Genomic DNA, 72,089 nt, shown 5'->3' with positions numbered 1-72,089 from the left:
AGGAATTGCCACTCTGGTATTATGAGTTAATGCCAGAGTCTTAAAGTAATTTCTGGATGGTGTTTTGATAGGGTTTTCAGCTGACCATGAAAGTGTCCTTTCTGTCTTCTGCTATCTAGTAAGTGGACCTCAAATTTGCTAAACCTATTTTCATGCTGCGTTTGTTATTTCATCTTAAATCACCGCCAATACATGTGGGGGGCCTCTGTCTCCTTTCGGGGTATTTCTCTAGAGGTGAGCTAGGACTAATATTTCCCTCTGCTAGCATTATTTAGTCCTCCGGCTGGTGCTGGGCATCTAGGGATAAAAAGTAGGAATGCTACCTGGCCACTTCTAGTTGTGCGGTAGGTTTAGTTCATGGTCAGTTCAGTTCCCATCTTCCAAGAGCTTGTTCCTATATATATGCTGATGCTATGTTCTCTTGCCATTGAGAACATGACAGTTTGACCGGCCCACTAAAGGGTTAAAATCCTTGGCTGAGAAAGGAGAGAAAATAAGAAGTCTGCTGAGATTTTTTTTTTTTTTTTTTTCCCTCTAGTTTTGAGTGTGCTCTTAATTGGACCTCTTGCCAGTCTGTCTATGCTGCAGCCTTTTTTTTTTTCTTTCTCTCCTTCTAATCTTTGAATGGCTCTGTGTTCACCTGTTTGTAATGGATCTTCAGAGTGTAACTGCAGGTTTGAATAATCTCGCCACGAAGGTACAAAATTTGCAAGATTTTGTTGTTCATGCACCTGTGTCTGAGCCGAGAATTCCTTTGCCGGAATTTTTCTCGGGGAATAGATCTGGTTTTCAGAATTTTAGAAATAATTGCAAATTATTTTTGTCCCTGAAGTCTCGCTCTGCCGGAGACCCTGCACAGCAGGTCAGGATTGTGATTTCCTTGCTCCGGGGCGACCCTCAAGACTGGGCTTTTTCATTGACACCAGGGGATCCTGCGTTGCTCAATGTGGATGCGTTTTTTCTGGCCTTGGGGTTGCTTTATGAGGAACCTCATTTGGAGCTTCAGGCAGAAAAAACTTTGATGTCCCTATCTCAGGGGCAAGATGAAGCTGAAATTTACTGCCAAAGATTCTGTAAATGGTCTGTGCTTACTCAGTGGAATGAGTGCGCCCTGGCGGCGACTTTCAGAGAGGGTCTCTCTGATGCCATTAAGGATGTTATGGTGGGGTTCCCTGTGCCTGCGGGTCTGAATGAGTCCATGACAATGGCTATTCAGATCGATAGGCGTCTGCGGGAGCGCAAACCAGTGCACCATCTGGCGGTGTCCACTGAGAAGATGCCAGAAAGTATGCAGTGTGATAGAATTCTGTCCAGAAGCGAGCGGCAGAATTTTAGACGGAAAAATGGGTTGTGTTTCTATTGTGGTGATTCTACTCATGTTATATCAGCATGCTCTAAGCGCACTAAAAAGCTTGATAAATCTGTTTCCATTGGCACTTTACAGTCTAAGTTCATTCTATCTGTGACCCTGATTTGCTCTTTGTCATCCATTACCACGGACGCCTATATCGACTCTGGCGCCGCTTTGAGTCTTATGGATTGGTCCTTTGCCAAACGCTGTGGGTATGATTTAGAGCCTTTGGAGACTCCTATTCCTCTGAAGGGGATTGACTCCCGTGTTTCCAGACGGAGACTCCAGTATCTGGTCAAGTGGAAGGGATACGGCCAGGAGGATAATTCTTGGGTGACTGCATCTGATGTTCATGCCTCCGATCTGGTTCGTGCCTTTCATAGGGCCCATCCTGATCGCCCTGGTGGTTCTGGTGAGGGTTCGGTGCCCCCTCCTTGAGGGGGGGGTACTGTTGTGAATTTGGATTCTGGGCTCCCCCGGTGGCTACTGGTGGAATTGAACTTGTGTCATCATCTTCTCTGTTCACATGTTCCCATCAAGATGTGGGAGTCGCTATATAACCTTGCTTCTCTGTTAGTTGCTTGCCGGTCAACAATGTTATCAGAAGCCTCTCTGTGCTTGTTCCTGCTCCTAGACAACAACTAGATAAGTTGGACTTTTGTCCATGTTTGTTTTTGCATTTTTGTTCCAGTTCACAGCTGTTGTTTCGTTACTGTGTCTGGAAAGCTCTTGTGATCAGGAATTGCCACTCTGGTATTATGAGTTAATGCCAGAGTCTTAAAGTAATTTCTGGATGGTGTTTTGATAGGGTTTTCAGCTGACCATGAAAGTGTCCTTTCTGTCTTCTGCTATCTAGTAAGTGGACCTCAAATTTGCTAAACCTATTTTCATGCTGCGTTTGTTATTTCATCTTAAATCACCGCCAATACATGTGGGGGGCCTCTGTCTCCTTTCGGGGTATTTCTCTAGAGGTGAGCTAGGACTAATATTTCCCTCTGCTAGCATTATTTAGTCCTCCGGCTGGCGCTGGGCATCTAGGGATAAAAAGTAGGAATGCTACCTGGCCACTTCTAGTTGTGCGGTAGGTTTAGTTCATGGTCAGTTCAGTTCCCATCTTCCAAGAGCTTGTTCCTATATATATGCTGATGCTATGTTCTCTTGCCATTGAGAACATGACAGTTTGACCGGCCCACTAAAGGGTTAAAATCCTTGGCTGAGAAAGGAGAGAAAATAAGAAGTCTGCTGAGATTTTTTTTTTTTTTTTTTTTCCCTCTAGTTTTGAGTGTGCTCTTAATTGGACCTCTTGCCAGTCTGTCTATGCTGCAGCCTTTTTTTTTTTTCTTTCTCTCCTTCTAATCTTTGAATGGCTCTGTGTTCACCTGTTTGTAATGGATCTTCAGAGTGTAACTGCAGGTTTGAATAATCTCGCCACGAAGGTACAAAATTTGCAAGATTTTGTTGTTCATGCACCTGTGTCTGAGCCGAGAATTCCTTTGCCGGAATTTTTCTCGGGGAATAGATCTGGTTTTCAGAATTTTAGAAATAATTGCAAATTATTTTTGTCCCTGAAGTCTCGCTCTGCCGGAGACCCTGCACAGCAGGTCAGGATTGTGATTTCCTTGCTCCGGGGCGACCCTCAAGACTGGGCTTTTTCATTGACACCAGGGGATCCTGCGTTGCTCAATGTGGATGCGTTTTTTCTGGCCTTGGGGTTGCTTTATGAGGAACCTCATTTGGAGCTTCAGGCAGAAAAAACTTTGATGTCCCTATCTCAGGGGCAAGATGAAGCTGAAATTTACTGCCAAAGATTCTGTAAATGGTCTGTGCTTACTCAGTGGAATGAGTGCGCCCTGGCGGCGACTTTCAGAGAGGGTCTCTCTGATGCCATTAAGGATGTTATGGTGGGGTTCCCTGTGCCTGCGGGTCTGAATGAGTCCATGACAATGGCTATTCAGATCGATAGGCGTCTGCGGGAGCGCAAACCAGTGCACCATCTGGCGGTGTCCACTGAGAAGACGCCAGAAAGTATGCAGTGTGATAGAATTCTGTCCAGAAGCGAGCGGCAGAATTTTAGACGGAAAAATGGGTTGTGTTTCTATTGTGGTGATTCTACTCATGTTATATCAGCATGCTCTAAGCGCACTAAAAAGCTTGATAAATCTGTTTCCATTGGCACTTTACAGTCTAAGTTCATTCTATCTGTGACCCTGATTTGCTCTTTGTCATCCATTACCACGGACGCCTATATCGACTCTGGCGCCGCTTTGAGTCTTATGGATTGGTCCTTTGCCAAACGCTGTGGGTATGATTTAGAGCCTTTGGAGACTCCTATTCCTCTGAAGGGGATTGACTCCCGTGTTTCCAGACGGAGACTCCAGTATCTGGTCAAGTGGAAGGGATACGGCCAGGAGGATAATTCTTGGGTGACTGCATCTGATGTTCATGCCTCCGATCTGGTTCGTGCCTTTCATAGGGCCCATCCTGATCGCCCTGGTGGTTCTGGTGAGGGTTCGGTGCCCCCTCCTTGAGGGGGGGGTACTGTTGTGAATTTGGATTCTGGGCTCCCCCGGTGGCTACTGGTGGAATTGAACTTGTGTCATCATCTTCTCTGTTCACATGTTCCCATCAAGATGTGGGAGTCGCTATATAACCTTGCTTCTCTGTTAGTTGCTTGCCGGTCAACAATGTTATCAGAAGCCTCTCTGTGCTTGTTCCTGCTCCTAGACAACAACTAGATAAGTTGGACTTTTGTCCATGTTTGTTTTTGCATTTTTGTTCCAGTTCACAGCTGTTGTTTCGTTACTGTGTCTGGAAAGCTCTTGTGATCAGGAATTGCCACTCTGGTATTATGAGTTAATGCCAGAGTCTTAAAGTAATTTCTGGATGGTGTTTTGATAGGGTTTTCAGCTGACCATGAAAGTGTCCTTTCTGTCTTCTGCTATCTAGTAAGTGGACCTCAAATTTGCTAAACCTATTTTCATGCTGCGTTTGTTATTTCATCTTAAATCACCGCCAATACATGTGGGGGGCCTCTGTCTCCTTTCGGGGTATTTCTCTAGAGGTGAGCTAGGACTAATATTTCCCTCTGCTAGCATTATTTAGTCCTCCGGCTGGCGCTGGGCATCTAGGGATAAAAAGTAGGAATGCTACCTGGCCACTTCTAGTTGTGCGGTAGGTTTAGTTCATGGTCAGTTCAGTTCCCATCTTCCAAGAGCTTGTTCCTATATATATGCTGATGCTATGTTCTCTTGCCATTGAGAACATGACAGTCCCCCCCCATATATGGGGTATCAGCGTACTCAGCTCAAATTGGACAACAACTTTTGTGGTCCAATTTCTACTGTTTCCCTTGGGAAAAAAAAATGTGGGGGCTAAAATATCATTTTCGTGGAAAAAAAATATTTTTTATTTTCACGGCTCCGCGTTATAAACTGTAGTGAAACACTTGTTGGTTCAAAGTTCTCACAACACATCTAGATAAGTTCCTTGGGGGGTCTAGTTTCCAATATGGGGTCACTTGTGGGGGGTTCTACTGTTTAGGTACATCAGGGACTCTGCAAATGCAACATGATGCCTGCAGACCAATCCATCTAAATCTGCATTTCAAACGGCGCTCCTTATCTTCCGAGCTCTGCCGTGCGCCCAAACAGTGGTTTCCCCCCATGTATGGGGTATCAGCGTACTCAGGACAAATTGCACAATAACTTTTGTGGTCCAATTTCTCCTGTTACCCTTGGGGAAAAAAAATTGCGGGCTAAAACATCATTTTGTGGAAAGAAAAAATGATTTTTTTATTTTCACGGCGCTACATTCTAAACTTTAGTGAAACAATTGGGGGTTAAAAGTGCTCACCACACATCTAGATAAGATCCTTAGGGGGTCTTCTTTCCAAAATGGGGTCACTTGTGGGGGGTTTCTACTGTTTAGGCACGTCAGGGGCTCTCCAAACGCGACATGGGTTCCGATCTCAATTCCAGCCAATTTTGCATTGAAAAGTCAAATGGCGCTCCTTCCCTTCCGAGCTCTGCCATGTGCCCAAACATTGGTTTACCCCAACATGTGGGGTATCGGCGTACTCAGGACAAATTGTACAACGACTTTTGTGGTCCAATTTCTCCTGTTACCCTTGGTAAGATAAAACAAATTGGATCTGAAGTAAAAATTTTGTAAAAAAAAAGTTTAATGTTCAATTTTTTTTAAACATTCCAAAAATTCCTGTGAAGCACCTGAAGGGTTAATAAACTTTTTGAATGTGGTTTTGAGTGCCTTGAGGGGTGCAGTTTTTAGAATGGTGTCACTTTTGGGCATTTTCTGTCATATAGACCCCTCAAAGTCACTTCAAATGTGAGGTGGTCCCTAAAAAAAATGGTTTTGCAAATTTTGTTGCAAAAATGAAAAATCGCTGGTCAACTTTTAACCCTTATAACTCCCTAACAAAAAAAAATTATGTTTCCAAAATTGTGCTGATGTAAAGCAGACATGTGGGAAATGTTGTTTATTAACTACATTATGTGATATTTCTCTCTAATTTGAGGGCAGAAAAATGAAAAATTTGAAAATTGCTAAATTTTCATAATTTTCGACAAATTTCTGTTTTTTTCACAATGAAATGCAAGTCATATCGAAGAAGTTTTACCACTCATAAAATACAATATGTCACGAGAAAACAATGTCAGAATCACCAGGATCCGTTGAAGCGTTTCAGAGTTATGACCTCATAAAGTGACAGTGGTCAGAATTGTAAAAATTGGCTCTGTCACTTAGGTGAAAACAGGCTTCGAGGTGAAGGGGTTAATTTAACCAAAATCAGGGAAAAAAAAAAAATATCAGACTTGATAAAGGCTCACTAGTGACACCTCTAGCACAACATTTTACCATTATGGTCGTCCCGAAACAGGAGGATATAAATTGGTAGTAAAATTCTGATGACAGATTACCTTTAAGAAAACACTTGTCGGTGTTTTGTTTTGGTTTGTTTTTTGGGGGGCGTATTCTGACTCATGGGTATGTAGAACGCAGTGGTGCCTGGATAGACCTATTCTTTTGGGCGCTTCCGTATTGACCTGTACTCACGTTCATACCGATTTATCAGATAGCTTAACTCAGCCACGATCTCATGTAAGAAGACTCCAGGAAAAGAGGATTGCTTTAACCGAAATTCTTGTATTATGATGAAAGTAGCAGGTAAAAAGGAATATTCAACAGAGGACATGTAGAAGATGCATACAGATATGGTGATGATGACAAAATGGAGAATAAGGGCGTGAACAAACATACATCACAGGACTACAGTGAGAGAGTTGGGACAAAATACAGGGAAAAGCAAACTTCTGCCTAGAAAGAAGGATAAAACACAAACAATGCAAACATTGAATGATTTCCCAAGTCGTGGGACATGACACTCCCCGTCTGAAATCCTTGGATTTCACGATGTCCGTAATTCTTCGAAGTCGTTCGAACCTGAAAAAACAAGAGGAAGAAAACGTGCATGCAATAATAAAACATAAAAGATTTTTAAGTCCAACTCATTGTTGTTGACCCGTAGATCACACCGAAAGATAAGTTCAAGTATATAAAACCCATCTTCAGATTGGGGAAGCCGCAAACATGCAAACTCTTCCACCAACCCAGAATCCAATGGGAATGTTAAGGGTTCAATCCAATGGAAAATGTCAACATTCAATAAACTGGGGAATGAGGAGGAACGCTCCCCGCCGTGAACAACGTCCAGGAGCATGTTCAGTTCATGTGGTGTCCTCCTTACGTAGAAGCAGCACGAGTTCAGTGACCGGGCGGAAGAAGGTTCGGGTAGAGCCCCCTTTTGTCACCTTAACTTCTACCTTACGAGTCTTTCCGTCCTCACCGGGTAGGACCTTGGTGATAAGTCCCATTGGCCAGTCATTACGATGAGCCTCTTTGTCCTTTAAGAGAACAAGGTCTCCTTCTTGGAGATTGGGACTGGGCGTCTGCCATTTGTGACGGTTTTGAAGCAAGTGTAAATATTCGGTCTTCCAGCGATGCCAAAACACATTAGCCAGGTGTTGAACTTGTCTCCACTGACGTTTGTAAATGTCCTTGTTATCGAAATTCCCAGGTGGGACTGTAGCGGCTCCAATCTTCTGTGTAAGGAGTGTAGCTGGAGTAAGTATCGTTGGAGCATCGGGGTCGGATGATACTGGAACCAAAGGTCTAGCATTTATTATGGCTGACACTTCTGCGAGGAAGGTGACCAGAACTTCATGAGTAAGGGGAAGTTTATGGTCCAGCAACATGGAGTCAAGGATCCTTCGTGCAACACCAATCATGCGTTCCCAAGATCCACCCATGTGTGAAGAGTGTGGAGGGTTGAATACCCAATTGCATCCATTGTCGGACAAGAAGTTGTTAAACTGCAGTTCCTTGCAGGCTCCTACAAAGTTTGTGCCGCAGTCGGACCGGAGTTGCTTAGCAGGTCCCCGGATGGAAAAGAATCTTCTTAGGGCATTGATGAAGCTGGAGGTATCCATGGATTCAATAACCTCGATGTGAACTGCACGGATACTGAGACAGGTGAATAGGACAGCCCACCGCTTACTGTTCGCGGCTCCTCCACGGGTTTTCCTGGTAACAACCGACCATGGTCCGAAGACATCTACACCAACATATGAGAACGGTTGGTCCATGCTCAGTCGATCTGCTGGGAGGTTCGCCATTTGTTGTTGTTGGTGTTTTCCTCGTAACCTTCGACACTTGACACATCTATGGAGAACTGAGGAAACGCATCTCTTCATTCCCATGATCCACAAGCCAGCAGACCTGATGGCACCTTCAGTAAGATGTCTGCCTTGGTGCTGTACTCGTTCGTGATAGTGCCGAATCAACAGAGTAGTGACGTGATGTCGACCTGGAATGATGATAGGGTTCTGCTCCTTATCGTATAGGTCTGATTTACTTAAACGTCCTCCCACTCTTAGAAACTTGAGATGATCGACTACTGGATTCAAGTCGAGTAGAGTGCTGTTTTTGGACACGCTGACTCCCTTGGTAATACTGCCAATCTCATGTGAATATTCTTCTTGTTGCACACACCTGATGATAACTTGTTCGGCATGGTCTATGTCGTCGGCAGTAAGACGACTCTTACACACGTGCCAACCATGGCACCCTGAGGGCTTGTCCTTTGTAAAACAGCGAGCAATGTGAATGAGACGAGCTACAGTTCGTACAACGGAGGACCAGCTTGAAAAGCGTTCAAAACGATGAGACTTCAAACCTTGCCTAGATGTCATTGAAGTATAGTGAGCAGAGATAGTTTGTCTTATCTCCTTGTCAGATTCTGGTTCCACCAGCTCATAAGCATTTTTGGTGTTGTTCGCACAGAAATCTTCGTACAGGAGACTGGGAGGCGTTAACCACATGTTGTCATCAAGCTTAGAAGCAGCTGCGAGTCTTGTACCTCGGTCGGCTGGGTTTAAATCGGTGGAGATGTGATGCCACTGCTCAGGGGTAGAAAAACTTCTGATGCGCTCTACTCTGTTGCTCACATATGTATAGAACTGCTTTGTTTGGTTGTGAATGTACCCGAGTACCACCCTGCTGTCAGTGTAGAAGGTAAAGGAATCAATTGTAATGTCCATTTCGTCTTGTACAACTTCAGCAATTTCTACTGCCAATACCGCAGCGCAAAGCTCGAGTCTGGGTACAGAGTGTGCAGGCTTTGGAGTTAATTTGGCTTTACCCAGGATGAAACCACAGTGTACCTTGTTAGCTCCTAAGGTCATCAGATAAGCTACTGCGGCTATGGCTTCTGTAGATGCGTCAGAGAAAATATGGACTTCTCTTCTGATTGCAGTCAAAGGTGATCTTGGAGAATAACAACGTGGGACTTGGAGTTGCTCTAAGAACTTCAGAGACTTCTTCCACGCCTCCCACCTTTGCTGTTTCTGAGTTGGGAGCGGGGTGTCCCAATCCGTGTTCTCGGCCGTAAGCTGTCTTAACAGTATCTTGCCTTGAATAGTGATAGGTGCTACAAACCCGAGAGGATCATAGATGCTATTTATGACAGATAGGACTCCTCGTTTGGTAAAGGGTTTGTCATAGGGTGACACTTGGAAAGTGAAGGTGTCCCGTTTGATATCCCACAGTAGACCAAGGCTGCGCTGTGTTGGAGGAACATCGGAACCCAAGTTGAGGTCCTTTAGGTTTGAGGCATGGTCCTCAGATGGAAACGCGTTCATTACCTCTTGACTGTTAGAGATAATCTTGTGGAGTCTGAGGTTTGATGTGGATAGCATTTCCTGTGTTCTGGAGAGTAGGTCAATTGCATCTTCGCTTGTGGGCAAGGACTTGAGCCCATCGTCCACGTAGAAGTTCTTCTCTACAAATTGCCGAGCATCGGAACCGTACTCTCTCTCACCTTCCTGGGCTGTCCGTCTCAGTCCATAGATAGCCACAGCAGGTGAGGGACTGTTGCCGAAGACATGGACCTTCATCCGGTAGTCTATGACCTGATTGTTGACGTTGTTGTCCTTGTGCCATAGGAACCTAAGATAGTTTCTGTTGTCTTCTTTCACAATGAAGCAATGAAACATCTGCTGAATGTCGGCCATTATGGCAACAGGTTCTTGTCTGAAGCGGATCAATACTCCAAGGAGGCTGTTGTTCAGGTTGGGCCCAGTTAGGAGCAAGTTATTGAGAGAGAGGCCTTCAAACTGAGCACTGGAGTCAAACACCACTCTGATCTGATTAGGCTTGCGAGGGTGATAGACACCAAAGGATGGAAGATACCAACATTCTTCTCCCTCCCTCAGTGGTGGCGCAGGTTCAGCATGATTTCTGTCAAAGATGTTCTGCATAAAGTCAATGAAATGCTTCTCCATCTCTGGTTTCCTCTTTAGGGTACGCTTTAAGGATGAGAACCTTGCAGTTGCTTGCTGCAGGTTGTTCGGCAACCTCACTCTTGGGAAACGAAAGGGTAAAGGAGCTACCCAACTGTTGGAGTCGTCTTGAACAAATTCTTTATCCATAACCTTTATAAATTCTTTATCTTCCCTTGTGGGTGCCAACTTGTTGTCATTACTTGTGGAATCGAACACTGATGACCCGAGGTTTTCTTCCCAGGACTGGAGTGTGTTCATGTTGTTGAAGGATTCCTGTTGCCACTTGGTGTTGCTCACTTTCTCTTTCACCCAGTAGTGATGTGGGCATGGTTGGAAATGGGTGCTGCGACCATTTGACAAGATGTGTGATTTGTAAGAGGAGATGTTGTTAGGTCTCTTCATCTTGTGTATGCAAACATTGCCTATGATTACCCAGCCTAGATCTAAGCGTTGGGCAAATGGTGCATCGTGTGGTCCATTAATTTGCTGACGCACCTTGTGCAGCCGGAGAATGTCTCTGCCAAGCAGAATCAGGATATCTGCACTGTTGTTGAGGGCTGGTATCTTGTTTGCTATCCCCTTGAGATGTTGGTGATGAAGAGCAGCCTCTGGCGTTGGGATCTCTTCTCGATTGGATGGAATCTGGTTGCACTCGACCAGTGTAGGTAACGGTATCTCGACGGTGTTCTCGAGAGATGTCGCTGTAAGACCACTGGCCCTTCTCCCATAAACCTCTGTAACACCACTGCAGGTACCTAAGGTGTAAGGGTAGGCATTTCCCTTTAAGTTAAACATATCAAAGAGTTCTGACCTTGCAAGTGATCGGTTGCTCTGATCATCCAGAAGGACGTACACCTTCACGGCTTTCTCTGGGTGACCGTTGGGATATACGTTCACCAGGCAAATCTTCGCACAGGACTTGTCCCAGAGGTCTTCTCCCCAGACTTCTGTGCATGAAGAAGATATTGTGGTATGGCTTGCAGTTTGAGCTGCGTCCTCCCCGCCATGGCTCGTGGTGGGGGAAGGAGTAAGTGTAGAGTCAGGACGGAATGGGTGGAGTGCTTGTACGTGGTCCTCACTGTCACACTCCATGCACTTAATTGTAGTTTTACAGTCTTTAGCAAGGTGTTCAGTAGAAGCACAACATCTGTAGCATACCCCGAACTTCTTTAGAAGCTCCTTGCGTTCTAGGAGCGGTTTCTTCCTGAAGCCGATGCACTTTTTTAAGGGATGTGGCTTCTTGTGGATGGGACATTCACGATTTGGGTTCTCTATCTTTTCACCTTTGTTACTCTTGTCTGGGGCTGGTGTTGGTAAGGGAAGAATATCCGTCTTCTTCACTGACACTGGACCCCTGCGGTTTCTGTCGTTCGAGCGTGCGCTGACGTATTTAGAAGGAGGTGAAGCTGGGCCACTGGATTCTTGGTAAGAAAAGCTTGGGTCGTTCTTGCGCTCTGCCACATCTTTTATAAACTCACAGAAGTAGGAGAATGGAGGAAATGACACTTGATGGTCTTTCTTGTATTTTGACCCTAGTGTAGTCCACTTTTCTTGCACGTTGTACGGTAGCTTGGAGATAATGGGATTTACTCCACGAGCAGTGTCCAGATAGCTGAGGCCAGGTAGGTGGGTGTCTGCCTTGGCCAGATGGAGCTCTAACAGCAAGTCACTGAGCTCCAGGAACTTTGAACTGTCTTTGCTTGATATCTTTGGAAAACTCTGTAGTCGCTTGAACAGTGCGTCCTCTATGGCTTCTGGACTGCCAAAGTTTTTCTCTAGTCTTTCCCACGCAGCCATGAGACCAGCCGTTGGATTACTGATATGTACAGACCTGAGTCTCTTGACACGCTCGGTGGATTGTGGTCCTAGCCATCTGATTAGCAGGTCCAGCTCTTCGGCAGCAGTGATGCCGAGGTCACTAGTTACGGTTCTAAAGGCATTTTTCCAACCTCTGTAATTTTCAGGTTGGTCGTCAAACCTTGTGAGACCGGTTTTAGTAAGTTCGCGGCGAATCATGTACCTTGCGAAGTCGGACATGTCTGTTCTTTCTGACTTAGGATGCACGAATGTAGGTTGAGCGGTGCTGTACATAGGGGTGGAGATGTCTTGGCCTTGAAACGTGGGTAAGTATGGAGTGGCATATGCATTTAGTCCAGCAACCGGTTTGGTGGGTATAGTCTCTGCTACATGCGGAGCTGGCACTATGCGGTTGTTGAAAGTATAATGACCTGCCGCCACCACCTCTGGCCTATTACTAGAACCAATGACTTTATCCTCTGAATTGCAGCATTAAATCTGCAGGTTAGGACTAGTAATGGGCACCAGGGCGTGATCACAGCAGGCCGGGTCACGTATCCGCAGACTGACAGTGGACACCCGGCGATACATCTGCCCCGTGTAATGGGCACACCACCATTGTGGGATTACTAGGATGCCGTTATTTCTCGGTGTGCTGCACACTGAACGCCACGGAAAAAAGCCAATTATTATAGGGGCCAGAAGAAGCCATAGAAGAGTTGTAAGGGTGAAGTTAAAGGGGTTGTCTCCACGTGATGGCAAAAAACAACTTTACAATGGACTTGTCAGCCTGCGCTGCTCTGATGCTGCACAGGCCGTGCGGCCGGCTCCGGGGACCACCTCTGGGGACCACCTCTGGGGACCACCTCCGGGGACCACCTCTGGGGACCACCTCCACACAGCCACCACTTGGCATTAATACCTGAAGGGTTAATAAACTCAAAGCACTTTTCAATACGTAAAGGGGCGCTGTTTTTAAAATGCTATCACTTTTGTGGGTTTCCAATGTATAGGACCCCCAAAGTCACTTCAAAACTTAATAGGTCCCTAAAAAATACATTTTGTAAATTTCTTTAAAACTGTAACATTAATGTTTCCCTTTTTCAGACCTTCCAAGGCCATGTGCACACGCTGCGGATTCCATTGCGGAATTTTCCGCAGCGGTTTTGATAAATCCGCAGTGCAAAACTGCTGCGGTTTTTACTGCGGATTTATCGCGGTTTTTATTGCGGTTTCCGCTGCGGGTTTTCACCTGCAGTTTTCTATTGGAGCAGGTGAAAAACCGCTGCGGATTCCGCACAAAGAATTGACATGCTGCGGAATATAAACCGCTGCGTTTCCGCACGTTTTTTTCCGCAGCATGTGCACTGCAAATTTCATTTCCCATAGCTTTACATGGTACTGTAAATGCGTGGGAAACCGCTGCAGATCCGCAGCAAAATCCGCAACGTGTGCACATACCCTCAAAGGCAAACAAAACAACATTTCACAAATGTGCTGATGTAAAACCGACATGAGGGAAATTTCATTTATTCATGATTTTGTGCGATATGACTCATTAAAAGGAACAATCATTCAAAGTTCGAAAATTGCCAATTTTTTGAAATTTTTGTAAAATTTCTGATATTTTTATAAATATCAACATAAATTTACCATTTTCATAAAAGTACAATGTGTCATAAAAAAAAAATCTCAAAATCAATGGGATATGTTTAAGCCCCCCAGAGTGATTACCACATAAATGGGCACATTGGGCCGGTCACTCAGGGGTTAAGGCCGAGTCCAGCGTTCCTGTGTATGGGGAGGCCGGGACAGATGGCATCTCATGTGTATGGCCAGCGCTAGGCTTGGGCACCCAAACATCTGTCTGACCTGATGTCTCGCGACCATGTTAGAGCTGCAGCTAAAAAGTGAAATAGCAGAGCGGCCCGTGCAAATTATTCCTGTGTGTGAACTGCGGCCACAAATTCCACAGTCCTGGATTCTATACAATTGTCGGTCGCTGTCCTGTGTGTAGTGATTACATGCGACTAGGCAACGCAAAATCCTGATCTTCACATCAGCGACCCAGGTCACCGTGTAGTCCCGTCCCGTGTATTCCCATGTCTGTGGCCCAGGTCACCTTGTAGTCCCGTCCCGTGTATTTCCGTGTCTGTGAGTCACTCGAAGCGGCGCTCGAAGTCCCCCAGGCAGCGCGCGCGCGAAAAGGAGGAGGAGGAGCCGAAGAACGTGACGCCGCACGGCCTGCCCCCACAGTGACCGGCCGCTCAGCCTGCAATTCATCCTGGCGGCGGCCCGGTAAGCTGCGCCCACGGCGGACTACCGAGGTCGCAGAGGTCGCGGCGGCACCGGGCCCTCTTTTCGGCCCGGGCCCTGGTGCAGCCGCGACCTCTGCGACCCCGGTAGTTCCGCCCCTGCCTGCCGGTATATTAGATTGCGTGTAGATAATAGCCTGTGGAGTTTGATGAGATGCAGGGTCTTGGCACATACCGGAATACGAAGGAAGTTCAAGTTTGGGAGCATTGTACTGACCTTGAGTGTAGGGTTCTGTAAGTGGATCGGCATCCTGGTGTCCTGGAGAAGCATGAACGCCACCAGAAGTGTTAGTGATGATCTGCGGTTCGCCATTTTGGCTTAGCACGTAGTCTCTTGTGCGTTCAATAGGGTCCTCCGCCTCCACTTCACACAAACTGATGCTGTCTCTTTGACTCCCACTGATAGCTCGCTCCAGGATCCTTAACTCCGCCATGGCTGTTGCGTGCTCACATTCCTTCTCAAGAGCTTCCTTGCGTGCTGCATCCGCATCCATTTCTGCTCTCTTTTGTGCTGTGGCTGCATCCATTTCTGCTCTCTTTTGTGCTGTGGCTGCTTCTATTTCTGCTCTCTTTTGTGCTGTGGCTGCATCCATTTCTGCTCTCTTTTGTGCTGTGGCTGCATCCATTTCTGCTCTCCTTTGCGCAAAGGCTGCTTGTATCTTAGACGTTTCTGCCTTAGCACGTGCCCTTATAAGCTGCTGGCTGAGAGTGGAATATTTTCATGAACTTGACCTAGATGAGCGTTTTGAGTGCTTAGACGATTTGGATGAGCGAGATGATGCATCTGGTGTCCGTGCAATTTTAGCCTCTATCTTGGTTTTAATGTCACGTACGGTGCAGTCCCTTTCAGAATTAAGCTGCTGGAAACTTTGCAATTCTTTTAAAGTCTCTGGCAGATTCAGTTTCTTCAGGAGAATAATGTATTGGTCAGTCTTCTCCATATACCTTTGGTATGCTGTGCATAATTGTTCTAGGACTCCCTCTAGTGGTAACTCATGAGAAGCAGGCCTTGATACAGTGTCTATGTGACTCAGCACTTTCTCCCATAGTGAAGACACATCACTATATACAACACATTTTTCAGTCTCTAAATTCTCCATGACTTTCCATGTAGGTTTAACTGTACGTTTTCCTCTTTCACTAGCTGGTGGATGGGGATCTAGGTCTCTTTCCTGTGTTTGTAAGTCTGGTAGGGACATTGTATACCTCGTTTCAGACATGATTTGCTTGCAGGCAGGAAGAGTGGATGATGAGGGTTATACTTCTCACTGTTTATCTGCAGTGTGTGCTTCTATGCACGCTGGGGTCTGGCTGGGAACTGGGTTACTGTGTATCTGGGAAATGTCCTTTTCCACTGAGGTTCAGCACAGACCTTGAGTTACTGTCTCTGAAGGCAGGATATTCCTTTTTACTATTCTGACTCATGGGTATGTAGAACGCAGTGGTGCCTGGATAGACCTATTCTTTTGGGCGCTTCCGTATTGACCTGTACTCACGTTCATACCGATTTATCAGATAGCTTAACTCAGCCACGATCTCATGTAAGAAGACTCCAGGAAAAGAGGATTGCTTTAACCGAAATTCTTGTATTATGATGAAAGTAGCAGGTAAAAAGGAATATTCAACAGAGGACATGTAGAAGATGCATACAGATATGGTGATGATGACAAAATGGAGAATAAGGGCGTGAACAAACATACATCACAGGACTACAGTGAGAGAGTTGGGACAAAATACAGGGAAAAGCAAACTTCTGCCTAGAAAGAAGGATAAAACACAAACAATGCAAACATTGAATGATTTCCCAAGTCGTGGGACATGACAGGGCGTGGGGTATGGTTGTGCACAAGAAGATCAAAAATGATAAAATTGCTAAAAAAAAGTAAATTCCGGCTGTGATTAAGTCAGCACAGCTGTATGTATGGGGCTACAGACAGGTCATGGTGCCCGAGCTCACCCGTCCTTTGCTGCAAGCATCAGTACTGGGCATGTTATGTCAGCATCAGACCCATACAATGAGGCAATGGAAGAAGGGGCCCTGGTTTGAGGGTTCATGTTTTCTTATATCTTATGTGGACTGCCGGGCTCAAGCGTCACTTACTAGGGATGGTGCAGGATGCACTATGGTAAGAAGACAGGCCGGCAGAGTGATGTGCAACATTCAGCTGGGAAACCTCAGATCCCAGCAATGATATGATGTGGATGTGACAGGTACCATCAAACTAAACATTATACAGCAAAAGTAAGTAGCCCCCTTTGCAGTGATGGAATTTCCTAATAGTAGTGGCCTCTTTCAGCAGGATAATGCCCGTACCACGCTGCAAAAACTTCATGTCACGTTGTGACGTCTACAGTAAGGAAGGGGGGGCCTAAAACTGTCCCTGTAACTGGGACCCTAACTTTCCCTGTCCCGGAGGTACTCTTGAAGGTAGAAGTCTCCAACCTTACTATGCTCCTGTTAAACTCTGTTCTGTCTCCTCCTCCACTCTGGGACAGAAATGTAAGGTAAACAGGACACAAAGACCAAACAGGGATAACAGTTAGGCTAGGTTCAGATTGCGTTAGTGCAATCCGTTTAGCGCTAGCGGATTGCGCTAACGCAATGTCTTTTTCGGGGCCGCGTTTAGGGGTCGCGTTAACGTCCCCGCTCTCGCAGATCCCCGATCTGCGAGAGCGGGGAACGGACCTCTGGCGCGCCGCGAACGCTGCAAGCAGCGTCCGAGGCGCGCTACAAAAGACCGGCACATCGCTAGCGCGTGCCGAAAATGACACGCGCTAGCAATGCGCTTTAACATTGCCGGCAATGGGAGCGCTAACGGACGCGGTGCACGGCGTTAATTTCGCCGTGCAACGCTGTCCGTTCGCGCTCTCCCATTAACGCAATGGGAACCTAGCCTAAGCAACAGAAATACAAACACTCACCAAAGGTAAAGAGGCATATAGGGAAGAATAGGAATGTACCAACCAAATGGGAATAGGACAATGAGGAAAGCATACACCCAAAAACAGCATGCAACAATCTCCAGCAGCAACAACGATCTACAACTCAGCACAGAGTCTCCAAGGAGCTAGGAAGGAAAGATTTCACTGGCAATGCAGAGAAGGTCTGGCCAGGTTTAACAGGGAGAGGCAATGACCAGATCAGAAGCAGCTGAAAATGGAGCTTGCAAGTTTCTGACCAACATAGAAAAAGTTGTTAACCTCTTCAGCACCAAATTAATTTAACATGGGACACAAATACACAGGCTAAATGGAAGATCTGCGATTCACAATACGTAGTGATCTTCTAACCCTAAATCTCCCAGGAGGACTTGACAGGTACATGACAAAAGTTCAAAGTGATGACTTGGGCTCCCAACTTCCCGGATGTCAATCAGATTGGGTGTTTGGGACGTGCAGGAAAAAACGAGTCTGATCCATGGAGCCCGAACCTCACAACTTTAAGGGTAGGGGTAGTTGACATCAGATTAGCCACCTGCTGGAACACGTGCCCCGATCTCCAGATGTGACGTCACCTGCTCCGCTTGCTTCTCAATTCGACAGTGAACGGAGCAGAACGAACCCAATCTGCTGATAATATCTTGGTGCCAGATGCCAGCCATGTTTTTCTTACGTTATACAGCTATATATCACAGGAAGGTTTGATCAAAAAATGCACTGATCTCAACCATGGTACCGTAATAAACACTTTTTATTGAAAAAATAATTATAATTGAAACAACATTAAGATATAACTGCAAGAAAGGGTATATACAGCTATGTTTATTGACCTTTCGCCAAAAATCATGTTGTGCAAGTACTGCTCCTTTGTAAGAGAACACACATATATGAATGAATAAAAAATATACTTTATTTACAGGGTGGCACAAAACATTTCACAGTTCACTAGCAAAAATCTTCTTCCGGAGGTAGTTAATCCACGTTTCCTTTGTTCCAAGGTCCATTGAATTCCATTCAAAACTAGGGATCTGTAATAGAGAACTAACATGTAACTGCGGGAAGTCATCTATGGAAATTGTCTCAGAGAAAATTATATATATATATATATATATATATATATATATATATATATATATATATATATATATATATATAGTGCCTTGCTAAAGTATTCGGCCCCCTGGAACTTTTCAACCTTTTCCCACATATCATGCTTCAAACATGATTTGAAGCATATGTGGGAAAAGGTTGAAAAGGGGCCTGAATACTTTCGCAAGGCACTATATATATATATATATATATATATATATATATATATATATATATATATATATATATATATAAAAAACACACAGACTGACATAGGAGAAGATACTATTATACAGACATGAGGAACCCATCATGATATAATATCCTAAAACACAACTCGAATTGTAACCAACCTGAACTACATAGTACCCCAGGATCTCCAAATGTCTCTTCTTCATGGCATTTAAGCCTTTAATCTTGGAAGAGTTTCTGCAAAATGCCACTGGATTAAGAAAGTCAATGGCAACTCTATAAAGATGAAAGAAATAATATGTTAGAGTCCAACAAACAAAATCAAGAGGAATTGAATTCTACTCAAATTTTTCCAAAAAAACATCCATTTGCCCAAACCGCTATTTTTCTGAACCGGAAAAAGCCATTCATTTGTAAAAAAAAAAAAATTATACTGATTTTACTGCTCATCTCTCTAGCTCCTCTGTTCCTCAATGGAGAAACCGCCCTTTTCTCCTCCTCGATTAAGATAGGAGATGACAGTTGGTGCTTTTAAAATTCTATGGATGGGGGGAGAGGAGCTAGCGGAACACAGACATTCTGCTATATCAGTCTCCATAGAACTTTGTGAGCACTAACTGTCATCTCCTATCTCAGTAACGGGAAAATCTGTATTCACGGAAAACAGATTTTACTTGGAAGTTGAGAATTTTGAGAATGAACGATCAGTTCAGGAGGAGAAAGAAGCAGATGTCTATGATGAGACATATTACAAAGTTTCTTATTTGCATGTCTTCTATGGATTTATGTAAGAAAACTTAAAATGAAGGCTATTTTTTAAGAGAATGAGGCTGCGTCGTGATCTAGCACCACATGTCTACACACAGAATCACCGACCTCTGGGCTCCTTGAGGTAGAGACTTGTTATCACACATCTGACTGTCCTGGCCCCACTGGACTTCGGCCACATTGGCGGACAGCTTGTTCTCCTCTATGTAGGCAATAGGCTTTTTATTTTTGCTCAGGATGCACTCGAAGTCTATAGAAAGCAAGCATCAAATGTTAGGAGAATCACAGTCCAACACCTTCCAAAAACCCTCCCTGGGTCCACTCAGCGAGCTCCTGGTGTGTGCAGTGCTCAGGTCACATCAACAGCCAATTAGTGTCATCAACTTGACCAGAGCCGCTGAGCTCACTTATGGTCAACATAATGGCAACAGCGGCAGAGGCTCAATGCTGGACCTGGGGAGGGTGAGCCAGGCGCACTTTGTTTGTTTTTAAAACAAACTACAATCAATTGGACACTTGTTTTCAAAAGCCGGAAAAACACTTTAAGGGTATGTGCACACATCCGGAAAGTATGCAGAAATTTCCTGAGAAAATCCTGAGGTTTTCCGCAGGAATTCTGCACGCGTTTTTATTGCGTATTTTGCGCGGATTTTTCGCTTTTTTTCCGGAGGTTCCCAATGTAATAATATAGTGGGAAATCCGCTTAAAATCCGCAAAATTAATGAACATGCTGCGTATTTTTCCGCATGCGTTTTTCGCGGAAAAATACGCAACATGTGCACAAAAATTGTGGAAACCATTATAAATGATGGAATGCATATGTATGCGTTTTTTAAGCGTTTTGGTTGCGAAAAAACGTGCAAAAAATCTGCGAATAATCTGGAACGTGTGCACACAGCTTAAAAGGGTTTTTAAAAGTTATCCCCTTTCTATAAAACAGGAGGCAAGTTACTGATCTCTTGGGGGTGTCTGACCGCACTCAGCCATTTCAAGCAGTCCGGTAAAGAATAAAAGGAGTGGGCGACCCCTGCTCAATTACGATTCTGTGCAGAATATTGATTGACTGTATAGACTTTTGTTTTAATTTTTTTTATGGCAACAACCGTATGAAGAACTAAACAAATAAAGGAACTGCGGGCTTTTAGACAACGATCACCAGTGGGTCCTCCGCTAAGAAACGTGATATAATATGAAGTAGATGTGTGTGGAAGTCATCCTGTGATATCATATACTAAAATGCAACTCAAACTGTCCCCACCCTGAATTACATCCCCCCAGGATCTCCCATTGCCTCATATGTCAGTGTTTTGCTTGTGGCTGTGTTGCTTTTATTTGCACAAAAGTTATTAAACAGTCACAATATTTGATGAATTTTGACATATCTTTAAATTATAACATTTCTTTCCAGAGCAGAGCGGCGTTTGTGATTTCTTAGTGCAGCAAAATATATATTTTTTTACATTTCACAATCTTACCTACTGTGTAATAATATGGAGTAGTCACAAACATCTTGGCATAATTAACTCCCCCAAAGAGATCTCCGAGAAATAAGTGGATTTGATGGTATATGGATCTCTTACTGTTACCTTCTGAGCAAAAAAAGAAAACAAACAAAAAACAACTTTTTAATATTCTAAGGATTATTCCTTATTGCATATCCATAAATCGCACAATATACTTTTGCAGTGGAGAATATTAAAGGGATTGTTCACTTTCAGAAAAGTGGACCCCAAACACTCTAAAATAACAAACAGAGCAGGTACATGTCCTCCCCGGTTTCAGTGCCGGTTCCCTCTCGCTGCTCCGGTCTCAGTTTGGGCTGCAGAGATGACGTTATGTCCGACAGCCCAAATCACCGCTGTAGTCAATCACTAAGGCTGGTTTCACACTTGCGTTTTGATCTGCAGCGTTTTAAAAAAAAACGCGTGTGGTGAAAAAACGCATGTAAACACGGCAAAACACCACGTTTTTTAGACGCATGCGTTTTTGCATGCAGAAAAAAAAACGTGGTGTTTTGCGGCATTTACATGCGTTTTTTCCTGCGTTTGCGTTTTTTAAACGCAGGCTGAGAAGTGTGTGACAGCTGCCAATCATCAAAATCAAATAGAAAACCCACTAAAAACAGAAATAGCTAGGGTTAGGGTTAGGATCCCTAGTAACCCTAGGGATCCTAACCCTAACCCTAGGGATCCTAACCCTAGGGTTAGGATCCCTAGGGTTACTAACCTAAGGGTTAGGATCCCTAGTAACCCTAGGGTTAGGGTTTTCTTGTTTTTTCTTGTGTTTAGGGTTAGGGTTTTCTTGTTTTTTCTTGTGTTTTTCTATAAAAACGCATGCGTTTTTAACGCAAGCAAACGCATGTGCTTAAAAACGCATGCGTAGACAGCAATGCATTTTTTTGCCGCGAATAAACGCATGCGTTTTTTGCGGGAAAAAAACGCAGCTAGAAATTACTGCAGGTTGCATTTCTGCAAATGAACGCATGCGTCAAAAAACGCATGCGTTGCCGAAAACGCGTCAAAACGCACGCTAAAAAACGCATGCATTTTTTTAATGTTAAGTACAGAAAAAAAAACTCATGCGTTTTTTAGCGCTAAAACGCTGCAGATCAAAACGCAAGTGTGAAACCAGCCTAAGCTCAACGAGGTAGGCGGCAGAGCCTCTGTGCTCAGTGATTGGCTGCAGTGGTGCTGAGCACTGTCAACGCAACATCACTGTTAAAACACTGAGACCAGAGCCTCAGCTGGGAGCCGGCACTGGAATTTGAGCGCTGATTTTTTTTTTTTTATCATGTGTCACTCAATTTTTTTTTTTTTTTCTTAAGCATACAAAAACAAACTAACAACTAAATGAATAAAACGAGCCCCGCACCTCTATGCTTCATCTGTCGACAGTATTCTTCATGAAACCATGGGGCTTGGTATTCCGGGCACTCGAGACAAACCGCCCGATTTAATTGCATCAGGCGCATTCGTATCTTGGCACTTTTGTCAGGCAGAAAAGCTAAAAAATAATATAATTAGTGAAGAAAGAGAAAATCTACAACACACAGAAATCAAAAGCGTTCCCAACATGTGATACTGAGCCTGCGCCGTACATAGCGGGTGCCAGCGGCGTTACACAGCCAGCACCCGCCTGTAACACTATGACTGGCGCTAGCCTCGATTGCCCACTGTACCCCACCCCCCAAGAGACCATGGGGTGGCCATGGGTTATTAGTGCAGTGGGGGTCTATTAAAGGCTATTATTGTCATCAGATTAGTACTCCTGTAAAGTTTTAGGCATCATAGGAGACTGAGATTTTTACTTTGTACTACTATCCAGTTTCAAAATACAAAAAAATCCCAAAATAAAAATTACATTACATTTTATTTATATATATATATATATATATATATATATATATATATATATATATATATATTTTTTTTTTTTTTTTTCTTACATATGTGAACCCTTCTATATAAAAGGTTTTAAGTACCCCAAAATGGTGACAATCTTGTTTGACCTCCCAGAACCATGTATGACCTTGTCAACTGATCGTGCATCTTTATTTCAATGGAGTAAAGGATCAGGTTGGTTGATATCAAAGATCCTCATTTCCCAAACATTTGATAAAAAAAACAAGGCCTAATACATTGGTTCCAATAATGGAACAATGGGAAAAACAAAACAAAAAACTTCCAGATCTCAGAAAAAGTCACAAACTTAAAAATGTTCATGCACAAAAAGTTCTGATTTTCTTGTTGCCACTGAAATATAAAGAACCTAACCCCCACCATTGGTGAAAAAAAAGAAAAAGGAACTAAAACAAACAAGACAACTATAAACGTTCCGACTTGAAGAGTCACACTGCTGGGTTATTGTTTAAAAAAAACCAAACAACAACAATGGCAGAATTGCGTCTTTTTTTCACCATTTCACTGCTCTTGGAATTTTGTGTGTGCATTATACGGTTAACTGAATTCATTACAATTTGTCTTGTGCAAAAATAACAAATTAATATTGAAAATTTAAAGTAGAATGATAAAAAAAATAACAGAAAATAAATAATAATTAAAAACAAAACAAAAAAAATTGCCCAGTTGTGTAAGGGTTAAATAAAAGCTTTATTAAATTTTATAGGGTATTAGGCTTTTTGTGCCGGGTCTCGCACCAGGATGGGTAATGCAGGTAAAGCTGCAAAGAAATATTCGATTTATATTAGCCGACCCTGATGACAGATGTTGGGGAAATGAGGATGGGGCATATTTGCAAAGTGATCCCTTAGGGTATGTCTCCACGGTCCGTCTGGGGGCCGGTATCGGCGCAGCGGCGAAGCCGCTCGGCGATAAGCCCCGCCCCCTTTCTGGGACGCGATGGTGCCGGATGTGTACAGTACACATCCGGGATCATCGCACCCCTCGCCATAGCGCCCTGTGATATACCTTGCGGGGACGCAGCGTCCCCGCAAGGTGTACGGACATGCTGCGTTCTGAAAAGACGCGCAGCATGTCCGGAGTCGCAGGGCCTCCGCGTGCGGGTTTCCACGCATAGTGGAGACGGGATTTCCTAAAATCCCCTCTACTATGCTGGAACATCTGGACGCTGCTTGTTTGACGCTGCAGCGTCAAACAAGCAGCGTTTACTGACCGTGGAAACACAGCCTAACCCCATTAAAATAAAGATGCACGCTCAGAAGACACGAGCATACATGGTGCTGGGAGATCAGAGAAGACAAAGCCTCCCATATGTACGGCCAGCCTAAGTCCTAGGGGCAACATGAGCAATATAGAACCTAAATGGATAAAGGTGGAGCATTCGCTCACATGACACTTACTGTCCAGTTCGGAATCCAGTTTAGTTAGGAAACGAATATTGAAAATGGCTTTAATCAGATCTTCTGGGAAATACTGTGCAACAGCAAGAGTGAAGCCCACCAGAACCAAGAGATGAGGAGGGAAGGAGTCTGGAAGGTAAAATAACACAACCACTATCTTATACATTTTTTTTTTCATTCCTGATCTGATATTAGACAAAGCTGAAGTATTAAAGAGTTTTCATTTTTATTTCATAAATCAATAGCACTCATAAAAATAAGTCTTATCAGACAAATCGGCTTTTTTTTCCCTCTCCTCCTGGACTGATCTTTCACGCTCAGTTCATGAGTAAAATCTTCCATTACTGAGATAGGAGACAGCTGGTGCTCATAAAGTTCCATGGAGAAGTGTAACTGACGATTCAGAAGAACTTACAGCGGAAAGTCTGTGTCCGTCTCCACCTCCTCTCCATAGAATTTTATAAGCACCAACCTATCTCACAGTAATGGGAAAATCTGTCTATATAGAGAATGGAGATTGAAAGGAGGGGAAGTAGCACATTTCTCTCATAGAATATATTACAAAATCGCCAGTCACTCTTTAAGAATAAGGTATGTTAGCAGGAGGAGGAATCAGCCCGACCCCTCTGGGCAAATTCCATTCATTTTTACGGATCTGTTCACATCTGCACCGGCGGCTCGGCTACTGGTTACGGAGTCTTTAATGGAAAAGATACTGCTGTCAGAAACCAATGGGAAATGACAGCCGCCGCTGGGATCAGATGACACAGAGGTGAACGGAGCCTTATGGAATGTGTCTGTTTCCTAGGGCTTAAAATGCGTAAATGCGGCGATGTCACTCAGCTACAATACCTTCATTTTCTTTGTGAAAAAGGAAGAAATAGATTAGAAAATGGTAGAATTCTTGTGCAGAACATGTTTTTTTTTGTTTGTTTTTTTTAAGGGGAAGCGGTGTAGAGCAATGACTGCTGTACGTGGCGGCCTGTATTCTGATGATAGTTTGGACAGCGGCAGGGAAAAGAAATAATCTGCAGCTCAGGATCATAATATGGGATGACGTAGCAACTTTATTAAAATTATTTTAGACAAGGTCCCAATCCATAAAGATAAGGAAATTATAACATTAGGGCTACATTTTTTAGATGAAAACGGGACAATTCTTTTTTTTTTCTCTTTTCTTCACTTGCCCGTGTGACCACAGTCTTTAATATGGGAAATTCATCACTGAAATTCTGATGTGATTATCTGCACAATAACCACAATGTACTAAAAATAATAAAAAAAAGTTGTGGGGTTTAGGTTTTCTAATCTGCAGCTTGTTAATGATAATGTGGAATTTTTTGCATATTTTCACTTTTTGCAACGCGGAGGCGGAAATCACAGTAAGGCCGGCCTCACACTTGGCGTAAGACAATACGCCACGTATTATACGTCCGTACTACGGCCGTAATACAGAGAAATGTTCCCAAAATAGTGATCCGTAGTCAGGGTGTTTCAGCGTATTTTGCGCATGGCATCCTCCGTATGTAATCCGTATGGCATCCGTACTGCGAGATTTTCGCGCAGGCTTGCAAAACCGACATCTAATGGATTTATGTGCTCAAATGTTCGGGAAAACATATATACAGTATATATATATATATATATGTCATTGAGACACATATATATATATATATATTCTGTATTTAGATTTCATTCAGCGCGATATCTGTGAACAGCTGGTAATTCAATTGCCGGCTTTTCATTTCTCCTGCACAAACCCGACATGATATGAGACATGGTTACATACAGTAAACCATCTCATATCCCCCTTTTTTTTGCATATTCCACACTACTAATGTTAGTAGTGTGTATGTGCAAAATTTCAGCGCTGTAGCTGCTGAAATAAAGGGTTAAATGGCGGAAAAAATTGGCGTGGGCTCCCGCGCAATTTTCTCCGCCAGAATGGTAAAGCCAGTGACTTAGGGCAGATATTAATAGCCAGGAGAGGAGAGGGTCCATGGTTATTGGCCCCCCCGTGGCTAAAATCATCTGCCCCCAGCCACCCCAGAAAAGGCACATCTGGAAGATGCGCCTATTCTGGCACTTGGCCACTCTCTTCCCACTCCCTGTAGCGGTGGGATATGGGGTAATGAAGGGTTAATGCCACCTTGCTATTGGAAGGGGACATTAAGCCAGATTAATAATGGAGAGGCGTCAATTATGACACCTATCCATTATTAATCCAATTGTTGGAAAGGGTTAAAAAACACACACACACATGATTTAAAAGTATTTTAATGCAATAAACACAGCGGTTGTTGTAATAATTTATTGTTCTCTCAATCCATCAGGAACACCCTCGCTTGGAAAAATAATAAACGCACAAGATACATACCTTCTGGTGAACCGTCTCGTCCCACGAAGTAATCCATCTGAAGGGGTTAACTAATATTACAGGCACGAGCCCTGCTAAATGCAGCTGTGCTCCGTGCCTGTAATCCCCGGCAAATGAATGAAATGTAGGTCATTGACCTACATTTCCTTCAGTCGCGGTGATGCGCCCCCTGGTGGATGTCCTCATCTGACCTGGAGCGTGGGAAAAAGTTCCCAGGCTGCAGTTCATGAGAACATCCAGCAGGGGCACCTCACCGCGACTGAAGGAAATGTAGGTCAATGACCTACATTTCATTCATTTGCCGGGGATTACAGGCACGGAGCACCGCTGCATTTAGCAGGGCTGTGCCTGTAATATTAGTTAACCCCTTCAGATGGATTACTTCGTGGGACGAGACGGTTCACCAGAAGGTATGTATCTTGTGCGTTTATTATTTTTCCAAGCGAGGGTGTTCCTGATGGATTGAGAGAACAATAAATTATTACAACAACCGCTGTGTTTATTTCATTAAAATACTTTTAAATCATGTGTGTGTGTGTGTTTTTTAACCCTTTCCAACAATTGGATTAATAATGGATAGGTGTCATAATTGACGCCTCTCCATTATTAATCTGGCTTAATGTCACCTTACAATAGCAAGGTGGCATTAACCCTTCATTACCCCATATCCCACCGCTACAGGGAGTGGGAAGAGAGTGGCCAAGTGCCAGAATAGGCGCATCTTCCAGATGTGCCTTTTCTGGGGTGGCTGGGGGCAGATGTTTGTAGCCAGGGGGGGGGCCAATAACCATGGACCCTCTCCTGGCTATTAATATCTGCCCTCAGTCACTGGCTTTACCATTCTGGTGGAGAAAATTGCGCGGGAGCCCACGCCAATTTTTTCCGCCATTTAACCCTTTATTTCAGCAGCTACAGCGCTGAAATTTTGCACATACACACTACTAACATTAGTAGTGTGGAATATGCAAAAAAAAGGGGGATATGAGATGGTTTACTGTATGTAAACCATGTCTCATATCATGTCGGGTTTGTGCAGGAGAAATGAAAAGCCGGCAATTGAATTACCGACTTTTCACTAACAGCGCTGCGTATTTCTCGCAAGTCACACTGCAGGTCCGTGTGGAATCCGTATTTTTCTCGCCCCCATAGACTTTCATTAGCGATTTTTTTGCGCAATACGCTGACAAACGCAGCATGCTGCGATTTTGTACGGCCGTAGAAAGCCGTATATTACGGATCCGTAATATACGGCTGATAGGAGCAGCCCCATTGAGAATAATTGTGCCGTTTATTTTGCGAGTTTTACGGACGTAATTTCTGCGCTCTTACGTCCGTAAAACTCGCTAGTGTGAGGCCGGCCTTAGAAAAATGTGTCTCTTTAATCTTCCAGGGCTGTGATTACTCCTGGGGTGAAGCGTGGCCAGATCTCCACTTATACTGAGAATACAATGAATACTTACTTAAATTAGCGAGAATATGCTGAATACACATTGTAAAGAATTCTTCTTCTCGCGGGGGATCATAGCCCAGATTGACAAAGGCAAATAAAACTCTGTTCAAGTCTGTGGGATGGATCTTAAAAAAACAAACAAAAAAATACATTATTAATCTGACAAATAGTCTTTACTAACACAGTGTGTACATGACATAGTCCAGTAAATGAGAGGGATTTCTGCAATCACAGCATTGATGATCTTTCCTAAGGATACCCCATCAGTGCAAATCACAGCTCAGGGGAGCACTACACCCATCAATCTGCTACTGCTGGGTCATCAGTGATAGCTAATGATAAAGTGATCGCAGAGAAAATTGTCTGTTTGCCATTAATGTGCTGGATCAGATTTTCATCCATTTTTAATCTGTAAGTCCGTTGTTTTTTTGCTTTTTCCTCCATTGTGGCATTTTATTTTCTTGTATTTTTTTTTCACAGACCATGACCGCGTATCGCCAATGCAGGATCCTGTTAGACATGAATCCTCAACCCCAACTACCTTGCTCCCTATTAAAACCATACCCTTTTACCTACCCAATGAATTGACACAAAGACATAAATTTCTTTTGGATAATTTGGCCACAGCGGCCATTTTATTAACAAACAAATACATTAATAACAAATGTAAACATTGTAAATATAAAAACCTCGAGGGGAGGGTTCTTGGAGCAAAAAATCTGGCTCATAATAGGCCGAAAGCCTACCACAAAATTTAACCGAAAAACACGTATTTACCCTCAGCCGTAACCACCAGCTCGAGGGCAACATGTAACCCGTTTCGGGCAAACCAACCCCAAAGCTCCCGAGGTAAACACCCCGTCCAGAGCCTGTAACAAAAGCCAGATCAACCCTCTAAGCATCATCACCAACTCCAAGAACCCCACCCCCCGCCAATCCGCCACTGTGACGATAATAACAAAAAATTTGTTCACCTGATAAATAGAACATAAAAAATTGCAAACAAAATTAAAATAACAAAACACGAAGACCCCCACCAAAATTATGTTCCCTCGGATTGCCACCAAACAAAGGGAGGGTGGGAGGGACTCACTTCGGCTGTCTCTAACTGACTGACCCCCTTTCCCGCACTTTTCCCAGGTCCCCCCCTCCCAATCCCATAGAATTCCCCGCCCCATTTGCTATCCACCAATCCTGAGCCTCCCATTCTAACTTTTTAAAAGAAAATTACTACCCTGCTCCCCATGGCAACGCAGTCATGTGGGGGCTTCCTTTTAGCTGCGCCCCATACAGCCCCCCCTCTTGACCGCGTATCGCCAATGCAGGATCCTGTTAGACATGAATCCTCAACCCCAACTACCTTGCTCCCTATTAAAACCATACCCTTTTACCTACCCAATGAATTGACACAAAGACATAAATTTCTTTTGGATAATTTGGCCACAGCGGCCATTTTATTAACAAACAAATACATTAATAACAAATGTAAACATTGTAAATATAAAAACCTCGAGGGGAGGGTTCTTGGAGCAAAAAAATCTGGCTCATAATAGGCCGAAAGCCTACCACAAAATTTAACCGAAAAACACGTATTTACCCTCAGCCGTAACCACCAGCTCGAGGGCACCATGTAACCCGTTTCGGGCAAACCAACCCCAAAGCTCCCGAGGTAAACACCCCGTCCAGAGCCTGTAACAAAAGCCAGATCAACCCTCTAAGCATCATCACCAACTCCAAGAACCCCACCCCCCCCCACACACGAACAGCCCTGACCACCTCAGGCTCGTGAGTGCCCCACCATCGCCAAAGCTCTTTCTACACCTTCCTGCAGACCGAGCGCCCATAAATCCATACCTATCTCGTTAAGGTGCACTCCATCATCTCGCCAGAAATTCCCAACCCCGGCCTCCAGCTCAAAGTGTCTAACGGCAATACCACCGTTCCGCGACACAAAACTCGCCACCGACCTGTTCAATTTCACCCTGGCCCTGTTAATCCCTTTTTGGGAACGGGCCTCCCGCCACGTCCGGCGTGGCACAATGTCCGACCACACCGTCAGAATACCAGGGAAAGAAACCCACAGTCTCAGAAAATCGAAACGGATATCCCGAATCAATTCCCTCACTGGTTTTGCCCCCAAATCGTTACCTCCCAAGTGAACCACCAAGATGTCCGGGGGGCGATCCAGGCGTGTGGCACGGGAGAATTCCGACAAAAAACTACGCCACAACATACCACGACGACCCATCCAACGAATAACCACTGCCTCCCGACCAAAACCCAGTTGCCTACCATTCAACCTAGCGTCAGCCCGGAGGGCACCCCAGTAAACGAAAGAGTGTCCAACAATCCAAGCCAAGGAGGGGGGCCGACCTGTAAAACATAACCACAATTAACAAAAAACACCAAAAACACACCTCAACTTGCCGAATCAATGTCGCACATAAGACAGGTAACGATTAGAACTCCACCTGCCTATCTTCTTAATCACCTCCAGCCCCAGGCCCAAACCATCGGCCTCGGACGCAGCCCCAATCCGAAAAGAGTGCGAACCGAAATTTTCCGGATTAACACCCAAATATTCCAAGCCTCTCTTCAAAATAGCTACAAACTGGAAACGTGACAGAAAATCCCCTCCTTGGTGTTGTAACAAAGGACCAGACCTGACCAGGCACAAATTCCAATAAGCCTCCAAACAGTGTTGCGGGCACATACCGCTACCATCCACCCTTCCTAAAACTACCTTCTTTCCCCTGCCCAGCTGGTCCGTCTTCGATTGCCGTATCCAGAAAGCAATACCACCATCCCAAAAACCCATATCTTCCGCCAAAAGACCACCTAACCTGTCCCTGCTCGGGGAAACCAATTCCCCCAAACGCAAGGCACCAAAAACGCTAAAGAAAAAGCCAAACGAAACAGTACCACCTCAAACTGAGAAGAACAAATGAAAACCAAGGCCTCGCCTAACCTCTGCAACGTTCCAAAAGAAATGGGCCTACGCTTATCAAAAGTTACATTACCCTTACGAAAACCCTTCAACGCCTGCCGTATCACAAAGTCTTTCGTAACGTCCCTTAACCCTTGAAGCTGAAAACCGAAAACCAAACCTGCAATGAACTTATTCAACCTAGACACAGACCAACCCCATTCCACCACCTTACCTATCAGGGCCAATAACGCCATTGTCCTATCGCCATCAGACTCAGTCGGGCCACATTGAGCCAACCAACCTTCCCACATAGCCCAGGATGCCGTGTAATCCAACCAAGTCCTATTTGACACTGAAGCTTGAATCAGTCGGCCTCCCGTTCCGTAACAACCTGCCACAGCTGCAAAGGACATGCCGCTCCTGTCGCCTCCGAATCTGGAGCCAATTCCCGGAAACGGTCCCACTGCAAACGAGACAACGCGTCAGCTATGTTGTTCTGAACGCCTGGCACGTGCACCGCCGAAATCCATGCATTCAACTCCAAGCATTTTAACACCAACTCCCTGACAAGCCTGATCACTGGGAGGGAAGAAGAAGATAAGCTGTTAATCACAGACACCACGCTTGAGTTATCGCAATGAAAACGGACGCGCCGGTCTCTAAAATTGTCGCCCCAAATAAACACCGACACCACAATTGGAAACAGTTCTAACAACGTCAAATTCTTGGTAAGCCCCCTCTTTTTCCAATCTTCAGGCCACACACCCATACTCCATTTTCCTCCACAATAGGCACCATAACCAACTCCACCTGCTGCGTCCGTGTAGATCTCACAGTCAAATGCATTGACATCTTCCCACTGAATAAGCGACCTGCCGTTATAGCTAACCAAAAAACGTTGCCAAACAAGAAGGTCATCCTTATGCTCTCTACCCAAACGAATAAAATGGTGGGCTGACCGAACACCAGCAGTCGCCCTGGACAGTCTGCGGCAAAAAATCCTGCCCATCGGCATAATACGGCAAGCAAAATTCAGGCGGCCCAGCAACGACTGCAACTCCTTCAAGGTAGCCTTCCGCATTTTACTGATCCTGTCCACTTCTTGCTTAAGCAACAGCAATTTATCGTCAGGCAACCTACATTCCATTTTTTCGGAATCAATGAGAATCCCGAGAAAACTCAAAACCTTGCAGGGGCCCTCCGTTTTATCCTGCGCCAAAGGAACACCGAACTGTCCGGCCACCCATTCCATGGTGGCAAGTAGATGACCACACACCGCAGAATCCGGTGGACCAACAAACAAAAAATCATCCAAGTAGTGGATGACAGAAGGAACGGCTGAAACGTCTCTCACTACCCATTCCAAAAAGGTACTGAAAGTCTCAAACAATGCACACGAAATCGAGCATCCCATGGGCAAACACCTATCCAAGTAAAAAACCCCTTCCCAACAACAACCTAACAAAGGAATGCTCTGTGGGTGCACCGGCAGAAGCCGAAAGGCCGACTCAATGTCTGTTTTTGCCAACAAGGCCCCGGGCCCGTACCTGCGCACCCACTTTACCGCCACATCAAAAGAGGTGTAAACAACAGAACACAACTCGTCCGCAATCCCGTCATTAACCGACGCACCCTTGGGATAAGACAGGTGCTGAATCAGCCGGAACTTACTCGGCTCCTTCTTAGGCACCACCCCAAGCGGGGAAACAATTACGTCAGCCATAGGCAGCGAACTAAACGGCCCCGCCATTCTTCCCAATTCAACCTCTTTTGCCAGCTTAGCCGAAACAATCTCCGAATGCAAACTAGCCGATCTCAAGTTTTTCGTAGAAAAAGGGACAACATGCGTCGGGTGAGGGATCTTAAACCCCTCAAGAAAACCTTCTCTAATAACCTCTGCCTTGAGAGAATCCGGGTATCTATTTAGATAGGGGGCCATCTTTTGAAGCCTCACCGGAGTCTCCCCCTTGACCGCCACCCACGGATGGCTTGCCCCGTGATTTCTTAAAACATTTAGCGGCCCCATGTGAGGCCCTGCTACAGTGGGAGCACACATGTTTAAACTTACAGGTTGCGCCAAACTTACACTGGCCGTCGTTAAACTGCCAGCATGTCCCCGTCTTTTCCTTAGCCTGTGACCCCTGACCTCCTCCACCTTGTCCTGACTGCTGACCGCTACCCCCTCCGCCCCCTTGAAAGGACTGCCCGTAACGCACCGGTGCCATAACCTTCAACCACAATCCAATGTCCTTTTGATCCCATCTTATCTCGGGCCTCACCGCCTTGCGCTGCCTGAACTGTTCATCGTATCGCAGCCAAGCCTGGCCCCCATAGGTACGATGCGCTTCACCAATAGACTCCAAATAACAGAAAAGGCCCGAGCAATTCTCTGGGGCTTTCTCCCCTATCACGCTCGCCAGAATGTTAAATGCCTGCTGCCAGTTAACAAATGTCTGAGGAATAAGGCGCCAACGCCTCTTTTCCTCCTCCTCCTTTTTACTATCATCTTTCTTTCCTTTATCCAAATTAAATTTTTCTAAAGGAAGGAGAGAGAAAATCTCGACGTATTCGTCTTTCCAAATCTTTTCCTTCACCTCCTTCTTCAAATGGGCCCCCAGCGGGCCCTCAAAGCACACAAAAACCTCACCTTTTGCCCTATCATCTAACTTGACGGTATCGCCCCTCCCCGTTTCGGTTTGTACCGACACCGACACACCGGCCGCTGAGGACAGCGGCCCGCTAACGGAACTTGCAATCTCGCTCGGACCCCCAACTCCACAACCGGCAACCGACACCCAAGCCCCAGCGGGCGACGCTCGGGCACTATCCGCAACCCCGCCATCCAATCTTTTCAAGATCTGTGACATACCCGCCAAAAGTTCTCTAATACCCGGAACCTCACCACCACCCCCACTCCGCTCAACAGACCCCGAAACACCCGCCACCGGAAAAGGACTGGACATATACTCACGGGGCTGCGCAGGTGCTGTGTCCCCACCAGCCGTGCCTCCTGAAGCCTGCCGATCGCTTTCGTCACGATGCTCGCTCCCTGAGTCGTCGCTGTTGCTCCTCTGCCCCAGGCCCGCGCCCCTGGCCTCCACGTCACCAGGGGGGACCGAGACTGGCGAAGGCGACCGCTCCCTCGACCTCCTGCTGGACCTGGATCTGGCAGCTTGCATAAGTCCCCTGGGTGCCGCAGCCGGACCATCCGCTCTGTGCGCCGCTCCTGCGCTGCCTCGACCACGTGCTCCTTGCCGCGGTGATGCCACTGGCCTGGCCGCCATCCTGCTGCGCCGTCCTGTCCCAGAGCCAGGTGCACCGTGCGGCAGAGGTCTAGGTGCACCCGCCGCAGTACTTCCCGGGTCCCGGCTCCTGTCAGCTGCTGCCGCTGCTGCGCTCCTACCGCGCACCGTCCCTGGAGTCACCGCCGCTGGAGCAGCTCCCCGGCGGGTCTGGAGTGCAGATGTCGGCGCTGCAGCGCTCCCGCGCCCCCTGCCAGGCCGAACCGGAAGTGCGGCCATAACATCCGGTGAAGCGCCGGCGTCCTGCCGCGCCTGCCCAGCTCCCGCAGCGCCTCGTCGTCTCGCGCCGGCAGGGCCGCCGAGTGGATTCCTGCCGGAGGGGGGGGCGGGCGGTGTGGCTGCGCCGCGTCCCCCAGCCCCCGCAGGGTCCCGTGAGGGGCTCCGCGGCCTGCGCCTGCCGTGCGGTGTGGTATCCGGGGACAGCCTCTCGGGCGGCCTCGACCTCCTGGAACTCCGGCCCCGGCTCCCGCTGTCCTGGCTGTCACTGCCTCCTAGCAGCCCAGTGAGCTGCTCTTCAAGCCATCCGGCCCTCCTGGATCTTGCCTCCCTGCGAAGCCGAGCGACCAAGCTGTCCACCGCGGCCATGGTGAGTAACGCTGCGGCAGCTGGTCCACTCACTTTGGCTGTCTCTAACTGACTGACCCCCTTTCCCGCACTTTTCACAGGTCCCCCCCTCCCAATCCCATAGAATTCCCCACCCCATTTGCTATCCACCAATCCTGAGCCTCCCATTCTAACTTTTTAAAAGAAAATTACTACCCTGCTCCCCATGGCAACGCAGTCATGTGGGGGCTTCCTTTTAGCTACGCCCCATACAGCCCCCCCTCTATAGACTTGCATCAGAGAATTTGATCCATGATTCAGATCAAAAGTGGCCATATCTCAGTTTGGTTTTTTGCAGGCACTGCAAAAAAGCAAAACATACATGTAAACAGCCCCATAGACTATAATAGGTACATGATCTGTGAGAAACACTGAGAACATGTATGAAAAAAACCAGACGTCTGAGACCTAAGGGCGCAGTCAGACGACCATATAAATTGGACTGTGATTGGACCACAATGCAAAGACTGTCCAGCGGCTCTACCGACCTGAGCATGATGGCTGTACAGGAAAACATGAAGCGGTCACGCTCAGGTCGGGAGAGCCGCCGGCCAGTCTGTGAATTGTGGTCCGATCACAGTCCAATTTATTCGGTCATCTGATTGTGTCCTAAGAGTACAAGTATTGACTGGTAGAACAGTAACACCAAATCCTTCATTTAAAGGAATTGTCTCATCTATAGTGGCCAAAAGTGCTTGTAAAAACAATTTACTTCTTACTTTAAAATCCTCTCCGTTTGCAATAATGGAAGGAGTTTTAATTCTATAGTTTACTGCTCATTGTTTAGGTTACCAGCCACTCCTGCAGCTTGTCAGAAGTGTCCAGTTTCCCAGACAAGCAGCATGCACATCTGCCTCTGCAGGCCATCTGGACCTTAGGAGCGCACCACTGTCCCCTGTCCCCTTACCCCATTGCAAGCGAAAAATCGGGAGGCAGGGGAGATGGGTGCTACCAAAGATACACGATGAGAGAATCCCTTTAAGGATTTCCTGGAGGAATAACAGAGGAACAACAATGAAAAGATGCCCCAGAATAATTATTACATGGGGGTACTATAGTGTAACACACAGGACTGGTGCTCTTTAAGCCGCCCCTAGACAGCTGTCAGGTGCACGCACTGAATAGACCTTTGGCCACCAGATGTTTAGTTTGGGCCAGTGACTGGCCTTCCAATCTGAACCCACGGGGCTTCTACCTTTGTGACATTCTCCATGGTGACTTCTGCGATCTTGTCCAGAACCGGAGGACACAGAGTATTACAGTAACTAATAACCAGCGCCAGAAACGGTGCGTTCCTCCAGGTGACCTGGTGCAGCAGGCGCTGGCAGGTGAGCAGGATGTCGTCTATCAGCATATTCTGCAGCCACTGCCCGTTCATCACGTACGTCAGCTCATTCAACAGATGATCAATGTCGTCCATATTCTTCACTCTCTCCAGTCCGTATCGGCTCACTTTATGGAGGAGTTTCTCATACATCCCGGATTTATTCTGCCTGGACAGCTGGGCGGGCTGTAACCACCGGATGACGCTGTTCGCGATGCTATTCAGGTCGCTGAGGTCACACTGGGGAATGACGTCGTCAATCTTTCTAAGGACGGCTTCATCCACTCTAGTAAGGGTCAGCAGCGACAGTGACCTGGTCATCATAACCACCATAGATGGGACATGAGACGTCTTCATAAAGCTACGGGAAGGGACATTTCAGGCACCAAAAACAAGTCACCATCTCAGAATCAAATCATTTATACATGTGACAAAGGGAACAAAAAGAAGCCACCAAAACCCTCAAAACACATTAATGTGGGCTTTATTTTTGTGGTTTCCCCAGGCAAAAGATAAAATAAAAGGTCCATAGAACAAAAATGTCACGTATTTATTAAAAACAAACAAAAAAAAAAACACTTTGTGATGAGTGTCACTCCAAAATTACTAATTAAAATAAGCCTTATAAAATAGTCCTTATACAACCCATATGTTTGTAGTAATAAACTATTATTGTTGAGCATATTTATGTTAAAATCCGGGTGTCCGTTGTTGGCACGGCCAAGATATTTTTTTGCCTCCTGTGTTGATTGACAGCGCTCGCTTGGGGAAAGCACACAATGTAGCAGCAGGAGCCAGCGCACGCGCTCACAGATCTCTCTCCTCTCTGCTGCGGCCATGCGATTTTCCTCCCTCTTCTTTCTTTAACGCTTCTTGCTCGCCACACTTCTGCATCTTTCCGTGGAGCGAGCAGCCACAGCAGAGGAGAGAGGTCAGTGAGCGCGGTCGGTGAGCGCGCACAGGCCTCTGCAGTTACACTGTGCGCATGCACGCTGGAGGACTCCCCAATGTCACCTTGACCAGTAGCGGACATACCATTGGTGCAACCAGTGCAGCCGCACAGGGGCCCGAGAGGTCCGGGGGCCACTGCTTTCCCCAAACCAGGTGGCATTGTGCATTATAAGGAGCTCTCCGGCTGCAGATGGTCCATATATTGTTCTTGCACAGGGGCCTCTGCTGTCTGTGTCCGCTCCTGGCCCTCACGGTATACCAGTCGTATGTTTGTATTCTTATTAGTGACCTTGTCTTACCCACATGGTAAACCCAGCGCCATTCTAATAGGGCCGTCCACATGTCCCTTTAACCCGATTACTCGCCACACATGCATGGAAATTGCACTTACGCAGTTAGACGTTTTTGTAGATCCGCAAACAGTTGATAGTTTTGGCAGGGCAGGCAAACCACGGCATCTGTGAGCTTACATAGATACAGGCGATGGTAATGATCCAGATTGTCCTGGATGGCGGAGCAGATCCTGAACAGAGAGAAAAACAAAAAGATCACACATCATCAAGCAACATAACGAGACTCCATCCACAGCCGTGCCACGTCCTCATCCAGAAGGGACGCTCCCACACAGTGTGCCGTGTGTGGCAGAACAAATTTCACCCCGACCACAAGCCCCACTGACGTACATATGGGTTTTTGTAACTTTGATGGCAAAAACGACACAACACACTGCGCCAGTGTCATCAATAAGTTAGGAAACGGCCGACAGAGTCTCTAATAAGTGGTGGACGCTCCTTGCTCCACTGTAAAGATGCTTCAAGAATGTGCACCATATAAAATGGTTCATAGGTTTGTAAAGGCCCCATATACCGTGAGGGTCGGCCAAGCGTTCATCTGGCCATCAGCTCGCTCTCACTCTATTCCCCCCATGGACATGAATGCTCAGTAGGGTGCTCATGCATTGAGGAGTGGAGAAATCCACCATCGGACTCATCGGTCTGTACATCAAAGGGATCAGGCAAAAAAAAAAATAAAACCTCTCAGTACTTATTTGCTAGGAGGAGAATACTAAGAGCCTGAAATGGCTGATTACAGGGAACAACAGCTTGCATCCATCTGAACAGTAAATGGAAATATGGCAGGATTCAGACATCCATATATTATGATCCAGGTATGGACCGAATTGGCCGAGGATCTCCTGGCCTCACACATGTATAGTTGGGTCAGCAGACCCTCGCTGGGGTGCAGCCCGTACCCGGACCGTGATAATATGGACAATATCAGATTGGACAGGAAGGATCCAGCTCCAAACCATTCACGGCTTAGAGAATCCACTTACTTCTGAATGAGGATTGGGTTCTTGCACTCGGCCTCCGCCATGGTCTCCAGCACGTACACCAGACTGATGTGATGGATCTTACCTGCCAGTATGACAAGGTCGTCTTCAAGCCTGGAGGGAACAAAGGAGCTCAAACCTTTACAAATCCAACATTTGGCAATTGTTTCCAGTACTGAATTCCTAGATTAGACTACAAAATAATCAGGAGCTTCCTCTAATTAGGGAATACGAGTTCTATTTGAGTATTATCATTGCATTATGGGATTTTTTCTGTTGGTTCAGGGCTGATACGTAGTATCCCTTTAAGGGGCCGATACATCACATCCCTTTAAGGGGCCCACTCACCTATTTCTTATCTCTTGAGAAGCCATCGGAAATAAGGCACAAAATATTTTTCCGAAATGATCCGCATTATTCCATAGGTTTGATATTTCGAGCAGAGACAATTTTGCCATCACCTGAAACTCGTACTGCTTGAAAGCCATTTGCCGGTAGAGGCCGCTGACGATGCACATGGTGTCCGTGCTCATTTTATTCTTGTCCCGCACAAAAATCTGATTGCATTTATCCAAGAGGGGCTGGTAGTCATACTTCATAAGGCACAGAAACTGGACGACCCGGCGCACGCTGTGCACATCTATGTAGTTATCCCCCTCCATTAAGGATTCTGCCTTGCTGATCAGTCGGTGCTGCAACCGCTTAGAGGTGACCGGGAATGTCTTCATCATAAGACTGGACAGGTATCTGGAAAAGGATTAAAAAGGATCATGAATGTGATCTATAGCACATATGAAGTGTGTGATATAGAGAGTGGCTTGCAAAATGAGTTAACTGAGAGTCCATCAGTGAGCTTATCCTGACACCCTACGCAGAAAGCAGCCAATCAGAGGTGTGGGCCGGGTTATACAGAGCTCAGTATTTAGAGCACTGCAAGATCTGCAGCAGAGAAAACAGGAACTTTATCAAAACTACAGCAAGCAGCCCAGTAAGTGACACATCGCTGGAATCAGAGTCTCTGCCCCTCCATCATACTGCACTCAGATGGGTCAAAATCAGACATAACCCACATTTTTTCCCGCATTTTTTCCCGCAGAGTCCGATAAAAAGATTAAATAAATTTTGGACATGTGCACAGCCCTATTGAATATCATAGTTACGAGCGCTACAAGTGAAAACTACACATAGCACTCATCTGAGAAAATTCGTCTTATGCACGAGCCCAAATAGCAAGTTAATCAAACTAATCTCCCTGCTCTAAGTATCAGCAGAGAGGTAACGCGGGATCGGCATTGGCTTCAGCAGGGAAGTTATACTTATTTTGTTATTTTACAGCATTTCCAGATTTGGCTTTTTAAAAAAAAACAAAAAACAGTTAAGCACGTTCATTTTTTTCCCTTTTCAGCATTCTAGAATTTTTTTTTCATTGTTTTCATTCGCGTGTCACCACAGGTCAATATGGTCTTATTTTTGTAGACAAGTACTATTTTGCCTTACGCATTTATTAGTAATATTTTTAACATCAGACAGTAAATGGAAGTCTTAGGGTATGTGTCCACGGTCAGGTTTGCTTCAGGCTTTGGTCAGGATTTTATGCAGGTAAAATCCTGACCAAAAATGCACCTGAGGTCACTGGCAGGTCACCTGCGGTGTTCCTGCGTGTTTTGCTCATAGTAGCAACATGCTGCGTTCTGAAAAAACGCTCCGCATGTGCGTTTTCGCAGGAAAAACGCATGCGTTTTTTAATGCACAGTGGAGACGGGATTTCATTAAATCCCCTCCACTATGCTGGAACATCTGGACGCTGCGTTTTTGATGCTGCGGCTCAGCGCTGCGTCAAAAACGCAGCGTTTCCTGAACGTGGATACATACCCTTACATTTAAAAAATGATGTTTTATTTTTGTTATTTTTTTTTTATTATTAGTTAGTGTGTGGGGTGATGACATTGAAGGATAGTTGCACCAGTCTCTGCCTATAGAAATCCATGGGTGAAAAAGAAATTAAAACAAATATACATATGCAAGATTCAGTAGAAAAATAACAACAAGGCTGGAATTTGGGGGCGTGTCCTATTAGAACACCAGAGGCAGAGCTGACGGAGCCAAGATGGCTGCTCCCATGAGCTGTATTTACCACGACTTTGGCGGAACTAAAATGACTGTTTAACAGTCCTATTGCTTCCAAAGGTAATTTATTGTATATTTAGTTATATGTGCTATCTCTCCGCTGTAAAATAACTTGATATGTTTGACAGTGATGCGTCCACTTTAAGGGGTCAATGGGGACCACTCCTCGTTAGCTTCTTAAAGGAAACCTGTCAGGTCACTCAGGACTCGCAAACTGCTGACATGATGATTTACTTGCCATAATCCAGCAATAAAATCATGCCCTTCCTGTAGCATAAAGTTATGCATATCCTCCACATTTGTATTGCCCTCATTCACTATCCGGATAGTTCTATGAAAACAACACCTCTGGTCAGAGATAACTCACATCCTGAGGAGGAGTTTTCCCCTTTGGAGTCGACCCATCACCAAACATATCAGGTTATACTACAATAGGGAAGTAGTAGATATAAGTAAATAGGAATAAATTACCTTTGGAAACATAAGGACTGTGAAGACAATTATTTCAGCTCTGAGAGAGCCACTGTGACCTGACAGGATCCCTTTAAATCACTTCCAGTAGTCTTAGATACTGGTGACCGCTTACCTAATATTTTGTATGTTCTCCAGGCCCGTGTTCAGGGCATTGGCTACCTTTCCCATTAACGGACTGCTGCCCAGATCTAGTTTTTCCAAACAAACTGAGAATTTCGACAACGTCTCCGGTTCAAACCTGAAACAGGTAAAAACATACAATCAATCATATAAATACAAAATAACAAACAATGCGCCATACAGTTATATAGGATAAAATCCAAAAGATTTCTTTATAAAAAAGTTATTTATTGATCTAACTTTTTAGGTTTCGTTTTTCCAGTCCGCAGTTGCAAAAGTGCAGGACTCCACTGTCCTGGCTGTGCATCTTGTCTCATGTTTACGATGCTACAATGAAATGCTATGACGTGTATACTAGTGGGAGAAGAGGGATACAATGCGGAAAACCTTTGGGCAACACACAGCATGACGAACCTCAAGAGCCAAAGAGCTAATGCTGGGCAACTAAATGGCAAAATGGCTGCTGGGATTGGTAATCAAACATTCCACCAGCCTTACTTTTCCAGTCTTCTCCAGCCTTCCATTAGCAGCTGCTGCACCAAAGAGTCGTGCGCTTCCACATTAAACCTTGAAATACAGAATACAACAATGGTAAACGAGATGCAACATAAGGACCGAGCAATGGAGCAAGTGGCTCGTACCTTATAACGGCATACAGCGTATTCACCAGGGTGGTGTCGCTCATAAAGTCAATTTTATTTTCTGCCAGGATCCGAAGAGCAATAAATTCCGGGTGATTTCGGACGGTTTCATGATTTGCGTTTGCACTCGGCTTCCCCTTCTGAAGCTCCCATAATGTATTGATGGCGCAACCCACATGATGTACTGTAAGCTTAGACTTATGGATGCCAACGAGTTGAAAAATCTGGAATTGGTTTGTGCTAGTCATCAACTGATCCAGGAGAGGATCCGAACTGATACTACGCATCTGAAAGAAGCGCAGAGAAAGAGGCAAAGCCCTCCTCCAGCAGAACATGTCTGGACTGTACGAAAGGCTTAGGACCTTAGAGAAATAAAAATATTCTATGTCTTTTCTTCCAACATCTTCTTAGAAAGTGGATATTCCTCTCTCCGGAGAAGATCTTGTTACTTCAAGATATGATAAGACACTTTGATTAAAGCCATCTGTAAAGGAAGAGATAAAAAAGGAATAATAATAATAGTGGACCCACAACTTATATGTAAGGCTGTGTTCTTTCCACATACAGATTATACAATCAGCATTTTAACATACTTATTATATGGTATTGGTATACAGGGGGTGCAGAAGTCGGTGTACAGTTTAAATAATAGTTGAATGTTATCAATTGTGCATGATTTTCTTAAACAAACCTCATTTTTTATAACTTCCCAAATAAAAATCAAGTCAATCTGGGTAAGGTCTGGTGACCCTTCTGGCCATGCAACCGGCAGGACAGCATCTACCTATCCACATAGTATAAAAATAATAATATGAATAGACATTTATGCCAGCATATGCACCCCTGTATATTAGAATATGAAGCTTAAAGTTATTTGTCCAGAGCATTTTTTAGCATCTGGTGATAAAAACAAACCTATTGAGGCATAAGGACATCAAAGAAGATCGCACCCTACCCTCCCTTTGAATGATCGGGTGGAGAACGTGTCAGACCCATTTCATCCATGTAATTACATGGTGAGTTTAAAGGGTGATTTCTAGTTTAGTAAATCGTCCCCTCTTCTAAAGATAAGGGTTGACTTAGGCTACGTTCACATTTGCGGCCAGCGCCGCAGCGTCGGGCGCCGCAGCGGCGCCGCATGCGTCATGCGCCCCTATATTTAACATGGGGGCGCATGGACATGCGTTGTGCTGCGTTTAGCGCCGCATGGCCGCAAGCGTTGGACGCAAGAAACGCATCAAGTTGCATTTTTTTTGCGTCCAACTTGCGGCCAAAAACGACGCATGCGGCGCAAAACGCAGCGTTTTAGCGTGCGTTTTGCCGCGTTTTTGTTTGCGTTGTGCGCTGCGGCGCCGACGCTGCGGCGCACAACGCAAATGTGAACGTAGCCTTACTGGCTGCTGGAGTCCCAACTTCTCATACCCCAAAAAAATCTCCAAAAAAGAACACTGGAGCTTATAAACCAAGCTTAGCACTCAGCTATTTCCAGCAGTCCCATACACAATGAATGGTGCGGAGGTTGAGCATGTGCACCTACCGCTCATTTCGAGATTGGACTATGCCAAGCCTCGTTCCCTTTATCAAGAGCCCCATCCTCAGGATCGCCAGGGATCCTAGAACCCCAAAGACCAGCATGCTATGGGAAGGAATAATGCAATATCTTTGGAATGTTTAAAGCCTTAAACTTACACTTCTGCCCAGTAAGAAGGAGAGTGATCTTTAGTATCATAATCAGCCCGCCTTATACAGTGGTGGTATATAACTAGGATATGTCACCTATGCCGATTGCCTGGAGGTGAAGTCACTGGGACCCCTACAGAATGCTAGGAAAGCACTGAGCCATTTTATTTATAGTAATCCTTGCTGGCTTTCTTCGGGTTACCATTAAAAGAAACCTGTCGCTTGATTTATGCTGCCCAAACAATAGGCAGCATTAATCAGAGCCTGGCTGCCTGATTACAGCCAGTGATATTTTTTTCAGAGATAATATACTTTAAAGATCCGGCCGTGGACCATAGCAATAGAGAAACCAAGTCCAGAAAGTCCAAGTGCCACAGCAGGTGATTGACGGGTCCCACGACTGCGAATCACCTGATGCAGTGCTGCAAAATACCAAGAAGAGTCAGACTAGTCTCACATCCAACTATGGTCCTCAGCTGAAGACCATGGCTCGGTCTGCCTATGGTGAAAGACCTGAAGAGAGAAAATACAAGAGGTGCTCCCTGTGTAACACTGTGGGCAACAGGTCAGGGCTAGTGATGAGCGAATATACTCGTTACTCGAGATTTCCCGAGCATGCTCGGGGGTCCTCCGAGTATTTTTTAGTGCTCGGAGATTTAGTTTTCCTCACCTCAGCTGAATGATTTACATCTGTTAGCCAGCATAAGTACATGTGGGGGTTGCCTGGTTGCTAGGGAATCCCCACATGTAATCAAGCTGGTTAAGAGATGTAAATCATTCAGCTGCGGCACGAAAAACTAAATCTCTGAGCACTAAAAAATACTCAGAGGACCCCTGAGCGTGCTCGAGAAATCTCGAGTAACCAGTATATTCGCTCATCACTAGTCAGGGCAAGTCAGAGGGTTGGTCGCTCATCTGAACAGGTTGTGTGCGGCACAACTATGTAAAGAGTTAGATATTATCCAATATCCGCCGTATGCAGACCAAATGGAAAGAGGACACAACAAGGAAAGGAAAGATCAGTGAGGTGGATCCCGGAACAGAGGATAAATAAAAATGTTTGCGTAGAACCTACTCCTCCCTTAAGCATACCTGAGGATTAACCTTAGTAGCAGCAGCGCCCGGGATCCACTGCACTCCTCTCTACTTTAATGGTGAAAGATCTATAACATGAAACTGTCTTCCACAACCTCACCTTTGTATAGAGTTCGGCTGTTCTTCGCCCAGTATTAAGCCTCCTACACAGCTGTTTCTGTTTCAGTCAACGACTGTATTTTAACCTTCCTATGTAAATGATGATCATTCCCCCCCCGTTTTGTATAATGGTTTATACACCCGGCTATAATCCTACATCATCCATGACTTTGTGCGAGTGTACACAGAAGAATACGTTCTTTGATGCGATTTCGAAGGATGCCGAATCCTGATTTGATTTCCTTCTTTTTCATTCTCTTTGCATTTTGTTCATTTATAATAATAAAGTATCAACACTTCTATTTATTAAAGCATTCTAACTTTGCAGTATTTCTTTCACACACGTCTAAAACTCTTAAAAATCACAACTAAATTCTCCCAGCGATTCCTACTGGCCACTGACCGCGAGCGGTCTGACGAATCAGCAAAAGGCAAAGCGCTGGAAATTTAGCTCGCGGCGCCTACGTCTAATAACGCCATTTTTGAAGTCCTTATGACATTTAATTGTATTGAATTGTTATTGTTACTAATTATTATCATTATTATTATTATTATTATTATTGTTATTAATTATTGTTACCACAGGTCCTGGACCCCGTCCTCCACCCGTTACCACAGGTCCTGGACCCCGTCCTCCACCTGTCACCAGGGCATATGCGCTTGTTACTGGCCATGATTTGTCACAGTCACCCCCAGAATCTGTGTCACACCCCACAGTCTGATGACCCTGCAAGTCACTCTCTGTCTGGGTGTCAGCTCCACGTGTTTTATCCAGCAGACCACTATCAGTCGTATTGTGGCACACTTCAGGTGACGTCAGGTCAGTTAGTTGGACAGTCGCACCTTTCCCTCTGGTCAGGCCTGCCTTCTCAACATTACTAACTGACATCCACATTATATCCACAAACACTTCAGCCTTTTCCCACAGTGCTACCAAATCTTGTCCTATTACCATAGGATACGGCAAGATCGGGTCTACAACCACCTCATGGTATGTGGAAACCTCCGCTGCGACAATGTAGATAGTGGCTACCTGGAGATATTCAGTGTCGCCAGGTGACACAGAATCTCCTGGACGGGTTCCCAGCACAGACGCTTCTCTCCCCGGGTCTATCAACCCTTGCACACACTTTCCATCCAGCCAAAAAGGACACAGTCGTGACACCTCACTGATTGCCGCCCCTTTTTTGGCTCCGCCCCCTTTCTGGGCAAGTGCTCCGCTTTTTGATACCACCCCGGTTCGAGATTCAGCCCCCCTTCGGGATTCCACCCCTTTTTGGGCCATTACCCCTATTCGGGTTACCGCCCCTTTTTGGGTCTCCGCCCCCTTTTGGGCAACCATCCCCGTTTGGGCCACCGCTCACTATTAGGGATACTCCCCTCCCTGGGATACACCCCGTGGACTCCCCCACGGCACTCAGGCCCCAGTTCACACAGTACACCCCAATGTCTCTGGGCTTGTACTGGCCTTTTAAGAGTCTGCACAAAAAGAAATTTTTATTTTTTTTTCTCTATGTCACTTTCACCAGCTCCTGCTGGTACCGCCACAGCTCCCGCTGCAGTCACACACAACCGGCACCTCCAGGTGCTGCCAACCACAAGCCACTACAGCTCCGCCTGCTGTGGAACCTCTCGCTGCAACCACGGCTACTCTCCACATGGCTCTGCACGGCTCCACCGCTGCCGCTTGTCACCTTTGTGACCCCGCCGAGTCACAGCAGACGCTTGTCAATTTCGTAACCCCGCCGAGTTACCGCTAGACGCTTGTCACCTTCGTGGCTCTGCCACAGCAATTAACTCCACGTGTGCTAGCGGGATTGTTGCCAAAATTCTCCACCAATTGTAAGGTTTCTCTCACTGAGAGTGTTGGGGGACACTCACTTGGCCGCGATATTCAAGCACACGGGCACGGGTTTATAAAACAAAGCAGTCCATGCGGTTTATTAAGCCTCATAAACCGGGTTACGCACAGTTCATAACATGAAACACAACAGGCACCAACTGGTAATATTTACTTGCAGCTTCTAACACTTCAGTGTACGGCTTTGCCTCACGGACACTAACACGCTGGTCCTCCCTTAACCAGTTCCCAAGGGAGACCACATAGTTCATAGACTTCACAAGCACTACGGCCTGTACGATACCTGACGGGAGCTCCGGCTCCACCTGCTGACTCCTCGCCAGTCCACACCTCCGGGTAAGCTGCCTTACAGGGATCACCAACTTGCCTGGCCGGCACACACTAGTCAGTCCAGACCTCACCGAAGGACTCCAGCTTCCCCAGTTCCACTGTGCACGGCTCCGGGATCCGGTCCTCCTACTAGGACCTCCCACGCCAGCAGGTGCTTTCCAGGAAGCCTCCTCCCAGGCTTCCAACACAGGAACACACCGAGCCCTCAGGAACTCCCTCAGGGATTTTGCACTTGGACCCTTCAGGTCCAAACACTGGAACCACACAGGAACATGTGACCCACACTCTGGTCACGTTATGTACCTGTAACCACACCCACAGTAATGGATCACATGGACTGGTCACGTGATCCTGACATCACTGCAGGTCAATTCTCACGGCCTCAATACAACTCCGTGCAGATTCCAAGGAGACCATGCAGCGCCCCCTACCTGTTACAGGGGTTACTGCATCACATATATCACAGAGCTTACATACATAACTGTGAAAAAGACCTTGATACTGAATTTCAGGACTGGGAGGTAGATCAAATTTACAAAAATTCGCATGGCCCATCTAGTTGTATAAGAGTACAGGAAAATTCGTATAAAATAGTCACTAGATGGTACACTACCCCAACTCTATCTCATCTTTGGTATCCTAATTCTTCACCAACCTGTTGGAGATGTACTAAAGACGTTGGTACTTTTCTGCATATGTGGTGGTCTTGTGAAATACTACAAACTTTTTGGAAAGAAGTATTAAAACATATAACTAAAATATGCAAATTACTACATCCACCCTCCCTGACACTCATTTTTTTAAACTGGAAGGGGGACAACTCGAAATATAAAAATAAATCCCTGTTGGCTTTCCTTCTATCAGCAGCTAAGCTTCTTATCCCAGTCCACTGGTTGACTAAAAGCTGCCCGAGCATTTCGGATTGGGTCAACAAAGTGGACCAGTTATACTATATAGAAGAAATTTCTGCTTTCACTTTTTTCTCACAAGAGAAATTCCACACAACATAGGTCCCCTGGAAATCTTTCAGATCTAGTGATGAGTATTTGGCTCTCATTAACAATTAGAAATCTCTTTAGAGGTTTGGATCTCTTCCTAATCCAGAAATGAACGTGTCGATGTCCCCCCTCTAAATCCCTTGCACCTATTTTACGATAAGCCGAACCCTCCCCTTCTAGTGAATCTATCACCTACCCCCTTTCTCCTCTTCTTTCTTTCTTTCTATTTACAGTATGTGTGTATTGGTTAAATGTCGCATTAATGTGGAGTTGTTTTTGGTTTCTGATCTAGCCTTCGGGAAGTCACAAGACTTCAAATCTGAACTTTCTTAATGATTGCATCTTACTGTAATCTTATGTTTATCCACATGTTTATCTACATGTTCATCACTAATGTTACATGTTATTATTGAACTAGCCTTCCCGAGATTGGGTTATATGTCATACTGATGTATCTCAAATCCACATGTTACCATTTACCTATCTGTTATTTGTGTAAAACTAATAAAAAGAAACTTAAAACAAACGAAGACTGACTTCCAAACTGTTTTGTTCACCGATGAGTGCCGCGCAACGCTCGATGGTCCAGATGGATGGAGTGGAGGATGGCTGGTTGATGGACACCCCATGAAAACACGGCTAAGGTGCCAACAAGGAGGTGGAGTAATGTTTTGGGCTGGAATCATGGGGAGAGAGATTGTCGGCCCCTTTATGATCCCTGAAGGGGTAAAGATGAACTCCATAATCTATGTGGAGTTTCTAAAACAACACTTCCTGCCATGGTTCAAGAGGAAGAACCGCAGCAAGATCATTTTCATGCATGATAATGCACCATCTCATGCTGCAAAAAACACATCTGCATCTCTGGCTGCTATGGGCATAAAAGAGGACAAACTTATGGTGTGGCCACCATCTTCCCCTGACCTCAACCCCATTGAGAACCTCTGGAGCATCATCAAAAGGAGCAGGGCTGCCACTAGAAATTTCGGGGCCCCATACTGGCAACATTTTCGGGGCCCCATTAAGACTCCGCCCAGGCTCCACCCCAGCCCCGCCTCCAACCCTCGAACTGTCTACAGCACCACCGCTGACTCTTGGAAAAACTACACTTCTCACCAATCACACATTAACAGTTCCCATCACCAGATCACACACATAGCCAGCAGATTTTGTTTTGGCCAAAAGGTTTTTTTAATCTGCCACGATGACAAGGTAGAGTCTTTTGGCCGGGCCCTACTCTACTCTAACTTATTAAACATTTGTTAAAATATGCAATACAATTTAGGTATATTTTTATTTATTTTTCAATTTTTCAAATGACCAATAATTCCACATACAAGGGACAAATAACACAACACCATGACCAGACACCACATTATCACCATAGTGACCTATAATACTATCTACAAGGAATAAATACTGCCACACCATGTGCAGACCACATATTACCACCACAGTGACCGAACAATATCGCATACAAGGGACAAATACCAAAGCAGCATGTACAGACCACATATTACCACCACATGGTGACCAACTACATACAAGGAACAAATACCAACACAACATGACCAGACCACATATTACCACCACACGGTGACCGAATAATAGCACGTACAAGGAACAAATTTTCACCACAGCATGACCAGACCACATATTACCACCAAATAGTGACCAAATAATAGCACATACAAGGAACAAATACCGCCACACCATGGCCGGACAACATATTACCACCACATTGTGACTGAATAGTACAATACTGATCATTAATAAAAAAAAAAATACTATCACCATAAGTGCTATTATACATAGGAGATCTGTACTTAGTATGCAGTGTCTGTGTACAGGTAATACAGTGGTCACCGATGCCATTATACACAGGAGCTCTATATATAGTGTCAGTGTACAGGTAATACAGGGATCACCAGTGACCTTATACACAGGAGCTCTATATATAGTGTCAGTGTACATGTAATACAGGGATCACTAGTGACATTATACACAGGAGCTCTGTATACAGTGTTTAGTGTACAGATAATATAGTGATCACCAGTGACATTATACACAGGAGCTCTGTATACAGTATATGGTGTCAGTGTATAGGTAATACAGGGATCACTAGTGACATGATACACAGGAGCTCTGTATACAGTATATAGCGTATGGTGTCAGTGTACAGGTAACATACTGACTCACCAGTGATGTCTCTAGCTGAAGTCCTTCATCTTTGCGTTTCTTTTTAGTCCAGCGCAGACCGCCATCACTTCTTTCAGCCAGGACTCGTCTCTGCATAAAATAACAGTTATCTAGAGCACCGCTTTCAGAGCACATTCCCCACTTTTTTCCTTTCTTCTACACTACCCATCTGAATACAGACATTCACCCACCATTAATATATACTGTAATTGGTTATTATGCAACCCACCATTCCAAATATAAATTATAATACGCCACTGAGCCCCTTCTAGCTATACATAGCCACTTTCCCCATTTAATATATAAATTAATTAGCACCTGTACTCTTTCTCCCAATTTATTTCCAGTCACTTTATCCTCAACGATCCCACTATGCACCTCCCGCTCTAACCCTAACTCCGATTCATTATAGTTACATGCCCCTTCTGCCTCAATTCATTGTCATGTCTTCTCTCTCTCCCACCCTCTATTCATTATCAACTGCTCTTCCCCACCCTCAAAATTCATTATTTGCTCTCCCTACCTTCAATATACCATTGGCTCTCCCCACCCCCACCTACAAATCAATTGCTGTCCACCGTCCCTCACACTCACTTGATGTGCATGCAGTCCCCATCACCCTTACTTTATCATTTGCAGCCCCCTATCATTTCATCATGTGCAGTACCCCCTCAAACACAATTCATCATCTGCAGCCCCCTATCATTTCATCATGTGCAGTGCCCCGTCAACCACACTTCATCATTTGCAGCCCCCTATCATTTCATCATGCGCAGTGCCCCCTTAAACACACTTCATCATCTGCAGCCCCCTATCATTTCATCATGTGCAGATCCCCCTCAACCACACTTCATCATCTGCAGCCCCCTATCATTTCATCTTGCGCAGTGCCCCCTTAAACACACTTCATCATCTGAAGCCCCCTATCATTTCATCATGCGCAGTGCCCCCTCAAACACACTTCATCATCTGCAGCTCCCTATCATTTCATCATGCGCAGTGCCCCCTCAACCACACTTCATCATCTGCAGGCTCACTCTCACCCACCTCACCCATTTAAAAAAACAAAAATAAAAATGTTTTTTATACTTACCTCAGTCGTTCCCGTCCGTCTAGTGTTTCCAGCAGTGAAGCAGCAGCTAGAATGTATGGGCTGCTGAGAGGACCTGACAGGAGCCCCTACATTCTAGCACATTCACTACTGAGACTGCTAGAATCAGAGGCGTAGCTAGGGTTTCAACTTAGGGGGGCGCGAAACATCTGAGTGGGCCCTTAACCAGCTAACCCTGATTACAGCTACGGTTGAGCACTTATTGTGAATATAGGGGAACCTCAGAATATGACCCTACTGTTATTGAAAATAAATCTCTATACAAAAACGAACATTGATTTTACCGCCATATTGTGATAATATGCAACTTTGATGGTCACAATACTCCGAGTGCCCCTATAACAATGATGCTTAAGTGCCCACTTAACATTTAATAATGTCCCCTAAGTTCCCCCTTGTACTGCTCCATTATACAGTATGGTGAGCTTAAAGCTTCCATATACACTGTATAATGATTCTATAACTCCCCCATACACCGTATGGTGTTCCCACTTCTCCCCTATTTACACAGTATGATGTTCCCACTGCTCCCCTATAGATAATGAGCCCAATGCTCCCCTATACACAGTATAATGCTGACAGAACTCCACTATAGAAAGTAGAATGCCCCCCAGAGCTCCCCTATTATTATTATTATTATTATTATTTATTGTTATAGCGCCATTTATTCCATGGCGCTTTACAAGTGAGGAGGGGTATACGTAATAACAAGTACAATAATCTTGAACAATACAAGTCATAACTGGTACAGTAGGAGAGAGGACCCTGCCCGCGAAGGCTCACAATCTACAAGGGATGGGTGAGAATACAGTAGGTGAGGGTAGAGCTGGTCATGCAGCGGTTTGGTCGATCGGTGGTTACTGCAGGTTGTAGGCTTGTCGTATACAGTGTAATGGGCCAACAGCTCCCATATGCACAATATGCCTTCACAGTTTCCTATACACAGTATGATGGGCCGGCAGCTGCCGTCAAACAGTATGATGTCCCTCACAGTTCTCCTGTACACAGTATGATGGGCCCACAGCTTCCTTATACACAGTATGATGGGCCCACAGCTTCCTTATACACAGTATGATGGGCCCGCAGCTCCCGTATACACAGTATGATGGGCCCACAGCTCCCTTATATGTAGTATGATGGGCCCGCAGCTCCCATATATACAGTATGATGGGCCCGCAGCTCCCTTATACACAGTATGATGGGCCCACAGCTTCCTTATACACAGTATGATGGGCCTGCAGCTCCCGTATACACAGTATGATGGGCCCACAGCTCCCTTATATGTAGTATGATGGGCCCGCAGCTCCCATATATACAGTATGATGGGCCCGCAGCTCCCTTATACACAGTATGATGGGCCCACAGCTTCCTTATACACAGTATGATGGGCCCGCAGCTCCCGTATACACAGTATGATGGGCCCGCAGCTCCCTTATATGTAGTATGATGGGCCCGCAGCTCCCATATATACAGTATGATGGGCCCGCAGCTCCCTTATACACAGTATGATGGGCCCGCAGCTCCCGTATACACAGTATGATGGGCCCGCAGCTCCCGTATACACAGTATGATGGGCCCGCAGCTCCCGTATACACAGTGTGATTGGCCCGCAGCTCCCTTATACACAGTGTGATGGGCCCACAGCTCCCGTATACACATTATGATGGGCCCGCAGCTCCCGTATACATTGTATGATGGGCCCACAGCTCCCTTATACACAGTATGATGGACCCGCAGCTCCCGTATACACAGTATGATGGACCCGCAGCTCCCGTATACACAGTATGATGGGCCCGCAGCTCCCGTATACACAGTATGATGGACCCCAGCTCCCTTATACAGAGTATGATGGGCCCGCAGCTCCCGTATACACAGTATGATTGACCCCCAGCTCCCTTATACACAGTATGATGGGCCCACAGCTCCCTTATACATAGTATGATGGGCCCGCAGCTCCCGTATACATAGTATGATGGATTCACAGCTCCCGTATACACAGTATGATGGACCCCCAGCTCCCTTATACACAGTATGATAGGGCCGCAGCTCCTGTATACACAGTATGATGGGACCACAGCTCCCTTATACACAGTGTGATGGGCCTGCAGCTCCTCTATACACAGTATGATGGGACCACAGCTCCCTTATACACAGTATGATGGGCCCGCAGCTCCCTTAAACACAGTGTGATGGGCCCGCAGCTCTCTTATACACAGTATGATGAGCCCACAGCTCCCTTATACACAGTATGATGAGCCCACAGCTTCCTTATACACAGTATGATGGGCCCGCAGCTCCCTTATACACAGTATGATGAGCCCACAGCTCCCTTATACACAGTATGATGGACTCACAGCTCCCTTATACACAGTATGATGGACCTGCTGCAGCTCCCTTATACACAGTATGATGGACCTGCAGCTCCCGTATACACAGTATGATGGACATTTACTCATCCTCCGGCGTATTCAGTATTTTGTGGCACTGCTGCAGTGCCGCTGCTCAAACTTGTGAGCGCAGCTTCTGACAGGCCAGAAGTTAGAAGCTATGTCACAAGCGCTCAATGTAAGACTATGAGGCTATGTGCACTTTGTTGCGGATTTACTGCGGATTTCCTGTGTTTTTTGTGCAGATTTCACCTGCGTTTTACCACCTGCGGAATCCTATACAGGAGCAGGTGTAAAATGCTGCGGAATCTGCAAATAGAACTGACATGCTATGGAAAATACAATGCAGCGTTTCCGCACCATGTGCACTGTGGATTTGGTTTTCCATAGGTTTAAATGGTACTGTAAACCAGATGGAAAACTGCTGCAGATCCGCAGCGGCCAATCCGCACCGTGTGCACTTAGCCTGAGAGTGAGAAAGAGGCCAGAACGAGGCTCCCACAGACTCACACTCATTAGTGACCTCTGCGCTGCTCCATGAAACACTGGCGCCTCGGACAGGCCACAAACTGCAGGAGACGGAGCCGAGCGGAGACTAAAACAGATGAAGACGCCAGAAGGTGAGTATCAGACAGGGGGCAGGGGACGCGGATTTTCAGCACCTGGAAGTGGTGCTGTAAATGTGATGCAGCTCTTGGTTACTGTATGCGGGCTCCTTATACTAACACTCATAAAATATCCAGGTGGTACGTATCAAAGGCCCCCTACCCCCCATCTCCAGCCTCCCCGTACATATACTATCATAACATTATAATATTCAGCCCCCAGTGACCTGTCCCCCTCCCCCACAATACCCCGATCGTCTCACAACCACCCCTCAGTGCCCTGTCCCACCTCACCCACCTTCAGCCCCCACAACACCCCCATGGTCTCACATTCACCCCCCAGTGCCCTGTCTCCCCTCCCCCACAACACCCCCATGGTCTCACATTCACCCCCCAGTGCCCTGTCTCCCCTCCCCCACAATACCCCCATGGGCTCACATTCACCCCCAAGTACCCTGTCCCCCCTCACTCACTTTCAGCCCCCACAATACCCCAACGGTCTCATAGTGACATACCTGAATTTAATAAACCTAAAATGTCCCATCCCCAGCACTTACTGATAACGTTTGCACTGCAGGACCAGGAAGTGTCAGTGAAATGCAGAGTGTGGGCACTAGGACCCAGCGTGCCTGAGCCAATCCCAGCGTGCACAGAGTGAGGAAAACTGCAGCCAGGAAAAGCTTCATGATCAGGTCAGAGGGGGCGAAACCATTCATTGCAGGGGGAGACTGCAGCCAGCCACTGTGCTAGTAGCCAGCGTGCAGCTTGTCAGACGGGAGCAGACGTTATACTGCTCTGCTCCTATGTGTTCTGCCTCGTCATAGAAGTGGCCCTGCCCTGGCTCCCTGCGGGCCCCTGCATGTGACAGGGCCCGGGGCGATCCCCCCTACGCTACTGGCTAGAATGGATGGGCTGTAGTCAGGACCTGCAGGGAGCCCATACATTCTAGCTACAGCCGAGCAGGAGCTGCGCAGCCGACTAGGTAAGACGGCCTGCACAGCTCCAAGACGGCTCCCGGGCCCCAGCACCGACATGTGCGCCGCAGTGCATAGTATTTTAGTGCATGATGGGGCCCGATCAGTAGAACCACAACAGTGGGGCCCCAGATCTGCGGGCCCCTCTGTGTACTGCTGCTGACCGGGCCCCATACAGCAGTAATGGCTGTCATGCCCTGATGGCGGCCCTGAAAAGGAGTGTCTATGATGGCGGGAGGCAGTTCACATCTAAGCAACAGCTCTGGGAGGGTATTCTGTCCACATGCAAAACAAATGAAGCAGAAACCATCCAAAAACTGACAAATTCAATGGACGAGAGAGTTCAGAAGCTTTTTTCGAACAAGGAGTCCTATGTGCAAATGTAACATCACCTAGAATAAAGTTTTCACTTGAAAACTGTTTGATTTCATTTTGTAATAAGCTGATAATGCTTATAACTTCACAATTGACCTTTTTTTGTTCAAAATAAAAAAAAGAGGTTGAAAACTCTGCTGTGCATAATAATTTGGAACATGCATTTTGAGTGTTTATTTTTTTTTTAAAAGATACTGTTTTCATAGGCAGTTTTTTCCAAAACATTGCAATTATACTAGAATAGTAGATGACTGGAAAATAACAATGACTGCAATTCAGATAGGTAATTTAGAGAAAATATGAGGAAATATTATTTGCATAATAATTTGGAACACAGTGTATATATAGACTGTATATATGTTATAAGGAATATTTGAGGCCATGGAACCATTCTATGTCCATTTTGCAAGCCGTCGAGAAAATTTCGCCATACGGATGCCACACGGATGGCACACGGATAATTGTAGGAGAAAAAATTGCATCCTCGCATTGAATACGGATCACTGTTCAGGAAATTTTCTGCTTATCTCGGCCATCAAAAACGGACTGTATTTTTATATGTTGTGTGTGACTCCGGCCTAACTCCCAAACTGATTGCATTGTTTACTGACAAGGTATAAAACATTTTGAAAACACACCTAATACATTATTAACGACATTTTACCATGTTTATTTTCACACATGGAAATAAGTGATTTTTCCTTTTCGCTTCTGAACTATACAGAGTTCTGATATTTTATTTCAGATTATGTGCAGAACTTGAACTTGATTCATTTGACTACTTGTGGTTCAAGGTAAGCTGATTCTGTGAATAATTAATGTCTTACTGGATGTAGTTGACAACATTCTGGCCATGAAGTACATTTTGATGATAGTTCTAGCAAGTTACTGGTGAAACTCTTCCAAGGTTCTGTTAACATACAAAAATAAGCGATTTACGTGAATAACTTCTGAACTACACATAGAGTTGATAATTTTTTTGGCAAATATTGTTCAGGACATTGAGCTGGTCATTTTGAGTACTAGTGGTCTAGAGTACCTGTTTTCAAATTGAACTTACGTATGATTGAGTGTGTTTGATTATGCGCGACATAAGCGATTTACGTGAATAACTTCTGAACTACACAGAGTTGATAATTTTTTTGGTAAATATTATTCAGGACATTGATATGTTCATTTTTAATACTAGTGGTCAAGGGTACCTGTTTTCAAATTGAATTTACGTACGATTGAGTGCGTTTGATTATGTGCGGCATAAGCTATTTACGTGAATAACCCAGGACCACAAGTAGTCAAAATAAACATCTCAAAGTCCTGATCAAAATTTTACCCAAACAATATCCACTCTATGTATAATTAACCATACATGAAAATCGAATAGCTAACTAATAACAAATAGCTAACTGCCATATATGAAAATCGAATAGCTAACTAATAACTAATAGCTAACTGCCATACATGAAAATCGAATAGCTAATAACTAATAGCTAACTGCAGACTAACTTGAGTCCGGTGAGTCCAGGCTGGAACTTCAGACTTAAATAAGTTGTCCACTACAATAATTTTTTTTTTTTCATAAATCTTGCAATTATGTGCTACTGAAAACATCCACTGTCTTTATTTTAGCAATATTACCTTTTATCATGCTGTAGCAGCACATCTTCAGTGCTGGATCTAGCTCTCATGGGGTTAATCGACAACCTCCTTTCTCCTGAGTTATTGTGCTCTAATACTACAAGTTCCATGATGCATTGCACTGCCACTAAGCAGGAACCTCCTCTAGCTTCAAAAAGATTTGTGATGTCATTTCTGTCCAACCTCCTCTTTTACATTTGTCCAACGCACACTCCATTACACACAGATGTCTCTCTCTAACATCATGTCCTCCCTCTATCTGAAACTGAACCTGTCAAAAACTGAACTCCTCGTGTTCTCTCCCTCTACTAACCTACCTTTGCCTGACATTGCCATCTCCGTGTGCGGTTCCACCATTACTCCAAAGCAACATGCCCGCTGCCTTGGGGTCATCCTTGATTCCGAGCTTTCATTCATCCCCCACATCCGATCACTGGCTCGCTCTTCCTATCTGCATCTCAAAAACATTTCTAGAATTCGCCCTTTTTTTACTTTCGACTCTGCAAAAACTCTTATTGTCTCACTTATTCATTCTCGTCTGGACTATTGTAAATCTCTACTAATCGGCCTCCCTCTTACCAAACTCTCCCCGCTCCAATCTGTCCTGAATGCTGCTGCCAGGATCATATGCCTCACCAACCATTACACCGATGCCTCTACCTTGTGCCAGTCATTACACTGGCTACCCATCCACTAAAGAATCCAGTACAAAACTACTACCCTCATCCACAAAGCACTCCATGGCTCAGCACCACCCTACATCTCCTCTCTGGTCTCAGTCTACCACCCTACCCGTGCCCTCCGCTCCGCTAATGACCTCAGGTTAGCATCCTCAATAATCAGAACCTCCCATTCCCGTCTCCAAGACTTTACACGTGCTGCGCCAATTCTTTGGAATGCACTACCCAGGTTAATACGATTAATCCCCAATCCCCACAGTTTTAAGCGTGCCCTAAAAACGCATTTGTTCAGACTGGCCTACCGCCTCAACGCATTAACCTAACTATCCCTGTGTGGCCTAAAAAAAATAAAAAAATAAATAAAAATAAACATTATCAGGTTCCTCTCATCATGTTCTCATACACTTTATGCAGTTAATAGCCCTCTGTGTCTGTACTGCTACATACTTAGGCAGTTAACTGGTTCATGCAGCTTTACATGAACACCCGAGCCTTACACTATGGCTGGTCCGAACAACTAAAGCAATTGTTACCATCCACCTCTCGTGTCTCCCCTTTTCCTCATAGTTTGTAAGCTTGCGAGCAGGGCCCTCATTCCTCCTGGTATCTGTTTTGAACTGTGATTTCTGTTATGCTGTAATGTCTATTGTCTGTACAAGTCCCCTCTATAAGTTGTAAAGCGCTGCGGAATATGTTGGCGCTATATAAATAAAAATTATTATTATAGATAGATAGATAGATAGATAGATACAGAGATATAGGATGGATAGATAGATACATACAGATATATCTATATATCTATGTCTATTTCCATAGATATGTCCATATCCATGTTTCTAAACCCCCTTCACCCCTGGAGCTTTTTTCGTTTATCTCTCCCCTTCTTTCCAGAGCCATAATGTTTCCATCAATATGGCCATGTGAGGGCTTATCTTTTGCGGGACAAGTTCTACTTTTGAACGACACCATTGGTTTTACCATGTCGTGTAACAGAAAATGTGAAAAAAAAGTCAAAGTGCGATGAAATTGCAAAAAAAGTGCAATCCCACACTTATTTTTTGCTTGGCTTTTTTGCTAGGTTCACTAAATGCTAAGGCTGTGCACACGTTGCGGATTTGATTGCAGATCCGCAGGGTTTTTTGCTGCCCAGAGTTGCATCAAATCCGCAGTGTAGTGCTCAACCAATGTAAGTCTATGGGAGCAGCAGACTTGTTGTGCACATGCTGCGGAAAAAGACACACCGAAACGCAGCTTTTTTTTTTCAGCAGCATATCACTTCTTTTTTTGCCAAACTGCAGCGTTTCTGTACCCATAGACTTTCATTGAGTCGGGCACATCTGCAGCAAAACCGCAGATGTAAAACAGAGCTGCAGTTTAGATGCGGATGTGGGTCCGAGAAACGCTGCAGTTCGGGAGGAGGGAAGTGTGTGGGCGGTGATGGTGTGCGTGTATGTGTGTGCGGACGGGGTCTGCGGGACTGTTCGGGTGTGTGCGGGACTGTTCGGGTGTGTGCGGGGCTGTGCGGGGGGTCTTTTGGGGTGTGTGCAGGCATCATCTGATGGGACTACAAGTACGCAGCATCCAATTTGCAGCTAATTTGGATGTAATCTGGACAGTGGACACGCACCCTACACTATCCATACATCTATCAATAGATATATCTATCCAGATATATCTATAGATAGATATAGGAATAGATAGATGTATGCATCTATAGATCTATCTATATGTAGCTCTGTCTATCCATTTCATCTATCATCTATATGTCTATCTATCTGTGTGTAATTGAGTGTGGGTTGGACAAATGTAAAAGAGGAGGTTGGACAATAATGACATCACAAATCTTTTTTTTGTTCAATAATACATCTTTATTTAGCTTTCAAAAATGCATACAAAAACGCACAAAAAACACGCAAAAACCGCACCAAAAAAAATTAAAAAATGCATCAAAAGCGCGAAAAAACTCCACAAAAAACTGCATCAAAACTGCAGCAAAAACTGCATCAAAACCGCACCAACAACAGCATCAAAACTGCACCAAAAACTGTATCAAAACCCCACCAACAACAGCATCAAAACCGCACCAAAAACTGCATCAAAACCGCATCAAAACCGCACCAAAAACTGCATCAAAACCGCACCAAAAACGGCATCATAAGGGTATGTGCACACGCTGCGGATTTTGCTGCGGAACCGCAGCGTTTCCGCAGCTGTGGGTCCGCAGTGGTTTCCCATGAGTTTACAGTACAATATAAACCTATGGGAAATGAATTCCGCAGTGTACATGCTGCGGAAAAAACGAGCGGAAACGCATCGGTTTATATTCCGCAGCATGTCATTTCTTTGTGCGGATTGCGCTGCGGGTTTAAACCTGCTCCAATAGAAAACTGCAGGTGTAAATCCGCAGCGGAAACCGCTATAGAAACCGCGATAAATCCGCAGTAATAACCACAGCGGTTTTGCACTGCGGATTTATCAAATCCGCTGCAGAAAATTCCGCAGCGGAATCCGCAGCGTGGGCACATGGCCTAAACGCACAAAAAACTGCTTCAAAACCGCACCAAAAACTGCATCAAAACCACACCAAATACTGCATCAAAACCGCACCAAATACTGCATCAAAAGTTCGCCAAAAACTGCATAAAAAAGCATCAAAAACCTGAATCAAAACCACGCAAAAAAGCACCAAATACTGCAGCAAAAACTGAATCAAAACCGCGCAAAAACCGCACCAAAAACTGCATCAAAACTGCTCCAAATATTGCATCAAAAATGCATCAAACCCTCACCAAGAACTGTATCAAAAACTGCAGCAAAACGGCACCAAAAACAGCATCAAAACTGCACCAACAACAGCATCAAAACCGCACCAAATACTGCATCATAACCGCACCAAAAACTGCATCAAAACAGCACCAAATACTGCATCAAAACCACACCAAATACTGCATCAAAACTGCACCAAAAACTGAATCAAAACCGCACCAAAAACAGCATCAAAACCGCACCAAAAACTGCATCAAAACCGCACCAAAAACTGCATCATAACCGCACCAAAAACTGCATCAAAACTGAATCAAAAACTGCATCAAAACTTCACCAAAAACTGCATAAAAAAGCATCAAAAACCTGAATCAAAACCACGCAAAAAACCGCACCAAATACTGCAGCAAAAACTGAATCAAAACCACGCAAAAACCGCACCAAGAACTGCATCAAAACCACACAAAAAACCCGCATGAAAACCACGCAAAAAATATGAAAAAAACGTGAAAAAAATGCATAAAAAACGCAGCTGCGTTTTCAGCAAGGAGATGCAGATTTTGTGCAGAAAATTCTGCACCCAAATCTGCAACGTGTGCACACAGCATAAAATTGACCTGCCATTATGATTTTCCAGGTCATTACGAGTTCATAGACACCAAACACGTGTAGATTATTTTTTATCTAAGTGGTAAAAAAAAATTCAAAACTTTGCTAAAAAGAAATAAAATAATTGCGCCGTTTTCCGATACCCGTAGCGTCTATATTTTCTGAGATATTGGGTCGGGTGAGGGCTAATTTTTTGCTCGCCGAGCTGACGTTTTTAATGATACCACTTTTGTGCAGATACGTTCTTTTGATTGCCCATTATTGCATTTTGATGCAATGTCACGGCGACCAAAAAAACATAATTTTTTTTGTTGTAATGAAAACAACTGACATGTTGCTCACCGCCGAAGCCCACCTCAAAGCGTGGGGATAATGCCAGCTGATGTACTATTCCGTCAGCTGGCAGAAAGGGGTTAATGGACAATATGTTTCAGTAAAAAAAAAACGAAGAAAAAAAAATATGGCGTGGGCTCCCGCGAAATTTTCTGCGCCAGAGGGGGAAAGCCGACAGCCGAGGGCCAATATTTGTAGCCTGCTATGAATATCAGCCCGCAGCTGTCTGCGTAGCCTTTACTGGCTATTAAAATAGGGGGACCCCCCAAAAAAATGACGTGGGGTCCCCCTATATTTCATAGCCAGAAAGGCTACGCAGACAGCTGCGGGCTGATATTCATAGCCTAGAGAGGGGCCATGGATATTGGCCCTCCCCCCAGCTACAAATACCAGTCCGCAGCCGCCCCAAAAATGGCGCATCTGTAAGATGCGCCAATTCCGGCACTTAGCCCCTATCTTCCCACTCCGGTGTAGCGGTGGGATATGGGGTAATAAGGGGTTAATGTCACCTTGCTATTGTAAGGTGACATTAAGCCGGGTTAATAACGGAGAGGCGTCAATAAGACGCCTATCCGTTATTAATCCAATAGTATTAAAGGATTAATAAAACACACACACATTAGGGAAAAAGTATTTTAACCCCTTCACCCCCAGAGCTTTTTCCGTTTTTTCGTTTTTGTTTTTCGCTCCCCTACTTCCCAGAACCATAACTTTTTTATTTTTCAGTCAATATGGCCATATGAGGGCTTATTTTTTGCGGGACGAGATGTACTTTTGAACGATACCATTGGTTTTACCATGCCATGTAACAGAAAATGGGAAAAAAATTCCAAGTGTGATGAAATTGCAAAAAAAAGTGCAATCTCAGACTTGTTTTTCGTTTGGCTTTTTTGCTAGGTTCACTAAATGCTAAAACTAACCTGCCATTATGATTCTCCAGGTCATTACGAGTTCATAGACACCTAACATGTCTAGTTTATGTTTTATCTAAGTGGTGGATAAAAATTCCAAAGTTTGCAAAAAAAAAAAGTGTGCGATTTTCCGATACCCGTAGCGTCTCCAATTTTCGTGATCTGGGGTCAGGTGAGCGCTTCTTTTTTGCATGCCAAGCTGTCATTTTTAATGATACCATTTTGGTGTAGATACGTTCTTTGATCGCCCGTTATTGCACTTTAATGCAATGTCGCGGCGACCAAAAAACCGTAATTTTGGCGTTTTGATTTTTTTTCTCGCTACGCCATTTAGTGGTCAGGTTAATCCTTTGTTTTTATTGATAGATCGGGCGATTCTGAACGCGGTGATACCAAATATGTGTAGGTTTGATTTTTTTTTAATTGTTTTATTTTGATTGGGGCGAAAGGGGGGTGATTTAAACTTTTATATATTTTTTATATTTTTAAACACTTTTTTTTTTTTTTTTGGCATGCTTCAATAGCCTCCATAGGAGGCTAAAAGCATGCACTACACGATCGGCTCTGCTACATAGAGGTGAAGTACAGATCACCTCTATGTAGTAGAAATGGTGGTGTACTTTGAGCGCCGACCACAGGGTGGCGCTCAAAGCAATCGGCCATCAACAACCATAGAGGTCTCAAGGAGACCTCTGGTTGTTATGGCAATGCACCGCTGACCCTTGATCATGTGACGGGGGTCAGCGGTGTGAGCACTTCCGGCCGTGCAGCCGGGAGTGCTAGTTAAATGCCGCTGTCAGCGCTTGACGGCGGCATTTAACTAGTTAATGGGGGCGGGCGGATCGCGATTCCGCTCGCGCTCATTGCGCACACACGTCAGCTGTACAAAACAGCTGACATATTGCGGCTTTAAGGTGGGCTCACCGCCGGAGCCCACCTTAAAGCAGGGGATCTGCCAGCTAACGTACTATTCCGTCAGCTGGCAGAAAGGGGTTAATATTCTTCATTTAAGCATACTTACCATACTTCGGCGCCTGCAAAAAATGTAAAATAATAAACCGTATACTACCTGTCCACCGTAGTCCAATTAATAACGAGTGTCCCATGACGATCTCCCCTATAGAACAGTGACATCGGGTGATGTCACTGCTCTATAGGACCCTATGTGACACACTGACAGGAGACAATGGCTCCTGCAGTGCATCACTGAGAGGTTACTATAGTTCACTGGTCTCACTTTATGGCAAAAAGCTGCGTGGGAACTTTCTCACACAGCAATACCAAAAGTGAGACTAGGGACTATTTTCTCACAGGGGCGTAGGAATACATTGTGGGGAAAACATTGTGGAAGGATACCTTCCATCATTGTATTCCTGGAGCCCCTGGAGAGCGGTCGCATCAGCTGATGCTCCTGCTCTCCACGGGAGATCGGCGAGGGACACTCGTTTTAATTGGATTTCTGCGGATCAGGGAGTATAGTGTTTGTTTATTATTTTAATATTTTTTACAGGTAACACTGGCTTCGAGGAACAAAGTGACAAGTGATAGTGAGTATGTACTCTATGTTTTATGTGCTGTACGTCTGTATGTATGTTGTATGTATGTACTGTATGTATGTACTGTATGTGGCATGTTGCATGTCGTATGTTGCATGTCGTCGCATGTTGCATGTTTCATGTCACATGTTGCATGTCGTCACATGTTGCATGTTCTCGCATGTTGCATGTTGTCGCATGGTGCATGTCGCATATCACATGTCTCATGTTGCATGTTGTCGCATGTCACATGTTGTCACATGTCGCATGCCCTCGCATGTTGTATGTCGCATTTCGTTGCATGTCACATGTTGCATGTTGTTGCATGCCGTCGCATGTTGCATGTTGTCGCATGTTGCATGTCGTTGCATGTCGTCACATGTCACATGTTGCATGTCATTGCATGTCGTCGTATGTTGTCGAATGTTGCATGTCGCCGCATGTCACCGCATGTCACATGTCGCATGTCGTCGCATGTCGTCGCATGTTGCATGTCGTCGAATGCTGCATGTCGTCGAATGCTGCATGTCGTCGCATGTTGCATGTCACATGTTGTCATATGTCGCATGCTGCCACATGTTGCATTTCGCATGTCATCTCATGTCACATGTCGCATGTTGTCACATGTTGCATGTTGACGCATGTCACATGTCGTTGCATGTCACATGCCGTCACATGTTGTTGCATGTTGCATGTGGCATGTTGCATGTCGTCGCATGTTGCATGTAACATTTTGCATGTCATATGTCGCATTCCCTCTCATGTCGCCACATGTTGCATGTCACATGGTGTATGTTGTATGTCTGTATGTACTGTGTCTGCATGTTGTATGTACTGTATGTCTGTATGTATGTACGTGTGTGTGTGTGTGTGTGTGTGTTGGTTTTTTTTACATTCAACACATTAGCTGGATGATGGGACTACTACTGTCCCATCATTGGCTAATGTGTCACTCACTGTCACTGTAGCAGGCATCGTCCGATAGGACTTGTAGTCCCATCGGACGACGCCTGCACACAGAGACACACACAGCAATGACGCCTGCAGCAGACCCCAGCACGGCCAGCGGACCCACCGCACCGCCCGGCGTAGCCCCACAGCACATCCCGGCGCCGACACATGCCGGCGCAGGCACCGGCAGATGCCGGCACCACGGCACATCTCGGCGCCGACACATCCCGGCGCAGGCACCGGCACATGCCGGCACCACAGCACATCCAAGCATCACGGCACATCCAAGCATCACGGCACATCCCGACGCGGCACAATGGCAAATCCAGGCACAGCACCACGGCACATCCCGCAGACTCCTCTGCGCCCACCCATCCCAGAACACAGCGTTCACATCCCTACCTACTACCTAGCCCTCTGCTGGATGTCCTCATATGAACTCGAGCGTGGGAACTTTTCACAGGCTCCAGTTCATGAGGACATCCAGCAGAGGGCGCATCACCGCAACTCAAGGTAACTACAGGTCACCCTGCTTTCCATTCATTCCCCTGGTTTTTACAGGCAGGTGCAGCTGCATTAACAGGCTTCTGCTTGTAAAATTAGTTAACCCTTTCAGATGGATTTGCAACGTGGGACAGAACGACAGAAGGTATGGAATATTGTTGTTTGTTTTTTTTTTACTTTGTTTCAGGTGACAAGGGTCTTCAGGTGGATTAAGAGTCTAATAAAATATTACAACAACATCTGTCTTTATTTCATTAAAATACTTTGTAATAATGTGTGTTTTCTTAACCATTTCATACTATTGGATTAATAATGGATAGGTGTCATAATTGACGCCTCTCCGTTATTAATCTGGCTTAATGTCACCTTACAATAGCAAGGTGACATTAACCCTTCATTACCCCATATCCCACCGCTACACGGGAGTGGGAAGAGAGTGGCCAAGTGCCAGAATAGGCGCATCTTCCAGATGTGCCTTTTCTGGGGTGGCTGGGGGCAGATGTTTTTAGCCGGGGGGGGGGGCCAATAACCATGGACCCTCTCCAGGCTATTAATATCTGCCCTCAGTCACTGGCTTTACCACTCTGGTGGAGAAAATTGTGCGGGAGCCCACGCCAATTTTTTCCGTGATTTAACCCTTTAATTTAATAGCTAGAGGGCCCAAATTTTGCACATACACACTACTAACATTATTAGTGTGGAATATGCAAAAAAAAAAGGGATATGAGATGGTTTACTGTATGTAAACCATGTCTCATATCCTGTCGGGTTTGGGAAGGAGATAGCAAAAGCCGGCAATTGAATTGCCGGCTTTTCTCTATAACACCGCTGCGTATTTCTTGCAAGTCACACTGCTGGTTCGTGAGTAATCCATATTTTTCTCGCCCCCATAGACTTTCATTGGCGATTTTTTTGCGCAATACGGTGACAAACGCAGCATGCTGCGATTTTCTACGGCCGTATAATACAGATCCGTAAAATACGGCTGATAGGAGCTGGGCCATAGAGAATCATTGGGCCGTGTGTAATGCGTATTTTACGGACGTATTTTCTTGCGCTCATACGTCCGTAAAACTCGCTAGTGTGACGCCGGCCTAACTGTCCTAAAACCTCTGCCAAACCCGTCACATTTTTGCCCTATGTAATACATTTGTGGTCTTCCCTAGAAATATTAGACACTTTCCCATTCATCTATAAATTAGCTTAATAAACTTGGAACTAAATTAATTAATACAATTGATAATTATCAACGGCTCATTCACACGTTATATTTTCTTATACTAGTGATGATGATATTTTTATTTCTATAGCGCCAACATTTTCTGACCACTTTACAATTAAGCAGGGACATGAACAGACAATAAATATATCACAAAGTGACACAGATCCGCAGGTACAGGAGGAGTGAGGGTCCTGCTCGCAAGCTACAATCTATAAGGAAATAGGGTGGGATGTGCTATCCGTGCTTTTCACAGATAACACTTGTGCCTAAAATAGTGAATGGGGCAGTTCACATGTCCGGGATTGTTTATAGTCCATACAAAATCATGGAGATATGTTCCATACTGATCCAAACGTCAGAACAAAATTGTCAATGCAAGTCTATGGGTCTGTGTAAAAATCGAACAGAACTGTCATCTTAGTGATGTCCGAGTCCGATCTAAACGTCAGATCAAAATACACATATAGCTCAGCCGTGAGACCACCATCGATCCTGGTCAAGTATCCAACATCTTTGGCTGTGAGGCTATGTGCACACGTCAGGATTTCTTGCAGAAATTTCCTGACCAAAACCGGACATTTTCTGCAAGAAATCCTGTGCGTTTTTTCATGTTTTTCTCGCATTTTTTGTGTGGATTTTTTTGCAGATTTTTCCGGGGGTTCCAAATGCAATAATATGGTGGGAAATCCGCAAAAAATCAGCAAAATTAATGAACATGCTGCGTTTTTTACCGCGATGCATTTTTTTCGCGGGAAAAAAAAGTGACATATGCACAAAAATTGCGGAATGCATTCTAAATGATGGGATGCATATGTATGCGTTTTTATAGCGAAAAACGCAAAAAATCCGGAAAGTGTGTACATACCCTGAAACAACCCCATATGATCAGGTTTCCTCTACCAAAACTTGACAGTTCCTTCAATGATTGCAGCCATTGGCCCCGTTTTCCCTTGTTTCTTCCAGACCCATTTGCACCCATCAGAGACTAGTCTGTTGCCTTTCATCTCATCGCTCCAAATCACCCATCTTCAATCTTATACTGTCCATTTGTCATACGTTTTTGCAAACTCAAGCCAACGCTTCTCATCACAATAGTGAAGTTGAAGTCTCTCACCTTATTTGCAGCTTCCAGACTTGTGTAACGTCTGCAGGACAATTGATTGATTTTTGTATGGTTATCCTGAGGAAGGAGTCGGTGGAATCTGAAACGCATCAACAATAAACAATACATTTGTGTATAAGACAGCCAAGATGATTGTCTATAAAATGATGGGAGTCTCACGTTGGAAGCAGTAGTGGATGGTGAGATATGGAGCCTGAAAGTCAAAAGGTCAAAACATTGTTACTCTTTTGCTCGTCAGTGTGTTTGTCTTAGGGTATGTGTCCACGGGCCGTTTTACATCCGGAATAGCAGCGGATTGAACGCTGAGCAGAGCCGCAGCATTCAATCTGCCGCGTCCAGATGTTACAGCATAGTGGAGGGGATTTTATGAAATCCCGTCTCCACTATGCGTGCTAATACGCACCCGGCGGCCCTGCGATTCCGGACATGCGCCGCGTCTTTTTAGATCGCAGCATGTCCGTTTACCTTGCTGCGCCGCTGCAAGGTAAATCACAGGGCCCTATGTGTGGGGTGCGATGATGCCGGATGTGTGCAATGAACACATCCGGCATCATCGTGTCTCCAGAAGGGGGCGGGGCTTAGGGCAGAGCGAGTTTTCCGCTCCGTCCAAAGCGCCGGCCATCCTGAACGTGGACACGCACCCTTAGGATCTTCTTGTGTTTTTAGGGGGTTGATTTGTGGTCTGTTTATTTTATACTTATTATTGGTAATTTTTTAAATATATTTATTTGTGTTAATAATTTTTGATATATTATATTACTACTATATTTTTAATACAGATTGTTATATGGAAAAAAATACATTGAAGAAAAAAAACCTGATATAAACAATAGGTCATTTTCTCATGAGGCCTTCAGCGTAACCTCATTATAATGTGATATTTGCAGGTGATTCATGTTTCGTCCTGAAGGTTTAGAGCTGGAGTGGCCTCTGCTGGTAACACCTAGTACTGCACAACAGATGGAAGCATTTTATTGGTTTCGCCAGTAGGTGTCAGTAGCGCTCAGTGTAACGGCATCACAGAGAGATAAGGAGACGTAATATCAGAATCTGGGGAGATAGTGAGAAAGTACAGGAGGAATATATATATATATATGCTGAGGATAAGATGAAGGAGAGAGGGCACTCACCGGTCTTCTATAAAATCACTTCTTTATTATAAACTTGACATCCAGAGTAAAGGCAGCGGCCGGGGGAGAGAGAAGGAGCAGGGGTGGACGACGGCCGTTTCGCGCTTGTCCTGCGCTTCTACGGGTCGATTAGTGTTCGGGACCGGCAGCAGTTTATAGTGTGCCAGACTGGACACCTCCCACCGCTCGATCCCTCCCACCAACCGGAAACTACACCAAGCACAATGTAAAAACATTAAAAGGACAAATTAAAAACAATTAGTATCGGAGTACACGCATTTACAGAAAGTGCATTACAACAAGACATTAGTGTATTACACAGGAGAATTTCAAAACCGCCGCGCTCAGCGGCGAACCAATCCTGTTTACTTTAAAGGAACAGAGACTCTTGCGCCACCTATAGGAAGATGGACATATCGACCCTGTCATTGAAGCCAAGCGGACCCATGGCGCCACTGCGCAGGATCCACCTGGCCTCACACCTCAGGAGCAGATTGTCCAAATCGCCACCCTGAATGGGCAGGACCACCTTCTCAATACCAGCAAAGGTAAGGCACTCAGTCCTACCTCCATGTTTCTCCCTCATATGGTTAATAAGTCGCGGGACTCCCTTCCCGGACACCACAGACTTACAGTGCTCCCGAAATCGAATATACATCGGCCGAATGGTTTTGCCGATGTAAAAGTACCTGCAAGGGCAAAAAACAATGTACACTATGTGATCAGTCTTACAAGTAATGAAATCATCAACCACATGACTTATGGATCCTATCTGAAGGCATCGATCTAAAAGATGCTGCTGACAACATGGACAATGGCCGCACCTGAAATTCCCCTTAAGAGATCCTCCTAAAAGCCAATTAGTACTCGGCTTGACCACCCGATTTTTTACTAATTTGTCCCGCAATCTGACACTCCTCCTATTGGCTATAAGGGGGCCTCTAGCAGCTATTTCGGTTAGATCCTTATCTCTTTCTAACAGGTGCCAATTCTTTTTAACTGCCAATCTAATTTGTTGGTCCATGTTGCTAAATTTGAAACAAAAGTTAAATCTCCTATTATTCCCCTTTTTTTGTATTTGGTGTGGGGGTGGCTTTTTATCAATCTTTGTTACTGCCCTCTCATTTTTAACTCTCGCTAGAGCTGGTGTTAAAACGCTCTCCGGGTATCCTCTTTTTCTGAATCTCTCTCTCGTTTCCTCTGCTTGACGAATAAAACCTTCTTCCGTGTTATTTACTCTACTGGTCCTTAAGAATTGACTATATGGCACCGCTCGTTTTGTATGAGGAGGGTGATAGCTGTTATAGTGCATGAGTGTGTTCACTGCAACCGGTTTACGAAAAAGAGAGGTGCATACCCTGCCATCTGTGATTTCTACTAAAACGTCTAGGAACTCCAAACGTTCACCCCCAAAAACCGAAGTGAAGGTCATGTTGAGATCATTTGCACCATTTAAATATGCCACGAATTTATCAAAGGTTCCCTTGGGGCCATCCCAGATTATTACAAGCGCGGCGGTTTTGAAATTCTCCTGTGTAATACACTAATGTCTTGTTGTAATGCACTTTCTGTAAATGCGTGTACTCCGATACTAATTGTTTTTAATTTGTCCTTTTAATGTTTTTACATTGTGCTTGGTGTAGTTTCCGGTTGGTGGGAGGGATCGAGCGGTGGGAGGTGTCCAGTCTGGCACACTATAAACTGCTGCCAGTCCCGAACACTAATCGACCCGTAGAAGCGCAGGACAAGCGCGAAACGGCCGTCGTCCACCCCTGCTCCTTCTCTCTCCCCCGGCCGCTGCCTTTACTCTGGATGTCAAGTTTATAATAAAGAAGTGATTTTATAGAAGACCGGTGAGTGCCCTCTCTCCTTCATCTTATCCTCAGCATTTTCATACAGACTTTGTTTTCTCATGAGGAGCACCGTGGTCACACTGGTTTATGCATTAAGGGGTTCCTAACCTGGGCTTCCCCCACAGAATGGACTGTCTGTTTTTTCAGTAAATGGGACAGTGCCGCTCATGTTTCTTCTTTTTGCTGCATATATATATATATATATATTTACATTTTCATATTTTGCATAGTTCATTATTTTTACCGAATAATAATTATTGCAGATGTGACTGAGGGTTAATAATGATCTGGTGAAAAAAGAAAAAACAGCTCCGACTCTAGGGGCATTGTAGCACGGAAGCCAAGGGATCAAATGTAGAAACAATTCAGCGTCTTAAAATGTCGATGTTTATTAGAGAACTAAGTACAAAGTTCAATGCATAGTATTTACATAGACAGTCTTGAATGTTTGCATTGAATTTTCTAATAAACATCACAATTTTAAGAAATTGGATCTTTTTCTACATTAATAATGATTTCCCGATCTAAAATGAATATTTTCTGTGTGTATAAAAAGTGGTTGTCACGCTGTGTTGTCCAGCCTGCTCTCCATTGTAGACTCTACAACGAGGGCTATGGACGGGGCGATCCGCACCGCTGATCGGCATGGGGTCTCTTAGGCCGCGTCCGGCCTCCTCCCACTTCAGGACCACTGGTTAGTTCTGAGGTCCCCCAGGGTCACAAATACCGACCTGATGTTGACACCCCAATCTGCATAGCACAGGGCAGCCCAGAACACCTGGACTCAAGCGCTCCAGCACTCAGCCTCCCTGGTAACTAGGATTACAGGCGCACGCCACCGCGCCCGGCGATTGTCTAGTGCTGCTATTACTGACTAGAGGCTGCAAGGAGCCGTGACGTCATCGGGAGCCACAGCGCCATCTAGTGTCTGCAGGATGAACCTGCCATAAAGTCAGTAACATAAGTCAGTATACCGCTGCAACATGGTCACAAATCACAGTAACATCAGAAATAACCTCAGAAATACTCTGACACCGGAGTCTGATACTTGATTCTGATACCTGACTTTCACATATCAAAGTCACAAATGAAAGTCAAACCTCAGAAATACTCTGATACCGGAGTCTGATACTTGACTCTGATACAGGAAATTAGTAAAATTAGTAAAATTAGCAAAAATTAGTACCTGGGATCACTTGACCTTGTGGTGCAATGGTAAGGCCGACGGCTGTAGTCTCTAGACGCAGGATCCATTTTTTTGTCGGCCGGATCCTTTTTTTTTTCCGCCGGATTGGTTTTATCTTTCTGCCGGATCCGTTTTTTCCACCGGGTCTGTTTTTTTCCGCCGATCCGTTTTTTTTTCCGC

The 72,089-nt window shown here is 45.2% G+C and overlaps 1 protein-coding gene across 2 annotated transcripts; it reads right to left on the bottom strand.

Annotated features, from left to right (window-relative positions):
- Nucleotides 1–18,149: 18,149 nt before the first annotated feature.
- Nucleotides 18,150–68,453, bottom strand: LOC143784337 (FAST kinase domain-containing protein 1, mitochondrial-like). Of its 2 annotated transcripts, XM_077272518.1 has the most exons (16): nucleotides 67,732–68,453; nucleotides 56,302–56,384; nucleotides 41,761–42,244; nucleotides 41,618–41,686; nucleotides 41,112–41,237; nucleotides 38,747–39,145; nucleotides 38,402–38,512; nucleotides 37,457–37,588; nucleotides 35,986–36,475; nucleotides 27,967–28,081; nucleotides 24,130–24,258; nucleotides 22,182–22,313; nucleotides 20,786–20,899; nucleotides 19,419–19,560; nucleotides 18,704–18,818; nucleotides 18,150–18,289 (listed from the first exon to the last, which is right to left on the bottom strand). In XM_077272518.1, the coding sequence occupies exons 3-16, from the start codon at nucleotides 42,093–42,095 to the stop codon at nucleotides 18,197–18,199; spliced, it is 2,502 nt and encodes an 833-aa protein (XP_077128633.1). In that variant the 5' UTR covers nucleotides 42,096–42,244; nucleotides 56,302–56,384; nucleotides 67,732–68,453; the 3' UTR covers nucleotides 18,150–18,196. The 2 variants fall into 2 exon arrangements, with proteins under 2 accessions (XP_077128633.1, XP_077128634.1); XM_077272519.1 differs by lacking the exon at nucleotides 56,302–56,384.
- Between the last annotated feature and the right edge of the window lie 3,636 nt (nucleotides 68,454–72,089).

The sequence above is a fragment of the Ranitomeya variabilis genome, chromosome 7 (assembly GCF_051348905.1).
Source record: "Ranitomeya variabilis isolate aRanVar5 chromosome 7, aRanVar5.hap1, whole genome shotgun sequence".
In the NCBI taxonomy this organism is placed as follows: Eukaryota; Metazoa; Chordata; class Amphibia; order Anura; family Dendrobatidae; genus Ranitomeya; species Ranitomeya variabilis.
Note: the sequence above shows the minus strand (reverse complement) of the source record. Positions and strands in the feature narration are given on the sequence as shown.

What these genes read in the sequence shown, in the direction of transcription:
- LOC143784337 (XM_077272518.1), bottom strand. Translation starts at nt 42,095, where the DNA reads ATGTTCTGCTGGAGGAGGGCTTTGCCTCTTTCTCTGCGCTTCTTTCAG. An exon ending in GAGAACATACAAAATATTAG is followed by an intron (nt 39,146 to 41,111) that starts GTAAGCGGTCAC and finishes ATCCTTTTCCAG; the next exon opens with ATACCTGTCCAGTCTTATGA. An exon ending in CTACCTCAAGGAGCCCAGAG is followed by an intron (nt 18,819 to 19,418) that starts GTCGGTGATTCT and finishes TCATCTTTATAG; the next exon opens with AGTTGCCATTGACTTTCTTA.